The sequence below is a fragment of the Strix aluco genome, chromosome Z (assembly GCF_031877795.1).
Source record: "Strix aluco isolate bStrAlu1 chromosome Z, bStrAlu1.hap1, whole genome shotgun sequence".
Taxonomy (NCBI): Eukaryota; Metazoa; Chordata; class Aves; order Strigiformes; family Strigidae; genus Strix; species Strix aluco.
The window spans coordinates 16,698,361-16,769,194 of NC_133971.1; the positions used below are offsets into that span (position 1 = coordinate 16,698,361).

The 70,834-nt window shown below is 51.5% G+C and overlaps 1 protein-coding gene and 1 pseudogene across 1 annotated transcript in view; both read left to right on the forward strand.

Annotated features, from left to right (window-relative positions):
- Positions 1–7,807: 7,807 nt before the first annotated feature.
- On the forward strand, positions 7,808–34,758 carry LOC141918757 (uncharacterized; annotated as a pseudogene).
- Positions 34,759–67,848: 33,090 nt separating this feature from the next.
- LOC141918758 (uncharacterized) overlaps positions 67,849–70,834 on the forward strand; it is a 17,294-nt gene continuing 14,308 nt past the window's right edge. The window contains exon 1 of the mRNA XM_074813624.1: positions 67,849–67,872. Coding sequence (XP_074669725.1) covers positions 67,849–67,872 — 24 coding nt within the window. The remainder of the gene's footprint in view (positions 67,873–70,834) is intronic.

Below are 70,834 nucleotides of genomic sequence, written 5' to 3' on the forward strand. Positions count from 1 at the left end.
ACTCCCAGTTCACACCAGTACAGACCAGTATGAACCAGTGACAACCCCACTCCACCCCCCCTGTACATCCCTGGGCACCCCCAGTATAGCCCAGTGCCCCACCCACCCCTCCCAGTGCAGCCCAACCTCCTCCCAGTCCCTCCCAGTATAGCCATGTGCTCCCCCTGCTCCCTCCCACTATAGCTTTGTGCTCTCCCCAGTCCCTCCCAGCTCCCCCCAGTTCCTCCCAGTCCCCGCTCACCTCAGCCCCCCCGCCAGGATGTCAGTGAAGAACTGGGGGTTTGGGTGCTGGTTCTTGGGGGGAGGGCAGGGGGAGAGTCAGAGCCCTCCCAGTGCCCCCCAGTACATCCCAGTGCCTCCCAGTACGACCCAGTATCCCTCAGTACGTCCCAGTGCCCTTCCCAGTACTCCCCAGTATGGCCCAGTATGGCCCAGTGCCCTGCAGTATGTCCCAGTAACCCTCCCAGTGCCCCCAGTATGTACCAGTGACCTTCCTAGTGCTCCCCAATATATCCCAGTATGTCCCAGTGTCCCCCAGTATGTCCCAATGACTCTCTTAGTGCTCCCTAATATATCCCAGTATGTCCTAGTGCCCTACAATACATCCCAGTAACCCTCCCAATGCCCCCAGTATGTCCCAGTGACCCTCCTAGCGCTCCACAATATATCCCAGTATGTCCCAGCGCCCTGCAGTACATCCCAGTAACCCTCCCAGTGCCACTCACTATGTACCAGTGACCTTCCTAGTGCTCCCCAATATATCCCAGTATGTCCTGCTGCCCCCCAGTATTTCCCAGGGCCCCACCATCCGTCCTAATAACCTTCCCAGAGCACCCGACTATGTTCCAGTGCCCCCCAGTATGTCCCAGTGCTCTGCAGTATGTCCCAGTAACCCTCCCAGTGCCCCCCACTATGTCCCAGTGACCTTCCTAGTGCTCCCTAATATATCCCAGTATGTCCCAGTGCCCTACAATACATCCCAGTAACCCTCCCAATGCCCCCAGTACGTCCCAGTGACCCTCCTAGCACTCCCCAATATATCCCAGTATGTCCCAGTGCCCTGCAGTATGTCCCAGTAGCCCTTTCAGTGCCCCCCACTATGTCCCAGTGCCCCCAGTACATCTCAGCATCCCTCCCAGTGCCCCACAGTATGTGTCAGTGACTCTACTAGCACTCACCAATATATCCCACTATCTCCCAGTGCCCTACAGTACGTCCCAGTAACCCTCCCAGTGCCACCCACTATGTACCAGTGACCTTCCTAGTGCTCCCCAATATGTCCCAGTATGTCCTGCTGCCCCCCAGAATGTCCCAGTGCCCCCCCAGTGCATCCTAACAACCTTCCCAGTGAACCCCAGTATGTCCTAGTGCCCCTCAGTATGTCCCAGTAACCCTCCCAGTGCGCCCTGCTATGTCCCAGTACCCCCCAGTACATCTCAGCGACCCTCCCCGTGCTCCCCAGTATGTGCCAGTGACCTTCCTAGTGCTCCCCAATATATCCCAGTATGTCCCAGTGCCCCTCGGTATGTCCCAGTGACCCTCTTAGCACTCCCTAATAAATCCCAGTATGTCCAGGTTCCCTACAACACATCCCAGCAACCCTTCTAATGCCCCCAGTATGTCCCAGTGACCCTCCTAGCACTCCCCAATATATCCCAGTATGTCCCAGTGCCTTGCAGTATGTCACAGTAACCCTCCCAGTGCCCCCAGTATGTCCCAGTGCCCCCTAGTATATCCCAATAACTCTTCTAGCACTCACCAAGATATCCCAGTATGTCCCAGTGCCCTGCAGTACGTCTCAGTAACCCTTCCAGTGCCCCCAGTATGTCCCAGTGCCCCCCAGTATGTCCCAGTGACCCTCCTAGCACTCCCCAATATATCCCAGTATGTCCCAGTGCCCTGCAGTACATACCAGTAACACCCCCAGGGCGCACCAGTATGTCCCAGTGCCCCCCAGTACATCTCAGCGACCCTCCCAGTGCCCCCCAGCATGTGCCAGTGACTCTTCTAGCACTCCCCAATATATCCCAGTATGTCCCAGTGCCCTGCAGTACGTACCAGTAACCCTCCCAGAGTCCCCCACTGTCTCAGTGCCCCCCAGTATATCTTGTCGACCCTCTCAGTGCCCCCCAGTATGTGCCAGTCACTCTCCTAGAGCTCCCCAATATATCCCATTATGTCTCAGTGCCCTGCAGTACGTCCCAGTAACCCTCCCAGTGCGCCCTGCTATGTCCCAGTAACCCCCAGTACATCTCAGTGACGCTCCCAGTGCCCCTCAGTACGTGCCAGTGACCTTTCTAGTGCTCCCCAATATATCCCAGTATGTCCCAGTGCCCCCCACTATGTCCCAGTGACCCTCTTAGCGCTCCCTAATATATCCCAGTACGTCCAGGGTCCCTACAACACATCTCAGTAACCCTCCCAATGCCCCCAGTATGTCCCAGTGACCCTCCTAGCACTCCCCAATATATCCCAGTATGTCCCAGTGCCCTGCAGTACGTCCCAGTAACCCTCCCAGTGCACCCCACTATGTACCAGTGACCTTCCTAGTGCTCCCCAATATATCCCAGTATGCCCTGCTGCCCCCCAGTATGTCCCAGTGCCCCCCAATCTATCCTAACAACCTTCCCAGTGCCCCCCAGTATGTCCCAGTGCCCTGCAGTATGTCCCAGTGCCCCTCCCAGTGTGCCCTGCTATGTCCCAATACCCCCCAGTACATCTCAACGACCCTCCCAGTGCCCCCCAGTATGTGCCAGTGACCTTCCTAGTGCTCCCCAATATATGCCAGTATGTCCAGTGCCACCAGTATGTCCCAATGACCCTCTTAGCTCTCCCTAATATATCCCAGTATGTCCCAGTGCTTTGCAGTATGTCCCAGTAACCCTCTCAGTGCCCCCTACTGTGTACCAGTGACCTTCCTAGATCTCCCCAATATATCCCAGTATTTCCCGCTGCCCCCCAGTATCTCCCATTGCCCCCCCAGTCCATCCTTGCAACCTTCCCAGTGACCCCCAGTTTGTCCCACTGCCACCCAGCACTCACAGCCAGCAGCAGGTCCAGCTGGGCACACAGCAGCAGGACATCAGTGGTGACAGTGGCCACATGGGGGATTTGGGGACCCCTCACCCCCGGGGGGAAGCTCAGCCCCTTCCCTGTCTCCTCCATGTACCCCAACAGCCACAGCAACCCCCGGCCCCCCCTGCAGGGGAGGGGCACGGTCACTGGGGAGGATTTGGGTTACAAGCAGGGGCGGGCGAGGGGAATTGGGGTGTCCCGGGGGGGTAATTGGGGTCCTACAACAGAATATTGGGGTGCTGTAATGGGATACTGGGGTGCTATAGGGGATATTGGGGTGATGGGGGGGATTGGGGTCCTATAGCAAAATACTGGGATGCTAGAGAGGGATATTGGGGTCCTGTGGGGGATATTGGGGTGATACAGGGGGATTGGGGTCCTTGAGGTTTTGGGGTGCCAGTGCGGGTTTTGGGGTACCTGCAAGGTGTCAACGGTGCCGCGGCAGACAGGGTTCCCGAAGCGGACGGCGTGGCAGTGCCGGGGGAGCCAGGCTGCAGCAGGTTCCAGCCGTACTTCTCCAGGGTGCTGAGCGCCGTCCACAGCCCCCCCAAACCCTGCGGCTGCCCGCCGGCACCTGGGGGGAACAGGGAGGGTCAGGGGGAGCCCCCAAACCCCCACCGCACCCCCACATCCCCCCACTCCCCCTCCCACCACCCCCAACACCCCATTCCCCCATATTTTGGGTGCCCCCCCCCCATTTTGGGTGCCCCCTCGTAATTTTGGGTGTCCTCCTCCTGCATTTTGGGCCTCCCCTGTACCAGGCACAGGTTGTCGCACAGCAGCGGGGCCCCGTCCAGGTGCTGACACTTGTCTCGGTGGGGCCAGGGGACCCCCAAAATCGGGCTCAGCTCGGCCAGCATCGCCTCCCCGGGGTCCCGGGTCAGAGCTGCCTCCAGTGCCGCACGCAGCGCCCCGAGATCGGGCAGGGGGGACGCTCGCTGCCCCCTGGGGTTCAGGGGGACTCCTCTGGGTCGGCGGGTGCCCCCTCAGAGCAGTCCGCAATGGGGGGCACCCCTGGGAGGACCCCGCGGTGTGGAGGGAGCCCTCAGGATCTCGGGGGGCCCCTCAGAGGCCTCCGGGATGGGGGGGGGGCCCGGGATGTGGGGGGAGCCCCCTCTGCTGGGACGGGGGCACTGAGCTCGGCCTCTTCCACCATCACCTGAGGGGTGAGAAACGGGGAGAAAAAGGGAAATGGGGGGGGGGGGGGTGTCATGGCAAAAATAACGAGTTAACGGGGCAGCGGTGTCACTAATGGGGGTGCACCCCTCACCTGGGGTCCCCGAGGGGTCCTGCCTCCCAAAACCCCCCTGCTGGGGGGGATCCCAGTGGGCAGGGGTGTCCCTCTCCCCACCCTGTCAGGGGGGTCCCCGGGGGGGGGAACGGGGGTGTGTGAGGGTCCGGGGGTACCAGGGAGAACTTGGGGACCCCCGTCCCCAGCGCGGGGGGTGCCGCGGGGAGGGGGCACCCAGTGGGGAGCCCTGCCTACCTCAGGGGCTGGCGGGGAGAGGAGGAGGAAGAGGAGGAGGAAGAGGAGGCAGCGGCGCCCACCCCAACCGGTGCCGCCTCCAAAATAGCGGCGGCAGCGGCAGCGGCTGAGGGGAGGAAAGCGCCTTCCCGCCCTGCGGCCCTCACGCCGCGCCAGCCCCGCCCCCGAGTGGGCTGCCCTCACCCGACATGGCGGCCGCGGCGTCGCTCCGCGCCCCTCCTCCACGTCCTGCGCATACGCCCCACTGGCCCCGCCCCCACCCTGGCAATGCCCACACTCGCCATGGTGGACCCCGCTCCCCTCAGGGCCACCATGACGGTGGTGGCGGCCCCGTGGCAGCGGCCGCTCCTCCGGGCCCTGCGGGCTCAGGTGAGGCGGGAAGGCGGGTAGGGGGGGACCTGGGGTGGGGGGGACCTCGGGGGTGGCGTCACGCCCGCGTTGCGGCCTCACCCCGCCCGGGGGGTGTGAACCCGGCGGCTCTGGGAGGGGTTGGGGTCCTCCCTCCCCTCTTCCCCTTTCCCCTCCTCTCTTCCCCTCCCCCACCCTTCCTGGGGGGCACCGGGGGCCGGGACATTCCGGCGAGCGCCCCGATGGCAGGTTCTGCGCCTCTCCCCCCCCGCCGCGGCCCCGGGGCCTGGCAGGCGGCAGGCCCAGCTGGCGAGTGGGGCCCTGGCAGCAGGGCCCGGGGAGGCGGCATCGGCTGCAGAACTCGCAGGAGGCGCAGCAGTGGCCGACGGGCCTGGGGCGGCAGCTGCGGGCGAAGGGGAGAGCAGGGCCGCCAGCCCGGGGGGACCGGCCCGGGGCGGGGGGTCCGGGCCGCGCTGAGCGGGGCCTCGGCGGCCATCGACAGGGGGGGGGCGACCGCGCGGCCCCAGCGGGCGCTGCCGGGGGCGGGAGGACACCGAGCCCGGAGCTCGGGGGAGGCACTGGGAGCCGCCTGGCCCGGCCTGGCGTGCTGGGCTCTGCCGCGGCCCCCCCGAGCCTCCCGTGAGGGCTCCGCCGTGCTGCAGGAGCGGGGCCCGGCTGGCGAACGCCGTTGTGCGGCCGCGGGAGCAGGGGCCAGCCTGGAGGCAGGAGCCGAGCCGGCGGGGGCAGCTTGGGGCGGCCCCGGGCAGGGGCGGGCAGCCCGGGCCTGGTTCACCTGGGCCCAGGAACGCTGGCAGGAGGAGGGTGCCGGAGCTGGGCGCAGGGGCAGGGCAGGCCCGGCCCAGCCCGGAGCCTGACGGTGCGCCCGGCGCTGCTGCCAGGTCATCCTGCTTCTGCTGCCCGTGCGTGTCTGCTGCAGGCGAGCAGGAATCTGCAGCGGCTGAGCGGGACTGGGGTTGGAACTAACTGTACTTGCTAAATAGTGAAAAGCAGTTTGAAAACTCGTTTCTCCAACTTCGAGGGCCCGCTGGACTTCCAGTCCACTGGAAATACAGTTTTGGGGTCCATAGTGGCCGTGGGCTGGGCACGGCTGTCTGGGCCTGTCTGCTCATTCTGCTGCCATCGCTGCCAGAGCTGAGCAGGGAGCGCTATGTGTAAAAGAAACCCTGTCTCAAGTTCTTTAATAATAGGTAAGGTGAAGCTTCCCTGTGTCATAACGGCTTCTTGTTGGCCGTATCGGCAGCACTGGGGAATGTGCTGTGCTTGGGCTGTGAAGACTCAGAGAAAAGCTGGTGCGGGAGGAGCCAAGTCTGTTACAAGCTGCATTCGCTCATCTTTGTTCTCTTTATCCACCCAGGTGCTGCAGTACCGGACTCGGTGTCAAGAGCTGGAGCAGCAGCTGGGAGCAGGAGGGGTGAGTGTGGAGGTTGCTGACTACAGATAGTGCGCGTAGCATTTGTGCACACAGACAAAAAGCTCCTGAAAACAGTGACAGAGGAAACCAAAGTTTCCCTACCTGGGGATTTAGAGAAGCGCTGTAAGTTTGCCCGTCAGTGTTTTGTCCCATTGCCATTCTTAGAGCAGCCAGTAGTCTCAGAAATGCCAGTCCAGAAAAGCCGTTGAAGAAGGATTTCAATTTTGTGGAAGAGTGCTTTACTGCCAGAGTGACATTTGTCCTAGGTCTCAGGAGAGGGCTGTACTGCCTGTTACATTATATGGCTGTCTCTGAAAAAGAGTGGGCTGAAACACAGCATTTTGGAAGGCAAGAATGGTGGCGTTCAACACACAGAGCCGGCCCTCTGCTTTTCTTTCTGCTTGACAGCTAAAGTAAACCTAGGAGACAAAGGATAGGAGAGTATTCCCAGGCTTCAAGTCTAAGTGAGCACTCACAGTGATGAGCTAAGGGTACCCAGCTGTGAGAGTGTGACAGTGGGAGGCTGAGAAGAGCCACTCCCACTGAGTAACACCCTTCCCCTGCCTTCCCCTCCATGGTCAGGAAGCCACGAGCTCCTGAGGTGCCAAAGACACGGAGGGGAAAGCGGTGGATGCTAACAGTAGTGAAGGGAACACAAGAATTTGACTAAACATTTCCTTTCTTCTTAAGGGATCCCTTCCAGGCAGGGGGGAAGCCACAGAAGACCACAGCCTGGAGAAAGCACTGCTTCAGCTGGAAGAGGAGCATCAAAGGTAAAGGGAAGAAGTGTTACCTTACGTTTGGTATTCTGGATGCTTATGGAAGTGAGGGAAAACCTGTTGGGTTCTACCTGGTCTCCCCAAGGGAAGCAGTTGGGCAAGTTGTTTAGAAAGGAGAAAGGTCCACAGACTGTTCTGTGGTGCAGTAGTAGTGTTGCGTGCTGAATTGCTCTGTTTTAAGCAGGGGGTTGCTCTGGGTGACCTCCAAATGTCCTTTTCCAGCCTAAATTATTCTATGATTCAGTAGGTGAGCTACTCAGCAGAGCCCCATTTTAGGTTGAGAATCAAGCCCTGACATGCTGAACATTTTGTGGCGCATGAGTTCCTGTTTGATTCTCCCCGAATAGCACACCCTGTGCTTATAACAGAGTCCCCAGTAGAGCACTTGCACCACAGGCATCTTCTGCCACATTTCTTTCTTTGCTTTTCTTTTTACCTCTGTCCAGGAGGTGAACTGTGTATGCTGTGTTACGTATGTTGCAAACTAAGGTGGGAGAAACACGACTCATGTTTTGATCCAGAAACTGAGTTTTGTGCTTGTTCACAGGGTAGCAGTTCTTTAAATTTCGTTCTTGAAACGTTTCCTGGGTGGGATGTCAGTCTGTGGCCCCAAAGTCATAAGCCTGCAGTGCCTGGCTCTTCAATTTTCAGTGGAAAGTTTCATATAAAGCTGTTTCCCCTACGTATATGGTGCTGTCTTCGTGGTGTGCACTTTACTGGGTCAGCAAGGTGGGGTCTTTGCTACAGGTCTTACCCAGTGTATCGTACAGACAGGGAGAGGCTTAAGGAGAAGGTGAGGGCAGTGGTGGGTAAAATCATTGCAAGGGAAGAGGACATAGAAACTGAGGAGAGTGGAGGAAGAGAGGTGGTCAGGACAAGGATGGAGAAAGGTGGTGCACCCAGTGATCAGAGAGCACAAAGGGAAGGCAAGACATTAGCTGTGGGCATCATCAAAGGAAGGGGGAACGAAACTGTAGATGGAAATTGAAGGCTCAGAGCAAGGAGAAGCAAATGAGTGTGCCATCACAGAGAGATCTTAGTTAATCCTAGAAGGCACTTTTACTGCCTCTCAGTTTGACAACAGTCAGTGTTGAAGGAGTTGGAAAGTCACGGGGGTGCTGCCTGTGGACAGCAGTTGTTCCGTGACCTCATTGCTGTTTCTCCCTTTCCAAGGTGTAAGCATCTGGCAGACGTGAACACTCTTCTGCGGGAGCACCTCGATAAAGCCAGTGAGGTTAATTCAGCCCTTAAAAAAGATGTTGAGAAACTGACAGCAGATTGGATGGGAGCCTGGGAGGAGCTGGAATTGAAGGAGAGCGAATGGTGCAGTGAACATGAGGTAGGGATAAGGCTGTGGGAATGTCAGACGTGATGCCAGAGGGGAATGAGAATGCATTTTATTTCTGGCACAGGCGACTTGCTGTGTGAAAGTTGTGGCTCCGTTGACGCTGTGTTGGTGCTGACTGGCAGGAGGCAGGGGCGTGAGATGGAGGAGTGTCAGCAGACTGTGTGGATGGGAAATACCCCCCTGCTGTGACCACACTGCTCGGTCTTAAAGGCAAACGCTTGCTGTTGCTGGATGCTGTAGGGCAGTCCCACATGAACGGTAGTTGTTTCAAGGGTTCCTAAATCGCTGTCTACAGCAGTGCAGAGCAGAGAGGTCTGTGTGTTTTCAGACTCAGAGTAGCCAACAGCAGAAGAGGACAGGCCTCCCTTACCAGTAGCCTGTTGTAAGCAAATCTGACACTGGTCTTGGAGGGGCTTGTTTTTGTCTTCTTCCACCAAGACTGTTCGACACCTCTGCGAGGCGAGATGATGAATCGTGGTCAGTTTGCTTTGCTGATCCCCACTCCTGCAGGAGAAGTGTGGATGTTCCCTTCTCTGAAGTCAGGTGGCAGGCCCACTGAGGATGCCTCTGTGGTACCTCTTCAGCCCTTGATGCCCCTGTTGGAACTGTTATTAAAGGACACCTGGTGATGATGGTTGTGCTCTCTCCTATCTGAAAGACTTGTACAGTGACAGCAGAGGCTGAATTGGCATTTCTTGTTGTCTTTGCCTGTTTAGCTTTCTGACAGCTACTTAAGGGGTGAACGTAACCGTCTGCTCAGCCTGTGGCACCAGGTGGTAACCTTCCGCCGTCATTTCCTGGACATGAAGACTGCCACTGACCGGTGAGTAGAAGTTCAGGCTGGACCTCTTGCAGAAAAAATGTAGCTTCCCTTCACAGCTGCTTTTTGAGCCTTGGTGTTACTTTAGCTGCAGCTAAAGGTAGGATTTCTCCTTTGGCAGTCTGAAGCAATGCCATTAAGCATGCTTTTGGCTATTTTCAGAATAATATTTTTTGAGCTGGTTTTCAGAGGACACCGCAGGGCTCAGGCTATAAGCAGTGCGGAGGCCCTGAAGAGATGAACTGACTCTGTTGATGTTTGGGCGTATTAACACAGACAGGGGCACATGCGGACACCTTGGAAGAGACTCACCAAAGCTGTGCGTGCAGCACGTAGAGCGGTCCCTTTCACAGAGTGATTAACATCTGCCTTAAATCTCACTGGCTTTCTTTTCTCACTGCCCCTGAGGGAAAGGTCATTCATGAATGTTACCTTTTTTTTCCTTCTCATTTCCAGCTTACATTTATTCTGGTCAGTTTGTATCTGTTTACTCCTGTAGCAACATTGTTGAGAGGAAGAATAGCTTCTTGACCCTGTTACTGCATTTATCCAATGTATTTTGCTTAGTTTGATACCTTCTTTTGATGACTGTTTTCTTGTTCTTGGTCTCTCTGAGGTTCCTTTCTCACAGCTGCCTTCTATGCAAACAAAACCAGCGTAGCCATAATAGTACATTCTTCTGTTGAAACTACATGCAGTTTCAAACTGTGAGTTACTGTCAGCCATTTACCTTACTTGGCTGTAAGCTTTCCTTAATGTGCAGGGTATGCCCTGACCTACTAGTTCATTCTTGAAGCCTTTTGGCTGTTCCATACTTCTTATCTCTGAGGAGAAAATAGCGTCACTCCTCAAACTGTCAAATAGACCCATGGCTCAACAATCAAGATGTGTCCTGATCCCAAAGTGTCAGATGAATGATTTGTCCCCAGCAAAGATGTCATCTTTCCTGCCAGCTTTTACTGCTGCACAGTTAACGTGCTTCAGAAGTGAGTCAGCTGATAAAGATGGTGGTGTGAGTATGACCTCTTTCTTGATCCTTCTGCAGAGATTTGTCCGAGCTGAAGGCAGAGCCGATGAGGCTTTCTGGATCTGTACTTGTAAACTGCTCCCGCCTGAACTCTGGTGTGCAGCTCTGGGAGCCCGTCAGTCTGGGCAGACCTGTCCTAAAGGATCAGGCACAGCAGCAAGCGGGACAGGAAACAAGCCAGAAGACTTGGGAAGTGATGCACTTAGCAGTCAAGGGGGACCTGGAGAAGAAGGAGCTTCGGGACAGGTAAGTGTGTTTTAAACTTTGCTTTTACCAACATTACCTTTTGTGGCTGCTTCTTGGATTCGTAGATGGGCTGTGTTCACGTTTAAAACACATCCATTCTGCACAGCCTTGTTTCTGTCCCTAGCCAAGCTATGGCCTTCAACAGCACAGATAGAAAAACACGTCTGACCGAAGAAGCTTTTGTAAGACAAGACTGGAAAAGAGATCACAGTGTATTACAGTGTTTTTGCTGTTACCTGGTTCTTGGTGAGAAGTTGAGACCAGCATAAAGAGAGCTGTGTCTCTTGTACAGTCCTTTTGCTACCCAGGGCTGTGCAAAGGAGTTGGGAGGAATTTGCCCAGGGCCATCCTAAGCCCCTCTGTACTGACAGTTCCTTACAAGACTGAGTGCAGAAGTCCTTTGGGGCAGGAAGGGCCATTTTGCAACATCAGGCATATTAACCTGTAGAGATGAATGCTGCCTTTGCTGTATTTTCTGGGCTGAGCTTTCTCTGCTGTGCTTCTGGGAGCTGCTTAGCTCTTCAGTGGGTGATGGTGTGCAATGCTTTTGGAATGGCACGTGGACCTTCTCTTCTCAGGGTGACGGAGCTCTCAGCCTTGCTCGTACAGTCTCAGAAGCAGAACAAGGAGAAGGAGAAGACCGTGAAAACACTTAACACCACTGTGGAGATTCTAGTATGTTTTACCTTTATTTGGGAGATGGCCCAATGGTTGTTCTCCAGCTTTAGCATGAAGGGGTGTGGTTTCCTCAAGAGAAAGAGTGGTGAGGACGCTGATGTGTGGGAGCATCAGGCATGTGTGAGTCAGCCCAGGTGCCAGGTGCAGGCAGTGGCGGGGAGCTGCAGACAGTTCCGGGGGTTGCACCAGTGCTATTCTGCCTGTGACTAAATCTCCAGGGATCAAAGTTCCTTGGAATTAACAGCTTCATAGCAGCCTGTGAAAATCAGCTGTTGGTCTTTCTCTTCTTAGTTTTAGCAAAGAAGGAATTCAACAGATGTGGGAAGGAATATACTGGAATCACTAGGGCTGAGGCTTATCAGCACGACGATGCTGCTGAGGCTGGGAACACTGCAGAGGGGAGCAGCTCTTCCCTGCCCACCCTTTGCTTATTCTATTCTCAGGAATCAAGTCTGTTAGAGAAAGAATATGAAGCTTCATTGACTAAAAGTGTCAAAGAAGAGAATCTTTCCCTCCAAAAGCTGATAAAAGATATAACAGAGGTGAGTACAGAGTTGGGACCACATCCCTGTAGTTTGATTTAAAAGTACTTGAGGAAGGCAAACAACTAGCCCAGGGAATAGATATATGTGTTTTATACTGTCTGTGTTAACTGCTACTGGCTGTTTAATTATTATACCACTTTTCTGACATAAAACCTGTTATAACTTCTGAGTTGGCTGTCCTGTGACACTTGAGCTAAGTCACTAGAAGTTTCAGTACCTTTGCCTTTCCCGTAAGGTCTCTATTTGACTATGCTTTCTGAGTTGTCTACTTGACATTTGTGTTCTAGTGTTGCCTGGAGGCTTCTCCCACCTCCTTGAGCAATGACTCTGTTGTTCTTTAGATTTTTATAAAAGGTCACTGACTGAATCAGTGCACATGCCAACTCTGCTCCTTTCACTCTGCATTCACTGACCATTATTATTTCCCCAGAACTGCAACTGATCTAACTGTTTAGGGCTAACTTTAGCTTAGTCCTAAACCTCACTCTAGGGAGGGGGGTTTAATCATCAGATCTTTTACACAGCTTCTCACAAAGTCAGTTCTTTCCCCTTATGTAGTCATTTTTATCTTCTTGTGATACTGCTCAGAATAAACATTAGCTTTTTCATTGCTGTTTTCCAGTATTCATCAGCTTCCTTCTTCCCTGGGTAGCATTAATATTTCCTTTCATTGCTATTTCCAGTGTTGACCCAGTGTTGACAGTGCTCCTCGTCTCTGTGGCTCTAAGAAGCTGAAGGAGACTAAAATCATTCATGAGAGCTTCAAGAAACTGAGCGTTCAGGCAGCCTCCAGCCACTTCACAGTTGTTTCTTCTTGTTTGTAGTAGCTGTATTCAGAAATCCCTGGAGCACTTGTGACCGCAGGGACAAAACTTCTTTGTTGACTGAAGAAATGAAAGAATTGAGTTTTTAATGGTTTTCTAGGGTGAAGTGGGGGAAAAGGAGAACTAGACAAAGAAAATCAAGTAGAATGAGCAGAGAGTAACAGCTTGATATGGGCTTTCAGGTGGTGTTAGATGAATGTGACAGCGTGGTCACTGACAGCTCCCAGCAGGCAGAGTCTGGCAACATCCTCTCTTGTCTGAGTTCTGTTGATACAGAGCGTGCCTTTGTATTGGTTCAGGAAGCACTGGCAAGGAGGAGAGGAGCAGCACAGGTGAGAATTTCTCCTTGTCTTCACCACTGGCCACAGGCTCAGCTGCTAATGCCTTGCTTATCTTGAATCCTTTCCATTCACTTAGCCAGTTTCTTTCTAGCCATCCTACTCTTGGTACTATATCGCCTCACCAGTCTCACCAGCTCTGTGTTCTGCTGCTTTTCTCTCTTTGATCTCCACCCCCTCATCACAACTTTTGCCTTCAGGTGAGCTGTCTTGCTGCTTGCTTCTCTCACAGCTATCAGGAGCCATCTTCCCTGCTCCTTATTGCTTGTTTGTGCTTTTCCCTGCCCATTCCTTGCAGGCCCTAGAAGAAGAGCTCTCTGCCAGGCAGGACTCTATCAGTTTCCTGCTGCACCAGCACAGGCAGCAGGAAGAGAAGTGCAGGAAGCTGCAGCAAAGCCTCGAGCAACTGGACCAGGAATGCCAGATGGCCAGCAGCCACCAGCAGCACCTGCAGTATCTGGTAGAAGCACTCAGAAGGTGAGTGTTCCCTCCTCCTCCTGCGTTCTGGAGGCAATCTACTTCCAGTTCTGGCAGTTCAGAGGTGTTATGGGCAAAGAATTCACCTGCCCTCCCTGTGTATGCCCCTGTTTGGCACTTCAGCATCCTCCTGTCACTGCTTTTCCTGCTCTACTGTGAATCCTAAGGCTGTCTTGGAGACTCAGAGCGATGTTGGAATACAAGACGCCTCCCTCTCGACATTCTGCTTCTCTGAATTCTGTTCTTTGGGGGCCCTTTGCTAGCCACGGCTTCTCAGTGAACGAAGGCAAAAGCCTGCCTGCCTTCCTCTGTCCCTCTCCAGTGACCTTGTGAGGGGAAGGGCAAGTTCTTCCTTACTGTGCTGCCCACAGCGCCAGCCTGGAGTGACTGAAATGGGATCCGTGACTCTTCAGGCCTGTTCTTTCTTCTGACTGAGCCTTGTCTCTGCACTGACTGTGCAAACCTCGAGAAAATCAGGGCAGAGCTACAGCAACAGCTTGAAGAGACAGAGCAAGAAGCCTCGTGTCTGTGTCAGAGTAGCACTGAGCTGCAGCTGAGGGAAGATGCAGCCCAGGGGGAGAGGGTGGAGCAGCAGCAGAGAATGGAGAGAGCATGTCATGACCAGGAGCTCCTGTGAGCATTAAAGCTTCCTCTGGGCAGGGGTGGGTGCTGCCGGATGGTGGGACGCCCCCCTAAAAGAATGGATTTTGTCTGCTCAGCATGTGTAGCACAGAATGGTGAAGGGAGCACGTGGGCAGGTCTGGCTCCCTGCTGACACACAGCAGAGGTGCCTCCTTGCACTTTCTTTATGGCCCTTGAAAAAAATCATTCCAAAGCTGACCGGAGTAGTTGATGACAGGCCTAAGGTGAAACAAGAGGGGTTCCGGCTGGATTTAAAGAGAACAAAAAATGGAACCATGAAGGCAATCCTGCAGCAGAACAGGTTGCTCAGAAAGCTTGTGCAGATTCCATCCCTGGGAATTTGGAAGCCCCAGGTGGATCGAGCCTTGAGCAACCTGGACTGATCTCATAGCTGACCCCAGGTCCTTTGAGCTGAAGGCCTCCTGGGGTCCCTGCCAGCCTGAATCATCCTGTCATCTTATGGTTATTGGATTGGAAATTCGTACAGATCTCCCCAAATAGATTGCAGGCTCTTTCATCATTTTGTTGCCGCAGGCAAGAATAATGGAGAGAACGTTAATCTGGACTTTAAAAGTCTGTCTTATGCAAAGAAGAACTTTGGAAAGTCTGGTATCTAATGTATCAAAAAGAGGAGAGAGAGCTAACAGGCAGGGAGCTGTTGAGAGCACCTGAACTTTTTGGAAACCTGTGATTTCTGGAAGCTTGTTTTACTTTCTCAATGATGAATGTTTCACTTGGGTCAATGACAAAGACTGATGCAGCGCTAGGCAGGAAATTACAGCATTCTTTAGGGGTAAATAGAAAGCTGTTGCAAATCATTCAAACTGCCATATCTTGGAAATAGTATGTAATCTTGGTTTTGGAAATGAGACTGTTTTTACATTAAAAACTTGTTTGTCTTTCCCCTTCTCATAGGCTGAAGGACTTAGCTGCACTTGAAGAAAAACATTCTTTATTAGAGAGTGAGCTGGTAGTTGCGAGAGACACTGGAGGAATCGCACCTTCAGAGGGATCTGCTGAAGCAAGAGAAACATGAGCTTACCATGGCCCTGGAGAAGGTATGATCACCTTATTCCTAGTCAGCACTCGTGGGAGAGGGAGTTGTGGTAGCAAGACCAGCACAGGTGCCGTTTCTGTCAGTAGAAGACAGTGATAGTGTTGTTCTCCTTCTTGGAAAAGGGTGATCAGACCACACAGGCTCCTTGGTGCAGTTAGTCCCCACGTGCTTATTGGGAGCGCTGGACTGGGGGTGTGTCAGAGACACCAAAGGGGATCTGGAGTCGCTGCTTCAAGTCAGGGATTTTCTTGTCTTTGCTTTCATGTTCTTTTGTCTCTTCAGGGAGAGCAGTCAGTGGCAGAGTTGAGAGGGGCTCAGAAGAAGCTGAGTACTGAAGTAGCTGTTCTACACATTGCAGCAGCGAAGATGAGCAGTGTCAGTGAAGTTCTTGCACTGGATAAAGTGCGACTGAACAAACTTGTCACAGGTGAGCAGTTGCCAAAGATCTTGGCAAGTGTTCGTCTGCAGCTGCTGCTGCTTTTCAGACTTCTTGCCTTCAGACGTATGACTGCCTGAATATCGAAATGTTTCTTTTTCTGTCGAAGCCAAACCTTCTCCATGGTAAACCTTACTGTATTTCATTTCCTCTGTGCTTCTGTGACTGCAGCTGGAGCAAGAGAATGAAGTTCTGTCGGGTAAAGTGGCTGAGATGGAGAGAGTAAGGAACTCTGACCAGGAGAAGCTGAGCTTGTGTGAAAGAACAAATGAAGAGCTCAGTGCAGAGAAAGCCCACCTGGAGCAGCTGCTGAAGAAAGTGGAGCAGCAACGGGAGGGGCTGCAGGTAGAGCTGAGGATACTGGCGGAGGAGAAGGCAGAAACCCAAGAGTAGCTCAGTCAGGTGAGACAAAACACCTGGTGCTTTCCGGGTGGGCTTTTGGCTGCTCGGCTCAGTGAAGCTCAGTTTGTTGGATTCTGTGGTGGTTTTGTCAAGGAGACACTTAGTAGTGCTGGAGGTCAGAAGCTTTGTTTACGGCCTTTTGAAAATGTGTTGATGGCTAGCAGAGCTGTTCTGCAATCCTCTCAGTTGTCCTCTGCTGCTACAGATGACTTCAATCCACCTGTCTGTGGTGGCCTCTTTTTTGGCTTTTGATAAGCTGCAGAGAGATGATTTGTCTTGCCCATGAATCTGAGTGAGGCTGCTACTCCCCCATGTGGCAAAAGAAGCAAACAGCGTAGCTCTTCACCCTTTTTCTGAGTCAAAAAAACACGGGGTTGCATGTCTCTATTTATGCTTTTTGTTGTGAAGTCTGCAGCTTTCAAAACTCCATTTGTTCAAGCCTGGAGAGCGGGTCAAAGCTGCAAGTCAATGTCTGCTGTCTTGTACTGCTAAGAACGGGAATGAGATCTTGAAATTGTTGAAATTGTATTTTAAGACATACATGCAACTTTGTGACTGGAAATATGCCTGGGGAAGAAGGACCTGGGGGTGCTGGTCAGCAGCTGGCTGATTATGAGCTGGCAGTGTGCCCAGGTGGCCAAGAAGGCCAATGGCATCCTGGCTTGTGTCAGAACTAGTGTGGCCAGCAGGACTAGGGCAGGGATTGTCCCCCTGTGCTCAGCACTGGTGAGGCCACACCTTGAATACTGTGTTCAGTTTGGGCCCCTCACTACAAGAAAGAGTTTGAGATGCTGGAGCATGTCCAGAGAAGGGCAACGAAGCTGGTGGAGGGTTTAGAGCACAAGTCTTATGAGGAGCAGCTGAGGGAACTGGGGGGGTTTAGTCTGGAGAAGAGGAGGCTGAGGGGAGACCTCATTGCTCTCTACAACTACCCGAGAGGTTGTAGTGAGGTGGGTGTCAGTCTCTTTTCCCAAGTAACAAATGATAGGACGAGAGGAAAAGGACTCAAGTTGCACCAGGGGAGGTTTAGGTTGGATATTAGGAAAAATTTCTTCATGGAAGGGGTTGTCAAGCCTTGGAACAGGCTGCCCAGGGAAGCGGTTGAGTCACCATCCCTGGAGGTATTTAAAAACCATGTAGATGTGGTGCTTAGGGACATGGCTTAGTGGTGGGCTTGTCAGTGTTGGGTTAACAGTTGGACTTGATGATCTTAGAGGTCTTTTCCAACCTAAATGGTTCTGATTCTGTGAGCTGTTAGAGCCTCTTCAGGCTTTGAGGAAGATGAGAAATAGATGATCACACAAGACTCTTCACTCTGGACTAAGTGATTTTGATACCCTGGAAAAAGAGCTTGGGAGAATCATGTCACTGAAGGAGACCAGGGAGTTTGTCATCATTTAAATGTCAGTTTCATAATGTACAACCTTGGATATTATGGGATAACTTTGAGAGAATTGTTTGTTTCTGATGGTCTGTTCTCTGTAGATAGTCAGTCTTGGAGTCCACGGTATGTTTGGCAAATACCCATCAGAGGGTTATATTGAAGAAAAAAGCTAATAAAATCATGGTTAATCTTCAAGTTTGAATACCAGCAAGGTATATTAGACAACTTCTTTGTGTGAAACAAGCAAACAGTGTTGTTGACATGAACTGCTGTACGAATAGAGTCTACCATCTCTTTGGCCGCATCAGCCAGACTTTCATAAATCACCCCAAGGGCTGTTCCCCTGCCCAGCATCACCTCATTGCAGCCAATGCACTTTGATCTTTTTCTTTTTTTTCCAGAAGGAGAAACCATGTGTATTTTCCCTTTCTTCAGCAAGCAAAGTTGCTTTTGCTCAAACTTTTCTGAAAATTTCCAGCACTGGGACAGATTCTGATAGAATTCCAGTTTGCAAGGTGGCAGTTCTGGAAGATGCCGTATTTTTGCATGCAAACACGTAGTCTGGCGTATTTATGTTTGCTGCGAAGGAGCTGTGTGGTCCCAGGCAGCCCAGAGTGGCCTTACATCACTTTCAAGTTAACAGTCCCAGTGCCTTTTGGCAGCCCAGGGTATTAGCGTGGTATAGAGCAGATGCTCTTAAACTTTCAGCCCGCAGCACAGGAGCTCTTTCTCCAGCTGATGCAGAAGTGGCACTGGCTGGCTCTGCACAGAACTCCAGAGAAGGGGCTCTAACTGTCTTTTGTCCTGCTTTCAGGTTTACCGCCAGCAAGAGTCAGCTCGCAGTGGTCTGAGCAGCTGCACCAGGAGTCCTCTCACCAGGGGCATGCACTGGCCACGGTGCCCAAAGAGAAGGAGTTCCTGGAGCATGAGAAGGCTGCCCTAAAGGTGTGACTGGCAGCCCTGCAGCGGGGCAGACAAGGCCTTTCAGAGTAGCTGGCAGAGGCCAGGTAAAGGCGGGGAGGAAACCCTAGGCAGGACATTATATAATAGCTGTAATTATAAAGGTGGTAATCATTACATGAGGATTTACTGCATCCTGTGTGCTTTTCAAATGTTTTCACCTTCCACGGGCAGAAAATGAAAGAATCTTGAGCAAAATGAAAAAAAAGTATACTATGATTTTTATGTTGTTTTCCTGACAGCTAAAACCAGCAAACATCTCCTGGGCCTTGGGCTCATGTTTATGCCCCCTTCCTGTGTGAAGTCCAAAGCAAGGCAGCTTGGCTCTGAATTGAGTAATAATTAAACCCTGCAGACGTTTACTGAAACTGAAGTTTCTCTCTGGTTTTGGTTTCTTGTTCTATGCATTTGAACATAGATCTTTCCTTATCAAGTAGTTGGACTGTTGATGGCTGTTCCATGCAGGCGTTGTGAGTAGGACACTGCCATCTAGGGTGGAGCCAGAGGCTGGTGCTGCAGATCTCAAGGGCCTTCTGGTTGGAAGCTAACTCTTGCTACCTGTGGTGCAGGACCCACAGCTGGTTACACCAGCAGCTGGGAAACCTCTTTTGAATCCTCACGTCTTTGAGGATTCTTGCCCATCACTGATGTCTGCGTCCTGTACTCCTTACCACCTGCTGTTTAGAGACAGATGTCGTGGAGAAGTTACACAGGGAAGGAGCAAGATTCTGTCCTTCTGCCTTTCTAAGATCATATGTGACAAGTTCTGCTCAGAAAAAAAAAAAAATGAGTTTGTCCTCCTTGTAGGTGTTTTTTAGAAGACTCCTGAACTTGCAGAGCTGTACAAATGATGTTTTAGACATTGTTTCTCATGTTTCTTGACTTTTACACTGTATTACTCCAAAGTACGTCGTTAGGATGGCTGAAAAACACCCCTTTTGACTCAGTGTGTTTCTTGAGAGCTGCTGCTGCTTCTGAGCTCCAGCTTCTCTTATTTGATCCAGCTGAGTTATGTTTGGTCAATTATTGGGCTGTTACTAAACTATTAAATGTTCAGCTCCTTTTTAAAAACTTTTTTGAAAAGGGATACATTATTTTTTAAAAAAGATAAATTAGTTATGAAGAACTTTGTCAATAGATAAAAATTCAGCAACTGGTCTTGCCAGATGTTGTTCTCAAGAGCCTTTTGTTGTCACAGTTTTGGCCTCTATCTTTTCTGTTCTGTTTTAGAGACTGATTCTATTTATCCTAAAATGGAGCATATTTACTTTGGACTGCCAGAGATTGGCACAATCAGAAATATGTGCTTGTTCTCCTCCTTGAAGATACACCCTCCATTGTCCATCCAAGTAGTGAAATTCTACTGCTGTGGTTTTTATGGCATCCCCGTACTAGTGAGGCAGTGCTGTGTGTTGTAGGAACCTGGCACACAGGGCGCTGTGTTAGAGCAGGGAGGTCACTTCAGCTCCTGGTTCCAGAACCCTGCGTGTCATACGCAGCAGTTGGTTGAAGTCTGTGGTTGTAAGAATTTGGCTCTGCAGTACTACAGCTTCCATTTTAAAGAGCAACAAGTCACTTGGGCTACTGCCTACTTAAATAGCAACACTTAGAGAGAAGCAGCAAGTTTTTCTCTTGAACTTTCAACAGTTGAAACTGAAGGCTGCCCGTCTCTCCTTTCAGGTGGTTCTTGTTCAGATAAAATCTAGTTCAGATTTCTTACGAATGCTGCTCCAAGAGGGAGATCTTACTATATCATCTGATGTATTTCTTGAGTCCCTTTTAAATACAAGGAGTCTGGAAAGTTACTTACCTATAGCTACACTGTGAACAGCATTCAAAAAGTCACGAGTCATCCAGGGAAATACTCTTGTTCTGTCCCCCTGTAGAGCAGCTTGGAAGCGCTGATGAGCTGAGGGCTGTGAGCAGAGACCGGGCTTTTGCTTGTTGGCCCAGACTTTGGGCACAGCTACTTGTGTGTCAGCCAACAGCAATTTCAGATTTGGCCATTGAGATCAAATTCGGCTGGGATTTCTGTGTTATGCTAGGTCATAAGCAAAGCCTGGGCATTCCCCCAGAGGGGCCTGCATTGCTATTTTAAATGGAGAAATATGCTTTCTGTATACAAGTTTCCTTGCAACCCATTTTCCGTACTGATGGGTAGGGATCTTGAATGACTTCTTACTGGAATAGCTCTCAGTGGGCGTCAGGAGCAACAAACTCATTTCTCTCTGTATTCACAACTCACAGGTCAGTGAAGGAGACGCTGGAATCCAGCCTGTTTGAAGCTCAGCGGCACTTATCTCAGCTGGAGATCACCAGGAGTCAGCCTGAAATCCAACTTCACACAGTCACACAGGCCAAGGAGGTGATACAAGGTGAGAGCCTCCTGTTTCTGGTGATCCCTCTGCTAGGGAAGATGGTATAAAAATAGCTCTGTGTCCGCAGTGCTTCTGAGGAGTGAAGGAGATGGAGGCAGATCTCTCCTGCACTGGAGTTCAGATGGCTTAAGGTCAGTGAAGTCAGAACCATTGTTTAGACTCTGAATCTTGTCGTTTGTCCTGTTTGCAGGGGAAGTGAAGTGCCTTCAGCGTGAGCTGGAAGCAGAGCGATCTCTAATGAGGCAGGAACGGGAAAACATGGCACAACAGCTCTTGCAGACAGAACAGCAGTATAACAATACCCTCAAACTGCGGCAAACTGATCATGAAGTGGAAACAAACCAGCTCCTGCAAGACCTGGTAGGAAACAACATGCTTCTGAATTCTTCAGGCAAGCTTTGTAGGCTGGCTTTAGAAGAGTAATAGCCTGAGTGTGTGAAGTGGGAGAAACCATCTGTCATAGGTCACACCTTGCTGGACCAGGCAGATAATCCTAATCCCTAACCTGTAACCCCCAACCTGTAACACTAACCCCTATCCCCTATCCCCTTACCATAACGCCTAACCCCCAACTCCTAATCCCTACCCCCTGACCCCCTACCCCCAGCCACTAACCCCCTACCCCTAACCCTGACCCCTAATGCAGACCACTAACCCCTACACCCAGCCCCTAACCACCTAACCCTAACCTGTAAACCCTAACCCCTAACCCCCACCCCTAATCCCCACCCCTAACCCCTAACCTCCACCCACCATGCCGAACCCCAATCCCTAACCCCCCTAAACCCTAACCCCTACCCTTAAACCCCGCCCTCAGCCCCTTACCTCCTACCCCTAACCCCCAAGCCCAAAACCCCTAACCCTAACCGCAAACCCTAACCCTAACCCCCAACTCCTAACCCCCAACTCCTAACCCCCAACTCCTAAACCCAACCCCTAACCCCCAACCCCTAACCCCCAATCCCTAACCCCCCTAAACCTTAACCCTTACCCTTAACCCCCACCCTCAGCCCCTTACCTCCTAACCCCAACCCATAACCCCTATCTCTAACCCTAACCCCCAAAACCCCTAACCCCCAAAACCCCTAACCCTAATCCCTAACCCATAACCCCCAACCCCTATCCCCTAACCCCCACCCACCACGCCTATCCCCTTACCCCCACCCCCTACCTCCTAACCCCAACCCATAACCCCTATCTCTAACCCTAACCCTAATCCCCAACACCTAGGCCCCCATCCCCCCAAGCCCCCCCATCCCCCCAAGCCGCCCAGCCCCTAACCTCCTAACCCTACCCCCTACCCCTATTGCCTATACCCTGACCCCCAACCCCTAACCCCTAGCCCTAACCCTAAACCTCGTACCTGAAGGCATGTGAAGACCCCCAGGACTCTGCCAGGACAGTAAAAGCAGCCACAGATTCAGTGTGGGCCTAAGGCGAGTTTAGCTGGAGTTTGGGTGCTCCCCACCCAAAGCTTGGCAGGAAAGGGGTAGGATCTTACCAGACTCCTGTCTGCCATGAAGTAGACTCCTCACATTGCTGCCAACTGCAGTCACGGGAACTTTCTCCCTTTCTTTCTGTCCTGTCACCGTCGTCAGAGGTGTTACCTCTGGGCTTGACACATGTGGAACAGGCCCCTTGTTCCTGGTACCGCCGTTCGTGGCCTGTCTTGTGACTGGGGCATCAGGGTACCAGTCTCTTTCTCATCCTGCAGTCCATCTACATCTTTTCACTGATGGAAAGGGATGTGAGCTTTGAAAATAGACTCTAAGAATAGAGAGAAATCCTGAGGAGACAGGTGCTAGGAAACAGGCAGCCATCGGAGAGAGGAAGGTAACATCTCCTTTTCATAATGGTTGGACTAAATGATCTTAAAGGTCTTTCCAACCTAAATGATTCTATGATTCTTCTACCTGCTGACCCGCCTTTTAAGTTCCTTGACAGGATGTGATTTATGGAGAGCACAAAGCCATTGTTGTGCACTGTTGAGGTGGGGGATTGTGGGAGGGATGAAGCTTCACGTTTGTTTTGAGGAGCGTGGCTGGGACTTCACCTTGAAGTCTTTCCCTCCACTCCTCAGGCAAGCGAGTGGGAAGGGCATCATTCAGAGCTGCAGAAGATACTGGAGCAATGGGAAAGAGAGAAGGTGGAGACAGAAGGGGAGCACGAGAAGAAGCTGTTTGATATGAAGCAGAAAGTTGCTACCATGCAAGCTCAACAAGAGGAGGAATGAACCAGAGTTGAAAATGCCAAGCAAGAGGTAAAGACTGTGAAAGGAGAATTTGTGTAGCTTTTTTGCAAGGCTAGAGCCATGGGAGATATCTGGATGTCAGGCTGTGTGGAGCATGCCCTACATGTTTTCTACATTGAATTTGGTGAGGTGAAAGGCAAGCAGGGTTCTCTTTGGGACTAGGAGTGAGACCTGTCAGAGGAAGCCAGGCAGAAGCATCACCTTTCAGTTGAGATTTTTGTGCTGCTGTTGTGCTGGGTTTTTTAAGACTCACCTCAGAGTATCTTCACAGTTCTCTTAACAGTCCTCTTCTGATCTTTACTGATACATGCTTATAACTTTAACGTTAAAGACCAAACTGAATTTGTAGGACTGAATCCTCATGAGGATGGGGTTTTTGTTTGGGGGGGACAGGGGGACATGGCAGGATTGTTGACAAAAGAAAAAGAATTTTAAAGACTCCTCTGAAATATTTCTGAACAGTCAAACAGGGGTGTCTTCTGGGCTGTTTTAAGTCACTTGCTGGTAAGCTATTTTGTGCCCAGACCTCCTGTGCAACCCTGTCATACAGTGAGAGTCCTCCTTGTGTCCCACCCAAAGTCCTCTTCACGGAGTCTGCCTGGGGACTGCAGTACCCCCAACTGTGTCTACAGGTATTGAAATGCCAGGGCAGTGCTCAGAGATGACAGTGTGTCCCTGCCATGTCAGTACTTTACCAAAGTCTAATGAATACCTTAAAAATGAAGTAATTTTCACCAAACACCACTTGAAATACATGAGTTTTCTGAAGGAGCTGCCTCGCTTCAGCCCTCTGGCAGCCCTGCATTTTCTCTGCTGCTAAGTAGGTGTGAAAGTTGCTATTGAAAGACAAACAGGACACAGCAGAAGATGAGGGATACCCTCACCAGCAAGGCGAGACATTTGAGAAGTGCCACACGTTTTCCTGTTACATGTTAGATGTTTGTTGGAGGTTCAATCACAGGGGGACTGTGGCTGGACCATGTTCATGCTGCCAGTCTCACTTAGGAAGCTGTGTCTGTAAGTGGGCAGAGAAGGGCCTGGGAGAGCAGCAACACAGTGCTTTGAGAACACGTCAGCCCGTCGGTGTTGGAGCCTTGCCACACAAATTCTGTGTGGGAAGTTTAAACCTGTCTTCTCTTTGTTTCTGTGCAGGTCCTGCAAGAAAACGAGCGTGAGAAGAGTGCTTTATTAGAGACAGTACTTCAGACTCAGGGAGAGCTAAGAGAAGCCAACCAGCAGCTGGAAAGCTCAGGCAGGAGGTGAAAGAGCAGCACGAGGATGGGCAGGAAAGTCTGACTAGTAGGGTGGGTTGAAGGAACAGGCCGTTGGCAACTGGACGTAAGCTGAGAGAGGCTGAGAGAACCAGCTAACAGAGTGAAGGGCAGTAACAAGGAAATAAAGCCTAAGTGCTGTGACTGAGGAGGCAGGGACTGCTGCAGGCACTGAAAGCACAGAGCCTGATGAGCTCCAGAGATCAGCAACAGGAAGGAAGCGTTACAGTGGAAGCAGAGCTGGGTAGAAAAGCAGAAGTGGCTGAATGAATGTGATTTTGAGACAGAAAGAAGAGAAAGCTGAACCTGATGGCAGGACCCAGTAGCTTGCTCTCCATTTGTGTTTGCAGAACATCACAGAAAAACTGCAAGCAGAGCTGCAGGAAACTCGGAGTAAGATCAAGGCAGTGGAGAAGAGGCACAAGGAAGAAATCAAAACCATGAAAGAAGAAATTAATGTCCTCCTTCAGCAGAGGGATGATCTACAAAACCAGGTGACTGAAAACAGCAATAGCTACTCCACTCATCAAACAGGTGGTCTCTCCCCATGGCAGAGCAGCAGGTGATGGGGTAAGTCCCTCTGGCTGCCATCACACTGTGGTCTCCATCTCAGCTGGGCTGAAGGAGACTGACCGGCCAGCTGCTGCCCTGGATAGATGGGCTACTCTTTTTGCCTGTTTGCCAGCACTCATCAGAATGGATTTCTGCTGGCCTGTTACTGCTAGCCTTGTTTTTTAAGGTGCTTTTTCAGATGAACATGGTGACCCACTTAGATTTTTAAACAAGCCAGCTGTATCCATTGTGAATCTGGTACTTTCATGAAAGGGTGAAATTTAAAGTTGTTCTTTCCCTTTCCTCACAGTATATGATACGGCTGATATGGCTGACAGTGGCAAGCTGTAGTCTTTGACTGCTTTGTTGTGTTTTACTTGAGGTGGAAGAGTTGACATCTCAACTAGCAGCCTCCAAAGAGTCCCAGCAAGTGATTGGCCGCAAAGCTCAGCAAGATCTGAGACACAGGAACTGTCAAGGCAGAAGGTGCTGGAGGTTGTGCACCTCCAGAAGAGCCTGGAGGAGAAGAGGAGTCAATGGGAGAAGGTAGAACATCAGAACAAGATGCTGCAAGTGTGTTTGCAGTCTTTGGAGGGGGAAAGGAGTCGATGAGGAGAAGAGGAGCGTCACAACACAGAATTTCAGGCTTCCTTGAAGGTCCTAGAGAATGAAAAAGCCAGGTAAATGAAAGTCTGTGAAACTCTCTATTCTGTTTAATGGATTCCCTCTTTCAGATCTTCACATATCCAAGTGGCTCTGGCAGCATTTCATAAAAAGCAGAGTTCTGAACTATCCATGCAGATATGTTTCATTCTCTTGATGCAGTGTTTCATTTTCTTTTCTTTTAATCCTTCAGTTACAGTTTTTCTGAAGACAGTTGCTTTTGGAGTATTCCTTTCCTTAAAATGAGGTGTTGTTTTGTTAGGTTGGCATGTTAATGGTGTTAAATGAAACTTTCAGGGGTTTCAAACCTGAAACACACCAAAGGAGGCAGAACGAGCTGCAGTATAATGAGCTAGATACATCCATCAGCTCTGTCTTGGGTCTGGTAAATTTTAAACATTTGGGATCTGTATCAATCTTCCATCCTGATGCCTTTGGTTAAAACCATGATTTTGAACTAAGCCAGATTCCCCTCTGAGGCACCCAAGAAATAAGCATGTTTCTTATTGCCATCTCTTTCCTCATTCCTCAAAAAATCCCAACCGGTGTCTGGAAGGGCTCGAGCAGGGTCCCTGCCAGCCTCAACAGTTATAGATGTTACTGACTTTCCAAGGAATGCAAGAAAGAAGAGAAAGGGTAGGTAGGGTACTTCATCTGGTAAAGTCTTGCCAGCCTTCAACACACACCTTCATTGAAGAAGAGAAATAAAAGGCTGTGCCCTCTTGCTTGCCCCGTGAGGGATCTGGCATCTTATGTAAGGATCTGAGTATTTCCTCCAAACCTCCATTACTGCTTCTGGTTCAGCCTTCATTTCTCTAGCTGAAAGTAATATGGGTGCTGCAAGTCTTATGAAACTCCCCAAAGATCACCTGGCTGTCAGTTGCTCCTGTTCCTACCAGGACATACAAGTTAGGGGAAGAAATTGTCTCTTCATTATTGACAAAACCTCTCCCTTGGAGTCTCATTAGTCAAAAGAAAAATTTTCCTCTGCCCTAATGTCTTCATTTCAAGACTTTGTTGCATTTCTATTCACATTCCCATCTCAAAAAAAAGTAGGGTATTTAGCCAATAATTCACCTTTCTTCTGTGGAAAAAAGTGTAGTGGGCATGTGCTTGGGTGTGGTTGCCAACCTGGCTGAGGACTGAACAAGCAGCCTAGTTGTTCAGACAAACCTCAGCAGACAAATCAATTTTCCCCTTGGTGGTGGAAGTCCTAAGAGTTTATTAAATGTTATATACCCTGTAGTAATGAGTTGCATGCTCTGACTTTCAGGCTGACTGTGTCTCTGGAAGAGAAGGAACTGAGCCTCAAAACCCTGGAAGAAAACAACCTTGCCCAGCACAACAAGGTGTCTCAGCTTCTTTCTGCTCTTCACCAGGCCGGGCAGCTCCATTCAGACCACAGAGGAGAAATACAAGAGCTGAACAACCAGGTGACCACTAGCATCCTCTTCTCCAGGGACATAGAATACCACCTTCAGCTTGTAGGCCTCAGCTTGTTTTCCCTCCCAACAACGTACACTCCTTCTGTGTTCTGTCCAGAGACTGCACACTGAGGCTGGATCTGCTGTGTTCTGCCTGGGTTTTCCCCAGTTCTCTCATGGTTCATGGCATTAAATGTCTGAGGAGAAACAGAAGACTCCTTTGGAGCTTCTCAGTATCTCTCTTACACCCAGATGGCGTTTCTGCCTCTGCCAGGCACTGAGCAGTCTGGTGAGACAGCATTGGTTATGGCAGTCTGTGGGAGCACTCCCATCTCGGCCGTTCAGCTGGCATTGGGGAGGTGCCCCATGAAGGATGCCGATTGTCTCCCCTTTGCTTTTAATCCCAAGCGTCCCTGGCAGCCCCGCTCTCCATGCAGGAATGCTTCATCTGCCACCTCACCCTGCCAGCCAGCCACTCGCACCCTCACACACACAGAAACCTTCATTTCTGAAGATGGAAAGCACGAAAACCTGACAGTTTGACCGTTCCTTTGGGGATGGGGAAACTTCCTTTAGGCCCCTTAGCCTCCAGGTACCTGTTTGTAGCTTGTTTTGCTCAGTTTGAATGCTTGCCCTCGTGCGTTCTGTTTCCAGTGTGGTTTTTGGCTTGAAGTAATTCCTCCTTGGCCCCTTCCTCTAGTCCCGCTCTGGTGCCTCAGCAGCAGCGCTGTCCCTGAGCACTGTGCGTCTGTATTACAGGTGCAGTCGCTGCAGGAGGCAGCGCTGCAGAAGGAGGCTGGCCTGGCAGCTCGGGAGGAGCAGCTGCTGCAGGATCTGGCGGAGTCCCAAGCAGGTGAAGGGTGCTCGAGGAACTCTCTGCGCGTGCTGGAGGCTGAGGTGTCTGAACTGCGTTTGAGGCTCTGTAGCACAGAGAGCAGAGCACAGGCATTGACCACGGGGTGTCAGCAGGCCAACAGTGCCCACCGCGAAGCCCGATCCCAGCTGGACAAACTGCACTTGGTTCTCCAGCGCACGGTCTGTGACAGCAGAGACTTAGTCCTTTGGAGTTCAGGCAAGTGTGGGGCTGGGTTCACAGGTCTGTAGGAGGGTATAGGGGAGCAGGTGCAGGGGGAGTGGTTCTTTGTAATCCTGATGTGACAGACCTGTCCTTTCAGTTTAGGCTGATTCAAGCTTTGGGAAGTCTTGAAAGCCTGACATCCCTGCAGAGACAAGTCCGTGTTTGTATGTGGAGAAATGACCAGCATCAGAATGAAATAGGGCCCAAGTCACAGGGCACGTGTGTCCTTCCTTGAGGCAGTGCTGACATTAGTGATCATCAAAATAACGTTAGCCCGGAACACATGTCTTGCTGTAACATGAGCTCTAGGACGACGTCAAAGGCACTGCCACCTCCTCTTGTGCATAAAGAGGCCTTGTTTGTTGGAGACCCTTTCTGTTAAAGATTGCAACAGAATGGCTTCTCTCTTCAGAACAGGGTCATGCCTGGGGCCCAGCTGTTTCCCAGGCCAGGGACCTCCCTGCAGAGCTCACAGTGGACAGAGTGGCCGCAGCCCTACAAGACCTGTGTCAGCACCTGGAGCAGACTCAGCAAGATTTGGTAACTTGTGTCTAGTGCACCCAGAAATCCCGTCCTGCTGCTGCACTGAACTGACAAGCAGAGTGCCAAAGCCAGAATGGATGTAAATTCTTGTGCGCCAGGTTGGCTTGCTGCCACGGGGGAGAAGAGAATCCCCATCCCATGTACCATTACTGTCCAGCTGCCCCCTCCCACCTTGGCTGTTTCTGCCTGTGTGCTTGTACCTCTTTGTCTCCTGCCAGCAGTGGCTCTGTGAGGTGATGCTTCTCTTCTTACCTCTTCCAGAAGGATGCAAGGAAGAAGATACAGGACTTGGAGCTGGAGCTGAGCAAGAGGCAAGCTGAGAAGGAGTATTTCAGTGCCTGCAATCAAGAGCTGCAGAAACAGTTGGCTCAAAGCCAGGAAGGTACAACTTCCCTTTTCCAACCCACTGACCCCTTGTCTCACCAGTGGGGATCTCTGATACCACACAGGGGAAAAATGCAGTGCCCAGAGATGGGAAGAGGAGAAAAACAACAAGCCTGAGATAGAACTACCAGGGAAAGATTTTTGTAGAGAAAGATCCAGTGTCTGGCAGTGCATCTGGCTGTGTGACTGGTGATAATGTGCAGAGGTGGTGCCTTTCAGGTCCCATGTCACTGCTAAGTAGGTGTAGCGTGATGCCTCACAGTATCCTTCTCTGTATGGTCTTTAAAAGCACCAACCTCAAAAAGCCTTGTCTTTAGCGACTTCCTTTTCCTCTTACATGGCAGATTCACAGAGCATTAGTTCAGTGTTGAGTTCCTGTGTTATTGCATCCTTTCTTCTGCTGCTTTTCCTTGTTCTCTGGTACCTAGTGCTTCTGCATCCTTCTTACCTGTTTTCTTGCCGATACTGATTTGGTGTCCAAGCTCACAGCCATACAAAACACAATTTTTTTACTTCCGTAGCCTTTGGTAACATGTTCATGTTGTGTTTATCTATAAACTGGTTTTCACATGTAGCTAGTTGCCTTTTCCTCTAATCTCCAGGCCATCCCAGAGCCTCCAGGGCTATTGGCCTCTCTATATTATAGCTGGACAGACATTCCTTCTCCGTTCTCTGTCATTGCTTTCCCACTCTCCACACCAGAATTGGGTTTTTATCTCATTGTCATGTTTTCCTTGTCCCAGGCTACAGGAACAGGGAGGTGTGGGCATTGCTCGTTGCCTCCCCTACAGGCTGTCGCCTGCTCATGTAGAGCCTTTACCTGTTCAATATTTCTTCATGTTCCCTCTCTGAGATGGAACTGCTGATCATTTTTCAGAGAGTTTTCCAGGCCTTAGATCATTGCTTTTTTCTGGAACATTCATAGTTTTTACTACATATGTTACATATGATAAAGCTTATATACTTGAAATTCTGCCATTGGATGGATCCTGCTTGTCCCACTAGTAAGTTCTTTCCATCCTTAGTTCCTGTCTATTAGTTTAGTGTATTAGTTTAGTTTCAGTTCCTGTCTATCTGTAGTCATCCTTGCTTCAGGTCTCGGTACTGGTGTGATGCTCAGTGGTTTTTTCCTTGCTGTTGTCCTAGTACCACTGAATATTTCCTTTCTTCTTTTTTCTGCCAGTGCACAACATATTCCCCTAGCTTCGTTCTTTTGAACAAATACCAAAGCACATCTTCAAGCACAACATTGACGGATCTGTTTTTTTCTGTAAAGTCTCTTAAGTCTTCCTGGTCAATGAACTGTGTCATAGTCAGTCTTCACTTTTGCTTCTTCTTCCTTTTCCTTTAGGACACTAGATCTTACTCTCACCTCCTGTCTCTGCCTGTGTTTCACTCATGTCAGTTCTACCTGCTTCTCACACTGTGAGTGATGTGCTGCCATGCCCTTAGCCCTGCCCTTTCAACTCACAGAAGAGCAAGCACGTTTTCATATTCTTCCGAACCTTGCCACTCTCATTCTTCTTTTATTCTCTGCCTGGAAGTTTCCTTTATTTATGTGTGCTTTGAAAGTCCTTGTGGGCTTAGGGCCTGGAAAACACAGACAGGCAGGTAATAAAATGATGTTTTCTCTGTAGGATGCAAATCAGTTTGGTTTTGCTTTGCTTGTCATCTTCTCCTTCACCTTTCCTGCTGCAGAGACACAGATGGCAGAACGCAAGAAGAACTCTCTACAAAGTGCCTTGCAGGAGGAGGCTGCTGCTCTAAAGGAGGAGACTGTGACTCTACATCAAGAGGTGGCATCTTTGAAAATGAAACTCGAGACCCCTGAGAAGCAAAGAAAGGATGTCCTGGTGAGGTTGGCAGATGCCATGAAGAGCCATTTCTTACATATTTTTTGGCCTTCTGTTAATAATTTTAAGGAGCAACTTTTTCCAGTGGAGATCTGATTTTAGGTGGTCTTGTACAAGTGCAGTTGAGATCTGAGAAGGTAGAGAATATGCAAATGCTCATCAAGCTTCCCTCATTTTCCCCTTCCATTCATCATTCCTGTTTCCCAGACTTGCTTTCCTGCCAGGCCAGGTAAACTGAATTAGCAGGGTCATCACCTCGGGTAAGAGAAGACAGTCCAGAAAGGAGAGATCATTAAAATGACCAGTATCACAGACTTTGTGGAGAGACCACAGACCACCATAAGAGCAGAAGAATATTGTTTACATCAGTGGCTGCTTTTTAGTTTAACTTTTCCAGTTACATCCTTCTGAATAAGTAGGGAAAGATGCTGTAGTCATATAAAATTCAGTTAAGATTCAGGGTGTTTATTTTCCTCTATTTTGACGATTTCTCCCCTTGAAGTTTAAGTCAAAGTAATTTTCACACTTGTCTCTATATACATTGCATGGTTTGGGCTATTATTTGTGTCCAAATCCATATTTAGATTTCTAAATATCTGGATCAGAAAAAAGGGGTGAGAATACAAAAGTTTGCTAATAATAGAAAGTTGTTCAACATTACCACTGAGAGCAGACAGTGGGGAAAAAAATAGAGACATTTGAGAAACAAAAGTGCTGAGCCAGATAAATATGTCTGCCTGCAAGGGGACAGCTAGTCCTGATTTGAAACACAGAATGACAGTCTGTGATCTGACCATCACTCCTTCGAGAGGGCACAGTGCGGTTCTGGAGGATGGTACCATGAAAACACTACACAGTAGAGGTCCAAAAGAACCCCCAACCCCAAAAATGGGAAATCAAATGTCAGGGTTGTTCTCTCTTCCCTTCCTCCCTAATAGAGAGAACATCATTGTGCCACTGCCTAGATCATGCTTAGTCTGGACTTTAAATCCTGGCTGCAGTTCTGGTGGCTCCTCCCCGGAAGAACATCCCAGAAGTTCAGAGAAGGGCAAAAAGGCAGATAGGCCATGGGACTCTGAGGGAGGAAATAGCCATTCTGCAGAGAATGGTTTCAGAGAGGGACATGGGCCGGTTTCATCATCTATGAAGGATTCTAAAGGTGTTTCCCATAAAGATATGGGAATATATATTCCTACAAATACATGGCCTGCTTGGCCAGAGAAACCATGCTTGTAGCCAGCAGGTTTGCCTGTCTGTATAGCTCCGGCCGGAGACCATCCACCTGCTAGAATGTTTTCTGTCAAGCCCAGAGCTACTGAAGGAACTACGGAGCTTGCTGTTAAAATTACCTCAAGTGCAGAAGCTGGGGATGGGTAATTGGTTCTCTCTTACCTGGGCAAGCCTAGCCAACATGTTGTGGTTAGGATTTGGCATGGAAAGGAAAGGGCACAACTGACCAGAGTAATGCACTAAACTTAGTAGTATTGTGTCGTGATGGCTGAATAGCAGCTGCACTGATGGTGCTTAGAGGATGCTTTCGGAGATTTAGACTTCTGAGGTACAGCTTTTCCAGTGTATTGAAAGGAATTGAATTGGTCCCATTGCCTGATCTGGTTAACGGCTTCCTTGTGCATTCAGGATGTACTTGTGCAGTGGTCCAAAAAGCAGGAAGGCAAATTTGTGTGGAATTCTCCGAGGTGATCTGGAGGAGGGCCCCTAGGAAGAGAGTGTGTTGTCTTGGCCTGTGGACCAGGAGGAGAAGGGACTTAGCACTGTCCATGCCTTGGGCCTGTCACTCTCCCCGACTTGTTGATTCTGGCCCTTCCAACCCTGATGTGGCACCAGCTCACGTAATCCCCTCTCTGTACCCAGCAGGCTGCTGCAGAAGGGGAGCAGCTCTCACGGCTCTTGGAGAAGAGACTCCTGTCGCAGCGGCTGGAATGTCTGCAGCAAGCAGTTGCAAGGCTGGAACTTGAGAAGACGGAGCTGAAGCAACTCATTGCTGAGCTCAGGAGGACTCTTGAGCAGGTAAAACCGGCTTTCACTGCCTCTGCAAAGCCTCACGGTCCTCTGGAACACAACACAATTCCACAGACAGCACTTTGGAGTCCTCCACTTGTTTCCTTCCCACTTTCCCCTGTGGACACACACTTTGGTATTTTCTCCCACCCCATTGCCTTCACAAATGCACATTCACTCCAGTACCACCCTTCTTGCCCCAGTGTCCCCATACACACACACTTGTCACTCTCGTGTCAGGAACTGTTTCTTCTTGCTCTTTCTCTTCCATAGTCTACTTCGAGTGCTTTTTGCCCTCGCTGTTCTCTGGTGCAGTTACAGTCTCTGAGCAGAAATCTCCTTGCCGTGATGTCCAGAGGTCCTTTTGCTCCTTGTTTGGTGGCAGCTTTCTGTGACCCCTTCTCCTGTCCGACGTGCAGGTGGAACATGAACGGAGGAGACTGAAGAGATGTTGTCGGTCGCTGCCAGATGCACGAGGATTTTCCCTCTCTGACCAGCACAAGATCCCTGCTTCTAGAGAGGTGAGAACAGAGTCTTACTTGGTGGGAGGAGGGTCTGGCCATACGGAGGAATGATGGCAAATCCCAATGGCATCAGCCCCCCAGTATAGACCCAATAGAAGTTGAGTACAGACCATGGCCCTGACCAGACTGGAGACTAAAAAGAAATCCTTGTGTTTTCTTCACAGGAGGAGTCTCAGGCTCGCTGCAGTCATTGATGAGCTGAGTTGCAGAACCAGGTGAGGAGTAGGAAAGCTCTCATCAAAAGCTGCTGTGCCCGTGCTGATGGGCACAACTTTGCACGACTCTACAGCCGAGTTCTGTCTGGCTGTCAGGAGGTGAGTGCAGCAGGCACTGGGAGGGCCCCGTCAGACACATCTGTTGGCCATGGCCAAACAACATCGTTCACCTGGGTCTAGTCTCTGACTTGCCTAAAGGTCGGGCATGGTGGGAAAGGGGTTGGAAGAAATTCCCTTTGCAGAGCTGACTGTCTGGGTTTCACATCTGGTCTGCTCTCAATGCTTAGCAGATTAAGGTCCCCCTCTTCATCTGGTTTGGCTTTATGTTGACAGACCTTGGTACTGTAATTCAAATGTAGCAGGTTCCATAAGCCACAGAACTCCTTTAGGAATTGCTTCTGTTGTTTGAGTTCACTTGCCAAGAGAATATTTTCATATTCCCAGCTTGAGGTTGGGGGTGGCATTCCCGTGGGGAACACGGCCCTTGGCAAAGCACATGTCACTTTGAGAACAGAGGAAAGCCTCTGACCTGAGCTGGTTCCCCCAAAACAGCAAAGTCCTGAGTGCTGCTTCCAGTGCTGGCGTCTCCCGCTCTCCAGAGCAGGCAGAGGGCAACAGCCAGAGCTGCTGTGGCTGCACCACAGTGCAAACCTACCAGGGGGTGGGAGCAGCGGGGTCTGTCCCACCAAAAATCCCAGCAGGCACCACCCCGTGTTGCCAGGAAATGGTAGAGTTTGAGGATTGTCAAGGCCTCGGCAGTCCTCATCAAGTTACGTTCTGCTCATTTATGAAATGCTCTAAAGTTAGGAAAAATGAGGGTTTGCTCCCTTTTCATGTGCTAGCTGTCAGGTTTTTAAGCTAGACCCTCCAGAGCAGTTCTTCACTGCCTGGTGTAACCAGTAGAAACTTGAATTGTTGGTCATCTGAGCTTGGCTCAGGGGACTCTGGGAACCTGCTGCTTCCCGCGGCACAAGGACACAGCGTTGGTCAGGGCTGGAGGTAGAAGGTGCAGCCGGAGCCGGGGAGCTGCGGCTGGGCCTGGCGCTGGGGGCTTGTCTGAGCTCGGCCTTTTGCCTCTTCCAGGCGTCCCTCCTGCAGGCGCAGCCGGCACGAGACCCAACAGCCAAGCAGGACTCTGTTGGGTGCTGTGCGAAGAGCAGCCGGGAGCTGTCAGACCTTCCCCCAGAGCTGTCTTGCTCCGTAGCAGCTGGGGTCAGGGAACCCGAAGCTGCTGTGTTGGGAGCAGAGACTGGGAACCCGGGTCCCCCTCCCTGAGCCACCTTGTCCTGCAGAGGGACAGCTGCAGCAGCACAGCGTTCCTTTCTTGTCTTCCCAGAAATGTGCCATGTTTTGCTGTGGGCAATGGGGGTGCATTAGTTCTGTTTCATTTGGAAGCATCTCCTAGTGACAAAGATTTTTAAAATTATTTTTATAAAAGAAATTTTGCAGAACTGCACTTTTTCAGTAGGGAAAAGAAAGTGGTAGGTAAATATGTGGTTTAGGGAGAAGGTGACCCCAGTTTTTCGCTGGCCCAAGGAAGCTGTTCCGAGCTCCTCTCGAGCTCTATTCACAGCCGCTGGCGGGGCAGAAAGGGCAGTGGGGGCGTTACCCCAGCGAAGGGGGGAGCACAGGGTGGGGATGGGGGGGCAGGAGGGGGTGTTTTTCCTCCCTTCCAGCCTCAGCAGAGCAAGTGCCGGTTCACTTCCCGAGGCGGCTGATCTGCTGTCAGCGAGCTGCTGGGAGAGCAGCCTGAGGGCAGCCCGGGGGTTCTCGAGAGGGCACCGGGAAGCCGGCCCCGACCGGCCAAAGCGGGAGGCGGTGGGGTGGGGGGGGGGGGGGGGGGGGCGATGTCAGCCCGCACAGAACCGCTCTGCAGCAGCGGCTGCGCCGCGGGGTCGGGGGGGACTCGGAGGGGTCCTGCAGGGGCCCGGGGCCAGGGGCGGGGAGGCCTGTCCTGCCCCGGGAAGGGAGCCCCAGCCCAGCCCGCCAGAGCCCTCGGCCGGCTCCTGAGCTGCAGCGATGGAGGGAAGGAGGCCCTTGGATTCGCCTCCCAGGGAAGGAGGACTCTGTGTTTTTCCTTGGTTCCTGGGTTCATCCGGAATTGTACGTTGACAAATCGAGGGGAGATAAACTGAAGATCAATCGAGATGGTATTTTTTCACATATGCCTTGTGACTGTGAGTCAGACTTCTGACCACTGGGGTGATTTTCACCCCTGCCGAGGCCCGAGAGGCTCCGTGTGCCTGGGGCTGCCGAGTGCTGCCTAGGCCAGGGGCAGGGGGGGCTGGTGGTCCCTTGGGCTCCCGCAGGGATTCCAGCTGGGCCCGCTGGGTGCTTCAGCCAGCGCTTCCCAGTCAGGAAGCGTTATTTTTCTAGGTTCTAAATGAGGCTATGGTGTAAACCCACTTAGACTTCTGTATGGTGGTGTACTCTGTCAGAGAGCTCAGTAATACTGAAAAAGCTGGCACAGAGTTCAGCTGGGACTCGAGATCTGACTGTGTTGCTGTTGAAAAACTGTATAGAGCCTCCTTGGGCAGTTACTCGGCAAGGCACAACTTTTCTGTGATTTTTGTACTCGAATTCTGACTGTAATGCCAATGCCACGTGATAACCTTTCTCCAAAATGTTTACAGTCAGAACGAGCATTCATAATCTGATTACCTCTGAACTACACCCAAAACAAAGTTGCAGGGTGAAGTGACGGAAGATTTGGCCAGCCTGACTGGGTGTTCCTGCTGCGCACGTTACCCGACCGTCCGCTCGTCTGTCCTGCGCTTGTCCTGTTGGAGTGAGTCCTCTGGGTAATGCGTGGGCTCTGGACATGGTGAGTCTGACTCCCTCTGACCACCCAAGACATTGGTGGTCTTTCCCTCCCTCCCGTTCCGAGGGTGTGGGAAGGCTGCAGAGACTGGCAGGCTCTGCTGTGCCCTGCAGAGCAGCTTCAGCCACACAAGAGCGTGTGGCCGCGGGTACATCGTGGTGCTTCGACATCAGCCGGGACCACAAACCTTCTCCATCGGCTTGTTAAAGGGTCCCAGGGCAACGTGCTGGTGGGGAAGGGGGAAGGGTGAGGGGGGTCGAGGTAGGAGGCAGCTTTCAACTGATGTTAAGCTTGAACTGAAAATGGTTCTGGGTTTCAAGAGGGTTGGGTTTGGTTTTTTGCCTTAAGTGTGTTATTACCTTTCCGGGTAATGCTTTCTGTGGCAGTTGGCAACAGTCCTTGTGCACCAAACCCCAGCTCGTATTTTCACTGTGGTTAATACTTATAATAGTAATGGCATTATACTAAGAATCACCCAGGTTAATGACAAAGAAACTGGTGAAGTCAGGACTAGTTCAGCAATAGGTGCCCAGCAACTTCCTCGAGATCAACATCTTCAACTCACAGAGTGAGAGTGGACCACAGCAGATTCCCCGGCTCTGAGCTCCCAACGCAGCAGAGACACATGCCCTCTTCTGCTGTGTCTGTCCAACGTCACCCCCTCCACCGACGGAGCCGGCTCTGCCTTATCCCTCCTGCCCTGACAGACGGTTGTGGCAGAGAGAGCCTGGAGTTACGGACTGAATGAACTCGACACGTTTTGGAGGGATGGCCCACAGACTGCAGGAATGATATGTGTGTGTGTATATCAACACCCACCATGTCCCCAGTGTCCCCAACAGGGCCAACAGCTTCATACGAGCCTTTATTGGGGAGCGGGGGGCGTGTGTGTGTCCCAGCCCCCACCCCCCAAGTTCTTCTTGGGCCTTGAGGCCTCAGCCAGCGCCTGCAGTGAGTAGCAGATGTCTGCACGGACAGGGGAGGCTCAAGGTCACCCTGTACCCCACCCCAAGGGACCCAGGTGTCCAGGAGGGACCCAGGCATCCAGGGGGATGTGATGGTGGTGGGTGCAGCCCAGCTGCTGGTGGGGAGGGGACGTGGGAGTTTGTGGAGCCTCATGGACGATCTTGCAGATGGAGGACGCATAAAAAAGGGGGGCAGGAATTTGGGGAGCACAAGGGGGGTTTCAGGTCCCTTGGTCACCCCAGGGTGGTGACAGCGGCGAGGGGATGGGGACAGGGCGGTGGCAGCGGTGGCCGAGGAGGCTGAGACCTGGCACTTTTGTTTCCCAGATGAGCGGCAGGAAGGTGCGGAGGTGGGGTGGGGCAGGGGGATGGGGTTGGGGACAGGGACACTTGCTGCTGGACATGAGGAAGACACTGCTAGGGCTGATGGCCAGGGGGCAGGGGATGGCGTCCAAGCGGGCACCATGGAGTGTGTGACTTGACCTGGCTGGGGGGAGATGGGGGTGGCAGCAGTGACAGGGATGTCCCCAAGTCCCTCCCCCAGCCTCGTTAGGGCTAATGAAGCGCCCCACAACCTGTCTGGTTTCACCTGTTCCCCTGTGGTCCCCAATGTCCTCTTGGGTCACCCCAGGGTCCCCAATGTGGGATTTAAGAACTGGTGGTTACACCAGGTGTATCTGCAGAGTGGATCCCCCACCCCAGCGGCATCACTGGGACTGCCCTAAGGAAGGAGCTCAGCCCCCGACCCACCTGGGGCGCCGGGGGACTGCCCTGACAGGGACCTCATCCTGCACTGTCAGCCAGCCAGGCCCAGGGAGCTGAGGCCACTTCCCGCAGGCACCGCGGCCTGCGCTGGCCCCAGGGTGTTGAGCTCGAGTGGGAAATGGGCAGTACAGAGAGATGAAGTTTCCAGGCGCTTTCTGGCTGGTGCAGTGATCAGCGTCTCCATCCGCAACTGCACGTTCACCTGCAATGCCGTCTGCAGGTGTGTCTGTGCCTGGAGCGGGATCTGCCAAAGCACCTCTACCTGCAGTGGGACCTGCGCAGGAATGCAAAGCGCAACAGCATCTGTGGTGTGGCGCAGGCAGTAGTGTCTGAGGGAAAATAGTGTCTGCAACAGTGTCTGCCCCTGCAGGGGCATCGGCAGGGGTGTCTGCGTCCGCAGGGACATCTGCAAGGGCTCCTGCAACGGCCGTGGCAGCTGTGGGGGCATCTGCCGTGGTGTCCGCAGTGCAAATCCTTTCTGTAGTTCCATCTGGAGTAGTATTTGCATCTGCAGTGGTATCTGCAGCCGGAATGGCATCTGCAGCTGCATTTGTGTCTGAAATTGCACATGCATGGGCATGAATAAAAGAATTCCCTTTGTAATCCTGTACGTTGTGTCCCAGCCTCTGTCCTTGGTCAGCACGAGCCAGTTGCCAAATTTTGGTGACAGCTCCCCATCATGGCCACACGGTAGCGATACCAGCTCCAGTTCTACCACAGTTGGGAGTGGAGAGGGAGAGGACAACACCAACCCAAAAGCACCCCAACCCCCCACTCATTCCCATGGATGGGCAGGATGGGGCAGCACACACACGTCGGCATTGCAGGGCCACCGGTGCCGGCCCCATCCCTTCCCCTTAGACACAAAATTCACCTCCCCAAAAAAATCATGCTTGCGATGGGAGATTGCAGATCTGGGGAGATTGTTGGGATAGGAAACCATCAGGGGACTGAGAAATCGTCATTGACACGGGAAACCATTGTGGGGATGGGAAAGACTCATTGGAGACAGGAACTCAGCAGGATGGGGAACCGCTGAGATGGGAGTTGTGGTGTGAAGAAGCAAAACCCTGTAAGGCTGGCTGAAGCAGGTGCTGGTGGGATGATCGCCATGGGGCCAGACCCCCAAAACCCTGTTTGCCCCAAACAGACCCTGCACTGCCCAACCACCATGGCAGGTGCAGCAGCAGGCTCCTGCTCCTCCTCAGGCTCCTGCTCTCCAGGGAACTCCCCCGCCAGCTCTGCCCGCCAGGCTCTCACCCCATCACCCCTCTTCGCTTCCCCCTGCAGAGAGGTTCCCTATCCAGCTGCTGACGGCATCAGAGGTGCCTGGCGGGAGCTTCACCACCCCAGCCATGTCACCGCTGATCCCTGCCTGAGTGCTGCCCTCTGTCATGGCGCTGCCGGTGTCCCATGAGCCTGCCCAGGTCCACACTGTCACCTGCCAGCTGGCCCAGGCCACCACCTGGCAGGGGATGCCCAGGGCCCTTGGGGTCCCGGGCAGGTGTGTTGTGGGTGGGTGTTTTAGATCACTTGAAGAGACACTGGAAGGTATTAGCAAAAAGTGATTTTAACGTGATGTTATAAAAGTGTGCCTTCGCAAAGTTCGATGGCAACGTTCACTCTATTACTTACTACATGGAAGAAACATACAAAGGAAAATCAACTTAGAATTTATTTAAAATTATTTACACAGAGACCAGAAACATAAAAAGGTAAGGGAGACCCTCCTGTTGAGTCACAAAGTTCAGAATGGACCCCCTTGCTTTCTAAACTCCTTCTCAGAGAGACGTCTACGCGAGGCTGGATCCAGGCTTAGTCGCAGATTGGTCAACAGTTTATGTCTAATGAAATTAATATAAAGGGTAACTCTTATTAATATAAATGGTAACTCTTGTTGAGTTATTACACCAATTTGTGGGGGAACGAGTGATTATGGATCCTACACAATTTGAGTTAGCAGCAATTAAAGATTTATTAACACTGTGTTTTGCTGATCAGGGATATCAATTAAACTCAGACACCAGAGTGAAAAGAGCAGGCGTATTTTACTAGAAATAACTAAATAATATAACAGAATAATACAGAAAACATACAGTAAGAAAAGACAGAATAGTGCACTTAAACAAATAGGAAAATACAGGGTAATGCACCAAATCATTACTACCTGAGAGAGAGAGAATAGTGATTAAGAAGATACCTCACCACTTGCACACGTTACCATCACCCAGATCCGCAGTCGCTGGGCAGCCCCGGTTACAGCGAGGATTTGGAGAGCCTGTCCCGGCAAGTGGGAAATCCTACGCGGTGCGTCCACCCGTAGGTGAGGCTTCCAAAGTCGCTGTGAGCGGGCCCAGCCTTATATACCTAAAAATCAGTAAGCCAGAATAGCTGGCACCTTTGTTTTAAGCGGAAATATCTGGTTTTCATCTCACATTAGGTTCCCCCCCAGAGCCTGGCCAGGGCTTAAGGGAGAAGGGAGTTTCCCTGCTTATCTAGTTAATTTATGAGCAAGGTCACAAGGCCAGATAACTGTTTCTGTGGCCTCGTTATCTTGCTCACATATAAAGAAATATAAGGATACATTCAACATAGACATGTTTTATGATGTTTAAGCTACATCTTCTATGCATATTTCACTAATGACTACACACGGAGTTAGCAGTTTCAGTTCAGGGCCTGTTGCTCAGGCTTCAGTATTCCCACCTTTTACATCAGAATAGTTGGTTTGCTATAACTTAGTATAATACCTATTAGCACAATGGTTATCAGTTATAAAATGTACAGGATTCATCTATAGGTCAACTCTGGCTTGGGCTTATTGTCCAAGCCTTAGCACTTCACTCTGTTACAGTAAACCACAAGATTAGATTGAATGATTTTTAACAATATTTAATCATCAACCAATTATCAGAGTGATTTAACAAAATTTGTTATAATCAACACTACGAGGTTTCCTAAATCGAATGTGCAAACACAAACACACACACACAGAGATACAGAATTTAACCTATGATAGTAAATTATTGGTACCAAATGATCTTTGAAACTTTGGAGAAATCTGACTGTAGTGAATTACTCACTATTCTCCATCATCAGCATTTGTCAGCAGACGATCTTTGAACCCTTTATCTTCACTGGCATCTATCAGCAGATGATCTTGGAAATCTTCCTTTGAAATCTTCAAGAAATCTATTATTTGAAATCGTTGTGATATCTACCCTGAGAGGCATCCCAACTCAGAGATACTGGGTCACAGCCTGCTGTGATCCCGGAGAGCTCAAAGGGTCTTACTCAGGATTGTTATTTATAGGATCACAAGATGATTGACTTTGGTCAGTATTTTTTTTTCATTTTGGCCATATCGTTGTTTAAACCCGGCCGGCAGCCAAACACCACACAGCCGCTCACTCACCTTCTCTGCACAGGGGATGGTGGAGGCAACTGGAGGGGTAAAGGCAAGGAGACTTGTAGGTTGAGATAAAAACAATCTAATAATTTAAATGAGATTAAAATACTTATAATAATTATAGCAATAATAGAATATACAAACAAGTGATGCACAGTGACTGCTCACCACCCACCGACCAATGCTCAGCCTTTCCTGGTTAGCGATCTCAGAGGAGAGAAAATCCGGGAGCTGCAACCGTGGAAGAGAGGGAGAGGAAACTTCCTGGCCAGACCTCCTCTATACACCGAGCATGACGTCGTATGATACAGAATATTTCAGTGGCCAATTTGGGTCCATCGCTATGGCTGTGCTCCTTCCCAGCTTTTTGTGCACCTGCACACGGGCAGGACATGGCAAGTGGGAAAGTCCTTGATTCCTTAGCAGCAACTGAAAGCATCGCTGCATTATCAATTTTATTCTCATACCAAATCCCATACTGGATCTGAAAAACAGCCCTGTTCTAGCTGCTGAGAAGAAAAATTAGCTCTATCCCAGCTGAAACTGGGACACTATCCAACCCTTATTCCATAACATTTACATTATGCTCAGGTTCCATGTTTGCCATTACATTCTAATTAATCATATCTCTTTTCCTTTTTTTTAATGTACACACATAGACACCATTCCCTTAGGCTAGTGTCGGGGAAAGCAGCTGGTTTGCCGATAACCTGGCTGAACAAGAGTTTGACCTTGACAAGATTCTGGTGTACCCTTCAGATCAGGAAGCTATGCTTAAAGCAGAAAACTTTCAAGGAGCTGCTGACTACATAGCAGGATGAAGCAAGCAGAGAGGAAACTGATCAAGGTTATCCAGTGAGAATGTTAAAAACAACTTTTTGAACAGTTACATTGTAACGATCTGGTACCTGAAATATATAAAAATGCATGCCTTTAGTAATAAAAACACTAGCCGTTTCTTCACCTATGTGAGTGTGTGTGTGTCGCTTTGTCTGTCTATAAAGCGACACAGTTAGCCAGAGAAAAAGAGCCGACCTTCCTGCGCTGTTCGCCAGGCATAAACAGCCCAAATTGCTGCGCTGTTAGCCAGGGATTAAGAGCCCAACTTCCTTCGCTGTGATCCAGGGATAAAGAGCCAACAATCCTGTGCTGCTAGCCAGGGATAAAGGGCCCACTTTGCTCCACTGTTAGCCAGGGATGAAGAGACCAACTTCCTGCGCTGCTAGAAAGAGATTAATAGCCCAAATTGCTGCACTGTTTCCCAGGGATAAAGAGCCCACCTTGCTGTGCTGTTAGCCAGGGATAAAGAGCCCACCTTCCCGAGCTGTTAGTGAGGGACAAAGAGCCAAACTTCCTGTGCTGGTAGCCAAGGAATAAGAGCCCAACTTGATGAACTGTTAGCCAGAGATAAAGTGCCAAACTTAATGTGCTGTGAGCCAGTGATTAAAAGCCCACCTTGCTGCGCTGCTACCCAAGAGATAAATAGCTCACCTTGCTGCACTGTTTCCCAGGGATAAAGACCACACCTTCCTGCGATGTTAGCCAGAGAGAAAGAGCCCACCTTGCTCTGCTGTTAGCCAGGAATTAAGAGCCCACCTTCTAGAACTGCTAGCCAGAGATTAATAGCCCAACTTACTACACAGTTTGCCAGGGATACAGAGCCCACCTTGCTGGCTAAAGAGCCCACTTACCTGCTCTGTTAGCCAGGGATAAAAAGCCAAACTTGCTATGCTGTTATCCAAGGATCAGGCGCCCAACTTGCTGCACTGTTAGCCAGAGATAAATAGCTCATCTTGGTGCGCTGTTAGCCAGAGATAAAGAGCCCACCTTCCTGCACTGCTAGCCAGGGATAAAGAGCCCACCTTCCTGCGCTGGTAACCACGGATAAAGAGACGATCTTTCTGCACTGTTAGCCTGAGATTAATATTCCAACTTGCTACACTGTTTGCCACGAATAAAGAGCCCACCTTGCTGCACTCTTAGCCATGGATAAATAGAACACCTTCCTGCACTGTTAGCCAGGGACAAAGAGCCCAGCTTACTGCACTGTTAGCCAGAGATGAAGAGCCCACCTTGCTGCGCTGTTAGCCAGGGATTAGGAGCCCACCTTCCTGCACTGCTAGCCAAGAGATAAATAGCTCATCTTGCTGCACTGTTAGCCAGGGAGAAAGAGCCCACCTTGCTGCGCTGGTAGCCAGGGATAAAGAGCCCAGATTGCTGTGCTGTTAGCCATGGATAAAGAGCCCACCTTCCTGCGATGATAGCCAGGGAGAAAGAGCCCACCTTGCTCTGCTGTTAGCCAGGAATTAAGAGCCCACCTTCTTGAACTGCTAGCCAGAGATAAATAGCCCAACTTACTGCACTGTTAACAAGGGCTAAAGAGACCACTTACCTGCACTGTTAGCCAGGGATAAAGAGCCCAACTTGCTACGCTGTTATCCAAGGATCAGGAGAACACCTTGCTGCACTGTTAGCCAGAGATAAATAGCTCATCTTGCTGCACTGCTAGCCAGGGATAAAGAGCCCAACTTCCTGCGCTGGTAGCCACGGATAAAGAGACGATCTTCCTGCACTGTTAGCCTGAGATTAATAGTCCAACTTGCTACACTGTTTGCCATGGATAAAGAGCCCACCTTGCTGCACTCTTAACCAGGGAGAAAGAGCCTACATTGCTGTGCTGCTAGCCAGAGCTAAATAGCCTAACCTACTGCGCTGTTAACAAGGGATAAAGAGCCCACCTTGCTGTACAGTTAGCCATGCATGAATAGACCAGCTTGCTGCACTGCTAGCCAAGAGATAAATAGCTCATCTTGCTGCACTGTTAGCTAGAGATGAAGGGCCCAACTTGCTGCACTGTTAGCCACGGATAAAGAGCCCACCTTCCTGCAATGTTAGCCATGGATAAAGAGCCCACCTTGTGTACTATTAGCCAGGGATAAATAGCCCAGCATGCTGTGCTGTTAGCCAGGGATAAAGAGCCCACCTACCTGCGATGATAGCCAGGGATTAAGAGCCCACCTTGCTCTGCTGCTAGCCAGAAATTAAGAGCCCACCTTCTTGAACTGCTAGCCAGAGATTAATAGCCCAACTTGATACACTGTTTGCGAGGGATAAAGAGCCTGCCTTGCTGTGATGATAGCCAGGGATTAAGAGCCCACCTTGTTGCGCTGCTAGCCAAGAGATAAATAGCTCATCATGCTGCACCGTAAGCCAGAGATGAAGAGCCCAACTTGCTACGCTGTTATCCAAGGATCAGGAGCCCACATTGCTGCACTGCTAGCCAGAGATAAATAGCTCATCTTGCTGCACTGTTAGCCAGGGATAAAGAGCCCAACTTCCTGTGCTGGTAGCCACGGATAAAGAGCCGATCTTCCTGCACTGTTAGCCTGAGATTAATAGTCCAACTTGCTACACTGTTTGCCATGGATAAAGAGCCCACCTTGCTGCACTCTTAACCAGGGAGAAACAACCTGCATTGCTTTGCTGCTAGCCAGAGCTAAATAGCCTAACCTACTGCGCTGTTAACAAGGGATAAAGAGCCCACCTTGCTGTACTGTTAGCCATGCATGAATAGACCAGCTTGCTGCGCTGCTAGCCAAGAGATAAATAGCTCATCTTGCTGCACTGTTAGCCAGAGATGAAGAGCCCACCTTCCTGCACTGCTAGCCAGGGATAAAGAGCCCACCTTGCTCTGCTGTTAGCCAGAAATTAAGAGCCCACCTTGCTGCGCTGTTAGCCAGGGATTAGGAGCCCACCTTCCTGCACTTCTAGCCAAGAGATAAATAGCTCATCTTGCTGCACTGTTAGCCAGGGAGAAAGAGCCGACATTCCTGCACTGTTAGCCAGGGATAAAGAGCCCAACTTGCTACGCTGTTATCCAAGGATCAGGAGAACACCTTGCTGCACTGTTAGCCAGGGATAAATAGCTCATCTTGCTGCACTGCTAGCCAGGGATAAAGAGCCCAACTTCCTGCGCTGGTAGCCACGGATAAAGAGACGATCTTCCTGCACTGTTAGCCTGAGATTAATAGTCCAACTTGCTACACTGTTTGCCATGGATAAAGAGCCCACCTTGCTGCACTCTTAACCAGGGAGAAAGAGCCTACATTGCTGTGCTGCTAGCCAGAGCTAAATAGCCTAACCTACTGTGCTGTTAACAAGGGATAAAGAGCCCACCTTGCTGTACTGTTAGCCATGCATGAATAGACCAGCTTGCTGCGCTGCTAGCCAAGAGATAAATAGCTCATCTTGCTGCACTGTTAGCCAGGGAGAAAGAGCCCACCTTGCTGCACTGGTAGCCAGGGATAAAGAGCCCAGCTTGCTGTGCTGTTAGCCACGGATAAAGAGCCCACCTTCCTGCGATGATAGCCAGGGAGAAAGAGCCCACCTTGCTCTGCGGTTAGTCAGGAATTAAGAGCCCACCTTGCTGCGCTGTTAGCCAGGGATTAGGAGCCCACCTTCCTGCGATGATAGCCAGAGAGAAAGAGCCCACCTGGCTCTGCTGTTAGCCAGGAATTAAGAGCCCACCTTCTTGAACTGCTAGCCAGAGATAAATAGCCCAACTTACTGCACTGTTAACAAGGGCTAAAGAGACCACTTACCTGCTCTGTTAGCCAGGGATAAAGAGCCCAACTTGCTACGCTGTTATCCAAGGATCAGGAGAACACCTTGCTGCACTGTTAGCCAGAGATAAATAGCTCAACTTGCTGCACTGCTAGCCAGGGATAAAGAGCCCAACTTCCTGCGCTGGTAGCCAGGGATAAAGAGCCCACCTTGCTGTACAGTTAGCCATGCATGAATAGACCAGCTTGCTGCACTGCTAGCCAAGAGATAAATAGCTCATCTTGCTGCACTGTTAGCCAGAGGTGAAGAGCCCACCTTACTGCACTGTTAGCCACGGATAAAGAGCCCACCTTCCTGCGATGTTAGCCATGGATAAAGAGCCCACCTTGTGTACTGTTAGCCAGGGATAAATAGCCCAGCATGCTGTGCTGTTAGCCAGGGATAAAGAGCCCACCTTCCTGCGATGATAGCCAGGGATTAAGAGCCCACCTTGCTCTGCTGCTAGCCAGAAATTAAGAGCCCACCTTCTTGAACTGCTAGCCAGAGATTAATAGCCCAACTTACTACACTGTTTGCCAGGGATAAAGAGCCCACGTTTCTGTGATGTTAGCCAGGGATTAAGAGCCCACCTTGTTGCGCTGCTAGCCAAGAGATAAATAGCTCATCTTGCTGCGCTGTTAGCCTGAGATGAAGTGCCCAATTTGCTGCACTGTTAGACAAGGAGAAAGAGCCCACCTTGCTGTGCTGCTAGCCAGAGATAAATAGCCCAACTTACTGCACTGTTAACAAGGGCTAAAGAGCCCACTTACCTGCTCTGCTAGCCAGGGATAAAAAGCCGATATTCCTGCACTGTTAGCCAGGGATAAAGAGCCCAACTTGCTTCGCTGTTATCCAAGGATCAGGAGAACACCTTGCTGCATTGTTAGCCAGAGATAAATAGCTCATCTTGCTGCACTGCTAGACAGGGATAAAGAGCCCAACTTCCTGCGCTGGTAGCCACAGATAAAGAGACGATCTTCCTGCACTGTTAGCCTGAGATTAATAGTCCAACTTGCTACACTGTTTGCCAAGGATAAAGAGCCCAGCTTGCTGCACTCTTAACCAGGGAGAAAGAGCCTACTTTGCTGTGCTGCTAGCCAGAGCTAAATAGCCTAACCTACTGCGCTGCTAACAAGGGAAAAGAGCCCACCTTGCTGTACGGTTAGCCATGCATGAATAGACCAGCTTGCTGCACTGCTAGCCAAGAGATAAATAGCTCATCTTGCTGCACTGTTAGCTAGAGATGAAGAGCGCACCTTGCTGCACTGTTTGCCAGGGATAATGAGCCCACCTTCCTGCACTGCTAGCCACGTATAAAGAGCCCACCTTGTGTACTGTTAGCCAGGGATAAATAGCCCAGCTTGCTGTGCTGTTAGCCACGGATAAAGAGCCCACCTTCCTGCGATGATAGCCACGGATAAAGAGCCCACCTTGCTCTGCTGTTAGTCAGAAATTAAGAGCCCAACTTGCTGCACTGTTTGCCAGGGATAATGAGCCCACCTTCCTGCACTGCTAGCCATGGATAAAGAGCCCACCTTGCTCTGCTGTTAGCCAGAAATTAAGAGCCCACCTTGCTGCGCTGTTAGCCAGGGATTAGGAGCCCACCTTCCTGCACTGCTAGCCAAGAGATAAATAGCTCATCTTGCTGCACTGTTAGCCAGGGAGAAAGAGCCCACCTTGCTGCACTGGTAGCCAGGGATAAAGAGCCCAGCTTGCTGTGCTGTTAGCCACGGATAAAGAGCCCACCTTCCTGCGATGATAGCCAGGGAGAAAGAGTCCACCTTGCTCTGCGGTTAGCCAGGAATTAAGAGCCCACCTTCCTGCGCTGGTAGCCACGGATAAAGAGCCGATCTTCCTGCACTGTTAGCCTGAGATTAATAGTCCAACTTGCTATACTGTTTGCCATGCATAAATAGCTCATCTTGCTGCACTCTTACCATGGATAAATAGAGCACCTTCCCGCACTGTTAGCCAGGGAGAAAGAGCCCACCTTGCTGCACTGTTAGCCAGAGATGAAGAGCACACCTTGCTCTGTTGTTAGCCAGGGACAAAGAGCCCACCTTGCTGCACTGTTAGCCATGGATAAATAGAACAGCTTGCTGTGCTGCTAGCCAGGGATAAAGAGCCCAACTTGCTACACAGTTATCAAAGCATCAGGAGCCCAACTTGCTGCACTGTTAGCCAGAGATAAATAGCTCATCCTGCTGCACTATTTGCCATGGATAAAGAGCCCACCTTGCTGTGCTGTTAGCCAGGGATTAGGAGCCCACCTTCCTGCACTGCTAGCCAAGAGATAAATAGCTCATCTTGCTGCACTGTTAGCCAGGGAGAAAGAGCCCACCTTGCTGTGCTGGTAGCCAGGGATAAAGAGCCCAGCTTGCTGTGCTGTTAGCCACGGATAAAGAGCCCACCTTCCTGCGATGATAGCCAGGGAGAAAGAGCCCACATTCCTGCGATGATAGCCAGAGAGAAAGAGCCCACCTTGCTCTGCTGTTAGCCAGAAATTAAGAGCCCACCTTGCTGCGCTGTTAGCCAGGGATTAGGAGCCCACCTTCCTGCACTGCTAGCCAAGAGATAAATAGCTCATCTTGCTGCACTGTTAGCCAGGGAGAAAGAGCCGACATTCCTGCACTGTTAGCCAGGGATAAAGAGCCCAACTTGCTACGCTGTTATCCAAGGATCAGGAGCCCACATTGCTGCACTGCTAGCCAGAGATAAATAGCTCATCTTGCTGCACTGCTAGCCAGGGATAAAGAGCCCAACTTCCTGCGCTGGTAGCCACGGATAAAGAGACGATCTTCCTGCACTGTTAGCCTGAGATTAACAGTCCAACTTGCTACACTGTTTGCCATGGATAAAGAGCCCACCTTGCTGCACTCTTAACCAGGGAGAAAGAGCCTACATTGCTGTGCTGCTAGCCAGAGCTAAATAGCCTAACCTACTGTGCTGTTAACAAGGGATAAAGAGCCCACCTTGCTGTACTGTTAGCCATGCATGACTAGACCAGCTTGCTGCGCTGCTAGCCAAGAGATGAAGAGCCCACCTTGCTGCACTGTTTGCCAGGGATAATGAGCCCACCTTCCTGCACTGCTAGCCACGGATAAAGAGCCCACCTTGCTCTGCTGTTAGCCAGAAATTAAGGGCCCACCTTTGTGCGCTGTTAGCCAGGGATTAGGAGCCCACCTTCCTGCACTGCTAGCCAAGAGATAAATAGCTCATCTTGCTGCACTTTTAGCCAGGGAGAAAGAGCCCACCTTGCTGTGCTGGTAGCCAGGGATAAAGAGCCCAGCTTGCTGTGCTGTTAGCCACGGATAAAGAGCCCACCTTCCTGCGATGTTAGCCATGGATAAAGAGCCCACCTTGTGTACTGTTAGCCAGGGATAAATAGCCCAGAATGCTCTGCTGTTAGCTAGGGATAAAGAGCCCACCCTCCTGCGATGATAGCCACGGATAAAGAGCCCACCTTGCTCTGCTGCTAGCCAGAAATTAAGAGCCCACCTTCTTGAACTGCTAGCCAGAGATTAATAGCCCAACTTACTACACTGTTTGCCAGGGATAAAGAGCCCACGTTTCTGTGATGTTAGCCAGGGATTAAGAGCCCACCTTGTTGCGCTGCTAGCCAAGAGATAAATAGCTCATCTTGCTGCACTGTTAGCCTGAGATGAAGTGCCCAATTTGCTGCACTGTTAGACAAGGAGAAAGAGCCCACCTTGCTGTGCTGCTAGCCAGAGATAAATAGCCCAACTTACTGCACTGTTAACAAGGGCTAAAGAGCCCACTTACCTGCTCTGCTAGCCAGGGATAAAAAGCCGATATTCCTGCACTGTTAGCCAGGGATAAAGAGCCCAACTTGCTTCGCTGTTATCCAAGGATCAGGAGAACACCTTGCTGCATTGTTAGCCAGAGATAAATAGCTCATCTTGCTGCACTGTTAGCCAGGGATAAAGAGCCCAACTTCCTGCGCTGGTAGCCACGGATAAAGAGACGATCTTCCTGCACTGTTAGCCTGAGATTAATAGTCCAACTTGCTACACTGTTTGCCAAGGATAAAGAGCCCAGCTTGCTGCACTCTTAACCAGGGAGAAAGAGCCTACATTGCTGTGCTGCTAGCCAGAGCTAAATAGCCTAACCTACTGCGCTGTTAACAAGGGATAAAGAGCCCACCTAGCTGCACTGTTAGCCATGCATGAATAGACCAGCTTGCTGCGCTGCTAGCCAAGAGATAAATAGCTCATCTTGCTGCACAGTTAGCCAGAGATGAAGAGCACAACTTGCTGCACTGTTAGCCATGGATAAAGAGCCCACCTTGCTGCACTGCTAGCCACGGATAAAGAGCCCACGTTCCTGCGCTGTTAGCCAGGGATAAATAGCCCAGCATGCTGTGCTGTTAGCCAGGGATAATGAGCCCAACTTGCTCTGCTCTTAGCCAGGGGTAAAGAGCCCACCTTCCTTCCCTGGTAGCCACAAATAAAGAGACGATCTTCCTGCACTGTTAGCCTGAGATTAATAGTCCAACTTGCTACACTGTTTGCCATGGATAAAGAGCCCACCTTGCTGCACTCTTAACCAGGGAGAAAGAGCCTACATTGCTGTGCTGCTAGCCAGAGCTAAATAGCCTAACCTACTGTGCTGTTAACAAGGGATAAAGAGCCCACCTTGCTGTACTGTTAGCCAAGAGATAAATAGCTCATCTTGCTGCACACTTTGCCAGGGATGAAGAGCTCAACTTGCTGCGCTGTTAACCAGGGACAAAGAGCCTAACTTTCTTAGCTGCTAGCCAGACATAAATAGCCCACCTTCCTTCACTGTTCGCCACGGATAAAGAGCATAACTTCCTACACTGTTTTCTAAGGATCAGGAGCCCAGCTTGCTGCGCTGTTAGCCAGTGATAAAGAGCCCACCTGGCTGCCATTAATTCTCTAGCTATCAGTGCGTGAAGGTCGTCTCTTTATCCGTGCTACCAGCGCAGGAAGTTGCGTTCTTTATCCCTGGCTAGCAGCGCAGGAACGTGTGCTCTTTATCCCTGGCTAACATTGCAGGAACATGGGCTCTTTGTCCCTGGCTGACAGCACAGAAATGTGTGCTCTTTATCCTTGGAAAACAGTGTAGCAACTTGCGCTATTTATCCCTCAGCTAGCAGTGCAGGAAGGTGGTCCGTTTATCCCCGGCTAAGAGTGCAGCAAGTTAGGCTCTTTATCCCTGGCAAACAGTGTAGCAAGTTGGACTATTAATATTAGCTTAACAGTGCAGGAAGATCGGCTATTTATTTGTGGCTACCAGAGCAGGAAGCTGGGCTCTTTATCCCTGGCTAGCAGTGCAGGAAGGTGGGCTCTTTATCCCTGGCAAAGAGTGCAGGAAGATGAGCTATTTATCTATGCCTAAAATTGAAGCAAGCTGGGATCCTGATCCATGGATAACAGCGTAGCAAGTTGGGCTCTTTATCCCTGGCTAACAGAGCAGGTAAGTGGGCTCTTTAGTCCTTGTTAACAGTGCAGTAAGTTAGGCTATTTATCTCTGGCTAGCAGCGCAGCAAGATAGGCTCTTTGTCCCTGGCTAACAGTTCAGCAAGTTGGGCTCTTCATCTCTGGCTTACAGTGCAGCCAGATGAGCTATTTATCCCTTGGCTAACAGCACAGCAAGGTGGGCTCTTTATCTCTGGCTAACAGCACAGCAAGATGAGCTATTTATCTCTGGCTAACAGTGCAGCAATGTGGGATCCTGATCCTTGGATAACAGCATAGCAAGTTAGGCTTTTTATCCCTGGCTAACAGAGCAGGTAAGTGGGCTCTTTAGCCCTTGTTAACAGTGCAGTAAGTTGGGCTATTTATCTCTGGCTAGCAGCACAGCAAGTTAGGCTCTTTCTCCCTGGCTAACAGTATAGCAAGATGCGCTCTTTGTCCCTGGCTAACAGCGCAGCAAGTTGAGCTCTTCATCCCTGTAAACAGTGCAGCAAGTTGGGCCCTTCAACTCTGGCTAACAGTGCAGCAAGATGAGCTATTTATCTCTTGGCTAGCAGCGCAGCAAGGTGGGCTCTTATTCCTTGGTTAACAGCGCAGGAAGGTGGGCTGCTGATCCTTGGATAACAGTGTAGCAAGGTGGGCTCTTTCTCCCTGGCTAACAGTACAGCAAGGTGCTCTATTTATCCATGGCTAAGAGGGAGGCAAGCTGGGCTCTTTATCCCCGGCAAACAGTGTAGCAAGTTGGACTATTAATCTCAGGCTAACAGTGCAGGAAGATCGTCTCTTTATCCGTGGCTACCAGCGCAGGAAGATGGGCTCTTTATCCGTGGCTAGCAGTGCAGGAAGGTGGGCTCTTTATCTCTCGCTAACAGCGCAGCAAGATGAGCTATTTATCTCTGGCTAACAGTGCAGCAAGTTGGGCTCCTGATCCATGGATAACAGCATAGCAAGTTAGGCTTTTTATCCCTGGCTAACAGAGCAGGTAAGTGTTCTCTTTAGCCCTTGTTAACAGTGCAGTAAGTTGGGCTATTTATCTCTGGCTAGCAGCACAGCAAGATAGGCTCTTTGTCCCTGGCTAACAGTGTAGCAAGTTGGACTATTAATCTCAGGCTAACAGTGCAGGAAGATCATCTCTTTATCCCTGGCTAGCAGTGCAGGAAGGTGGGCTCTTTATCCCTGGCTAGCAGTGCAGGAAGGTGGGCTCTTTATCTCTGGCTAACAGCGCAGCAAGATGAGCTATTTATCTCTGGCTAACAGTGCAGCAAGTTGGGCTCCTGATCCATGGATAACAGCATAGCAAGTTAGGCTTTTTATCCCTGGCTAACATAGCAGGTAAGTGGGCTCTTTAGCCCTTGTTAACAGTGCAGTAAGTTGGGCTATTTATCTCTGGCTAGCAGTGCAGGAAGGTGGGCTCTTTATCTCTGGCTAACAGCGCAGCAAGTTGAGCTATTTATCTCTGGCTAACAGTGCAGCAAGTTGGGCTCCTGATCCTTGGATAACAGCATAGCAAGTTAGGCTTTTTATCCCTGGCTAACAGAGCAGGTAAGTGTTCTCTTTAGCCCTTGTTAACAGTGCAGTAAGTTGGGCTATTTATCTCTGGCTAGCAGCACAGCAAGATAGGCTCTTTCTCCCTGGCTAACAGTGTAGCAAGATGCGCTCTTTGTCCCTGGCTAACAGCGCAGCAAGTTGAGCTCTTCATCCCTGGCAAACAGTGCAGCAAGTTGGGCCCTTCATCTCTGGCTAACAGTGCAGCAAGATGAGCTATTTATCTCTTGGCTAGCAGCGCAGCAAGGTGGGCTCTTATTCCTTGGTTAACAGCGCAGGAAGGTGGGCTGCTGATCCTTGGATAACAGCGTAGAAAGTTGGGCTCTTTATCCCTGGCTAGCAGTGCAGGAAGGTGGGCTCTTTATCTCTCGCCAACAGTGCAGCAAGATGAGCTATTTATCTCTGGCTAACAGTGCAGCAAGTTGGGCTCCTGATCCTTGGATAACAGCATAGCAAGTTAGGCTTTTTATCCCTGGCTAACAGAGCAGGTAAGTGGTCTCTTTAGCCCTTGTTAACAGTGCAGTAAGTTGGGCTATTTATCTCTGGCTAGCAGCACAGCAAGTTAGGCTCTTTCTCCCTGGCTAACAGTATAGCAAGATGCGCTCTTTGTCCCTGGCTAACAGCGCAGCAAGTTGAGCTCTTCATCCCTGTAAACAGTGCAGCAAGTTGGGCCCTTCAACTCTGGCTAACAGTGCAGCAAGATGAGCTATTTATCTCTTGGCTAGCAGCGCAGCAAGGTGGGCTCTTATTCCTTGGTTAACAGCGCAGGAAGGTGGGCTGCTGATCCTTGGATAACAGTGTAGCAAGGTGGGCTCTTTCTCCCTGGCTAACAGTACAGCAAGGTGCGCTCTTTATCCCTGGCTAGCAGTACAGCAAGGTGCTCTATTTATCCATGGCTAAGAGGGAGGCAAGTTAGGCTCTTTATCCCCGGCAAACAGTGTAGCAAGTTGGACTGCTAATCTCAGGCTAACATTGCAGGAAGATCGTCTCTTTATCCGTGGCTACCAGCGCAGGAAGATGGGCTCTTTATCCCTGGCTAGCAGTGCAGGAAGGTGGGCTCTTTATCTCTCGCTAACAGTGCAGCAAGATGAGCTATTTATCTCTGGCTAACAGTGCAGCAAGTTGGGCTCCTGATCCTTGGATAACAGCATAGCAAGTTAGGCTTTTTATCCCTGGCTAACAGAGCAGGTAAGTGTTCTCTTTATCCCTTGTTAACAGTGCAGTAAGTTGGGCTATTTATCTCTGGCTAGCAGCACAGCAAGATAGGCTCTTTGTCCCTGGCTAACAGTGTAGCAAGTTGGACTATTAATCTCAGGCTAACAGTGCACGAAGATCATCTCTTTATCCCTGGCTAGCAGTGCAGGAAGGTGGGCTCTTTATCCCTGGCTAGTAGTGCAGGAAGGTGGGCTCTTTATCTCTGGCTAACAGCACAGCAAGATGAGCTATTTATCTCTGGCTAACAGTGCAGCAAGTTGGGCTCCTGATCCTTGGATAACAGCATAGCAAGTTAGGCTTTTTATCCCTGGCTAACAGAGCAGGTAAGTGGGCTCTTTAGCCCTTGTTAACAGTGCAGTAAGTTGGGCTATTTATCTCTGGCTAGCAGCACAGCAAGATAGGCTCTTTCTCCCTGGCTAACAGTGTAGCAAGATGCGCTCTTTGTCCCTGGCTAACAGCGCAGCAAGTTGAGCTCTTCATCCCTGGCAAACAGTGCAGCAAGTTGGGCCCTTCATCTCTGGCTAACAGTGCAGCAAGATGAGCTATTTATCTCTTGGCTAGCACCGCAGCAAGCTGGTCTAGTCATGCATGGCTAACAGTACAGCAAGGTGGGCTCTTTATCCCTTGTTAACAGCGCAGTAGGTTAGGCTATTTAGCTCTGGCTAGCAGCAAAGCAATGTAGGCTCTTTCTCCCTGGCTAACAGCGTAGGAAGTTGGGCTCTTTGTCTCTGGATAACAGTGCAGCAAGATGAGCTATTTATCTCTTGGCTAGCAGCGCAGCAAGGTGGGCTCTTATTCCTTGGTTAACAGCGCAGGAAGGTGGGCTGCTGATCCTTGGATAACAGCGTAGCAAGGTGGGCTCTTTCTCCCTGGCTAACAGTACAGCAAGGTGCGCTCTTTATCCCTGGCTAAGAGTGAGGCAAGTTAGGCTCTTTATCCCTGGCAAACAGTGTAGCAAGTTGGACTGCTAATCTCAGGCTAACAGTGCAGGAAGATCGTCTCTTTATCCGTGGCTACCAGCGCAGGAAGTTGGGCTCTTTATCCCTGGCTAGCAGTGCAGGGAGGTAGGCTCATTATCCCTGGCAAACAGTGCAGCAAGTTGGGCCCTTCATCTCTGGCTAATAGTGCAGTAAAATGAGCTATTTATCTCTTGGCTAGCAGCACAACAAGGTGAGCTCTTAATCCCTGGCTAACAGCGCAGGAAGGTGGTCTATTTATCCATGGCTAAGAGTGCAGCAAGTTAGGCTCTTTATCCCTGGCAAACAGAGTAGCAAGTTGGAGTATAAATCTCAGGAAGATCGTCTCTTTATCTGTGGCTACCAGCACAGGAAGGTGGGCTCTTTGTCCCTGGCTAACAGCGCAGCAAGTTGAGCCCTTTCTCCCTGGCTAACAGTACAGCAAGTTGAGCTGTTCATCCCTGTAAACAGTGCAGCAAGATGAGATATTTATCTAGCAGTGGAGCAAGGTGGGCTCTTTATCCCTTGTAACAGCACAGGAAGTTAGGCTCTTTCTCCCTGGCTAACAGTGCAGCAAGTTTGGCTCTTCGTCTCTGGCTAGCAGTGCACCAAGATGAGCTATTTCTCTCTTGGCTAGCAGCTCAGCAAGGTGTTCTATTTTTCCATGGCTAACAGTGCAGCAAGGCGGGCTCTGGGCTCTCCCTGAAGCAACACAGTCTACCCCCCCACTGCACCATGACAGCCCCCTCCAACAGAAGCACGGCAGCAAAGAGGTGGGGAGGTGGTGCCTGGCTCCACAGCACCCTGACAACCGGAGGGGAAGGCAGAGGAGGGACAGGGGCAGCTTCCAGCCTTAACCCAGCTCCTACCCGGCCCCCAGCAGGTACTTACAGTCACACGCTGCTCTGCCTCTCTGACCAGCTTCGGATAACGACGTACTGCCACCTTACTCTGGAGTCCATCAGCCATTCTGGAGGATCCCATGGAACGATGCATCTTGCCAATGGCCATGACTAGGCAAACCTGGAAGGAGTAACAATGAGACTTTGAAAATCCAGAATCCCATTCACAGCAGACCCAAAGGATACACCTGTGTCTCCAGGCTGTGGCATCCTTCCTAAGTGGAAAACATAAGGCCGCCCCACACTGTTTCGTGATTAGACGATATTTAAGTGGCTGAGTTAAGATTCATAGAAGTAAAACTCCATAAAAATATTCCCTGAGCCAAATAAGCCTTTTGCTGTGGGTGCAGTCCCATGAGTCACAACTATATCTTTTCATGAACTTTATCTGTCAGCTGACAGTGAGATGCACCAAGGGTCCCTTCCAAGGGTCTGCTGGAGAGTCCCCAGCTCCACATACTATCATTTACTGCTGCGGCTCCCGCCTTAGGTATTTACAGCACCATTTTCCCCTTCCCAGCATCCGATCTCTGCTATCCTGGCTTGGCAACTTTGCATCTCCCTTTCTATTTATGCTTTCTCTGGCATCTGCACCACATTTCATAGAATCATTTAGGCTGGAAAAGACCTTTAAGATCATCAAGTGCAACTGTAGACCTAGCACTGCCAAGCCCACCACTCCTTTCCCTGGAGGTACGCAAGAACTGCTGCTCAGAAAATCACCTACAGATTTCAAATGCAAGGAGAGGACAGGGAGGGGGAGTTGGCTTTGCAGTCCCTCCCAGCTAGGCCACCTGCTGCATTTTTCATCCTCAGCCTCCACAGCATTTTCTAGACAGAGCAAGAAGAAGCTAAGCTCTCACATACACACCGTGCAAAACAGATTCCAGGCCAAAACAGCCCAAAGGCCCTGTGCAAACCAAGGTGGGCAAGGCCAGCGGCACGAGGCAGGCAGCCCCCCTCCCTCCACGTTTCACCCACAGCCTGGGTGCACTCACAGCCGCAGCCCCGGGGAAGAAAGGGAGACAGGCCGGCACTTTCTCTCTCCGGGAGCAAAGCTTGCTCCCTGCCCAGCTCCGCTCGGGGGGAGAAGGGGCTCCAGCTCCCAGCCCCTGACAGGGAAAGTGCTTCAGCCTCCAGGTGCCTCTCACCCAGCACAAGAGCCCCCCTGCCCTGTGCTCCGGGGGCAACCTCCCCCCTCAGACCCTCCCCAGACCAGCGGCTGCCGTGCAGGGACACAGATCCCACAGGAGGGCAAGCACAGCCCGCGGCCAGCAGAGGTTGGGCAGGACCGTGGGCCCCCTGCCCCGGGCACCCCCCTGCCCCAGGCACCCCCCTCTCACACAAGGGATGCCCCCAGCCCTGCGGCATGGGGCAGGGAGTGTCACACACCCCACCCCCCCCCCGAGCTCCCCCGGACCCCGGGTCCCTGCTCTGTAATGCTCCCAAGCCCCCCCCCACCCGCTCGTGGCTGAGCCGCCTGGCAGCACTGGCACCCAGAGCAGCCGTCCAGCTTTTGGCTGGGGAGGAGACACAGCCACCACCCCCCCCAGCATCCCTCACCTCTCTCACTCCGCGGGGGCCGTGGGGACACACTCACGGGAGGATCCCCAATGCCAGACCGGCTGTTGTCCCCGTTGCCAGGGCAACTGGGCATGCCAGCCAGCCCCAACACTGCCATGGCAACGCCGGGGACACGGGGGGCGGGGGAGGGGGGGGGGGGGGGGAGGGACAGCTCCGGGACACGGGGCCAGAGGGGACAGGGATGCTCAGCGCCCAAAGCCCCCAGTGAGCACAGCAAGCAGGCCCTGAAACTGCCTCCAGCACACCCGCCAAGCTCCAGCACAGCTGCAGCCCCGGGTGCGTTACCCCGGCACGGGGCAGCGGCTACAGACAGTCCCGGCAGAACCCAAAGGGCTTCTCCCGGATCGAACAACGCGAGCCCACGGGCAGTGTAGGGTTAATTAACTGCTGTGGAGAGAGCCACATGCCACCGGGGAACACCCAGAGGGGCAACAGAGCCTCCAAAGCCACTCACGCACAACCCACAGCGGTGCCAGCACCCCCCTCCAAAGGGACGAGCTGCTTCCTGCTCCCCACGCTTGGTCCTGACCCGGATCCCAGTTCCACCAGCTCAGCTGCTTTGCTGCCACCTCACACCTCCCAGCCCCCCCGCGGCAGGGCTCTGGCACGGGCCCACACTGATGCACAAACAGCACAACCACCCCTGTCCCTCTCGGGAACGCCCTGTCATAAATTAACCCTGCCAAGCGCAGCCCGACAGGCACAGCACTAACTCCTGACTGAACCCCGGCTCCCCCCACGCCCTCACCCAGCAGCTCCACCCCCTGGGCTCCGCTCAGCAGATGCATCGCACCCCAGTGCCTCTGCCCAGTGCCCTTGTGCAGGGGCTGGCACGGGGCTAAGGGGAGGTCAGGCCTTGCTGAGCTTGGCTCAAATCCCTCGTGTTCATTCCAAGGCCAGAGATGCTTCTGCAACCAGGAAAACCGGACGGCCTGGCTGGCTGGCTGGCCAGAGCACAGCGGAGAACGAGCCACGGTCGAGCCACAAACACACACCAGGGCCTGCTGGCACTTCTCACCTTCCCCCCGCTTCCATTACTTTTGGAACCCCAGTTACTGGGATTATGAACTAAATCGCTATTAATATCCAAACTGTCCTTTATTACTCTTCAAATTTTTTTGGTGGGAACAGAAGGAAGGTAAACGTCACTTAGCTGCTTCACTTCACGAGAGCAGCTGACCCGACGTGACTTTGTGCCTGACCTTACTAAGTGCTCAGAATATTATGAACAGCCTCAAACCCAGGGATCGCTGCTGCTCCGAGCGTCAACAAAATCAGAACACTTTCCTGCTTGGCAAACCAACAAGAATCAAAGATAAACATGTACATTTACTAAGCACTACTCTGGACTAGAAATAATTTTCCCTCCCTTTCTGCCTAACTGGACCAAGGAACAGGTGGATTTGCCCACTTATTTCCTGGGACTTGAAAGACCAGCACCCTCAAACACAGCTCTACTCTAAAATTTTTTGCATCCTGACATTGAGTAAAATCACAGATCATATTCCCTCCTGCTTCCTCTGTTCCACATCATCTATGCAAAGATTAACATTCCCTTCCCCTCAACTTTTATACACACGCCCTGCAAGCAAGGCAGTAACTTCACTCCTTCACTCCCCAAACAGCTGCAGCGTTGTACATGCCCGAGGTACTGGGCCCTTCACAGTTTCAGGAAAGGACAAGGTTGCCGGTTCCTTTTGTGTTTGCAAGAAACCCCAGAGCACAGCCCTGTCCTATGGACACAAGGCCATGCTGCAGCAAGAGCTGGGATTAAAGGCCTTCAGGGCCCGGGAGCTTGGCAAAAGCTGTGCTGAGGAAGAAGCTGATGTGAGCACTTCCATACGGCCCTCAGGCACCCAAATCCCTTTGTGCATGTGTCCAACAGCTTCCCTCGGTAAAATAAAACTGAACAGAGCTCTGATGAGACTGTGCTGACAGGGACGGGAAATTAAGAATAAACAGCAAAGTGCTTAAAGGACATGAAGAACAAAAAGGCAAGTTCCATGTAGAGGCACAGCTCCGTGCCTGTACAGATCCTGTGGCTGTCACTGTGCCCCGTGCCAGAGCTCTTGTTTCAAGGGACCCCACGTCACTCGTGCTGGAGCAGCAGCACCAGCCTCAGAGCTGTCGGCTACCAACTGATCGCCCTCCAAACTCAAAGGCTGGGGAGAGATGGGCACACTCTGCCCTACAATACACTGCACCCAGCGGCTCTTGTGGGATCACAGACTGCTGTCTGAATCTTGCTTCAGTATGCACAATAAACCCTCTGCCTTCTTCCTTACGCAAAGATCAACCATCTCCCTCTGGAGTGGTTGGTTAATTTGCCTTCCTATTACACTTTGCTGGAAGAGGAATAGAGGAGATCTGTTACAAGCGAGACGCAGGATGCTGTTGAACAATTTTGTTCAGTTACATCATCTTGCCCTGTTCAGGCTTAAGTAGAAAGGTCACATTTCTTGCCTAGAAATCCCCTGCTTAGCTATAATTATCACGTAAACAGCACCTCAAGGGATCCAGGAAAGGAGGAGGATTTCCAGGATGAATCTCTTGCCCCTCCAGCCCACAGCTAAGTGGCTGAGTGCTTTCTAAACCAAGTCTCGCTACCCAGGAAGCCTCACCCGTCACCTCTGAAATTCCAGTCCCTCTGAATTTTATCACTTTGGTACTGTCATCCCGCAATTTATTACAAAAGCTCTGCCATAGCTGAGAGAATGAATAGGAGCCCAGTGTTACACCCCCCTGTTATTTAATGAACTTCAGCTGTCCGCTGACAGTGAGATGCACCAAGGGTCCCTTCCAAGGGTCTGCTGGAGAGTCCCCAGCTCCACATACTATCATTTACTGCTGCGGCTCCCGCCTTAGGTATTTACAGCACCATTTTCCCCTTCCCAGCATCCGATCTCTGCTATCCTGGCTTGGCAACTTTGCATCTCCCTTTCTATTTATGCTTTTTCTGGCATCTGCACCACATTTCATAGAATCATTTAGGCTGGAAAAGACCTTTAAGATCATCAAGTGCAACTGTAGACCTAGCACTGCCAAGCCCACCACTCCTTTCCCTGGAGGTACGCAAGAACTGCTGCTCAGAAAATCACCTACAGATTTCAAATGCAAGGAGAGGACAGGGAGGGGGAGTTGGCTTTGCAGTCCCTCCCAGCTAGGCCACCTGCTGCATTTTTCATCCTCAGCCTCCACAGCATTTTCTAGACAGAGCAAGAAGAAGCTAAGCTCTCACATACACACCGTGCAAAACAGATTCCAGGCCAAAACAGCCCAAAGGCCCTGTGCAAACCAAGGTGGGCAAGGCCAGCGGCACGAGGCAGGCAGCCCCCCTCCCTCCACGTTTCACCCACAGCCTGGGTGCACTCACAGCCGCAGCCCCGGGGAAGAAAGGGAGACAGGCCGGCACTTTCTCTCTCCGGGAGCAAAGCTTGCTCCCTGCCCAGCTCCGCTCGGGGGGTGAAGGGGCTCCAGCTCCCAGCCCCTGACAGGGAAAGTGCTTCAGCCTCCAGGTGCCTCTCGCCCAGCACAAGAGCCCCCCTGCCCTGTGCTCCGGGGGCAACCTCCCCCCTCAGACCCTCCCCAGACCAGCGGCTGCCGTGCAGGGACACAGATCCCACAGGAGGGCGAGCACAGCCCGCGGCCAGCAGAGGTTGGGCAGGACCGTGGGCCCCCTGCCCCGGGCACCCCCCTGCCCCAGGCACCCCCCTCTCGCACAAGGGATGCCCCCAGCCCTGCGGCATGGGGCAGGGAGTGTCACACACCCCACCCCCCCCCCGAGCTCCCCCGGACCCCGGGTCCCTGCTCTGTAACGCTCCCAAGCCCCCCCCCACCCGCTCGTGGCTGAGCCGCCTGGCAGCACTGGCACCCAGAGCAGCCGTCCAGCTTTCGGCTGGGGAGGAGACACAGCCACCACCCCCCCCAGCATCCCTCACCTCTCTCACTCCGCGGGGGCCGTGGGGACACACTCACGGGAGGATCCCCAATGCCAGACAGGCTGTTGTCCCCATTGCCAGGGCAACTGGGCATGCCAGCCAGCCCCAACACTGCCATGGCAACGCCAGGGACACGGGGGGCGGGGGGGGGGGGGGGGGGGGGGGAGGGACAGCTCCAGGACACGGGGCCAGAGGGGACAGGGATGCTCAGCGCCCAAAGCCCCCAGTGAGCACAGCAAGCAGGCCCTGAAACTGCCTCCAGCACACCCGCCAAGCTCCAGCACAGCTGCAGCCCCGGGTGCGTTACCCCGGCACGGGGCAGCGGCTACGGACAGTCCCGGCAGAACCCAAAGGGCTTCTCCCGGATCGAACAACGCGAGCCCACGGGCAGTGTAGGGTTAATTAACTGCTGTGGAGAGAGCCACATGCCACCGGGGAACACCCAGAGGGGCAACAGAGCCTCCAAAGCCACTCACGCACAACCCACAGCGGTGCCAGCACCCCCCTCCAAAGGGACGAGCTGCTTCCTGCTCCCCACGCTTGGTCCTGACCCGGATCCCAGTTCCACCAGCTCAGCTGCTTTGCTGCCACCTCACACCTCCCAGCCCCCCCGCGGCAGGGCTCTGGCACGGGCCCACACTGATGCACAAACAGCACAACCACCCCTGTCCCTCTCGGGAACGCCCTGTCATAAATTAACCCTGCCAAGCACAGCCCGACAGGCACAGCACTAACTCCTGACTGAACCCCGGCTCCCCCCACGCCCTCACCCAGCAGCTCCACCCCCTGGGCTCCGCTCAGCAGATGCATCGCACCCCAGTGCCTCTGCCCAGTGCCCTTGTGCAGGGGCTGGCACGGGGCTAAGGGGAGGTCAGGCCTTGCTGAGCTTGGCTCAAATCCCTCGTGTTCATTCCAAGGCCAGAGATGCTTCTGCAACCAGGAAAACCGGACGGCCTGGCTGGCTGGCTGGCCAGAGCACAGCGGAGAACGAGCCACGGTCGAGCCACAAACACACACCAGGGCCTGCTGGCACTTCTCACCTTCCCCCCGCTTCCATTACTTTTGGAACCCCAGTTACTGGGATTATGAACTAAATCGCTATTAATATCCAAACTGTCCTTTATTACTCTTCAAATTTTTTTGGTGGGAACAGAAGGAAGGTAAACGTCACTTAGCTGCTTCACTTCACGAGAGCAGCTGACCCGACGTGACTTTGTGCCTGACCTTACTAAGTGCTCAGAATATTATGAACAGCCTCAAACCCAGGGATCGCTGCTGCTCCGAGCGTCAACAAAATCAGAACACTTTCCTGCTTGGCAAACCAACAAGAATCAAAGATAAACATGTACATTTACTAAGCACTACTCTGGACTAGAAATAATTTTCCCTCCCTTTCTGCCTAACTGGACCAAGGAACAGGTGGATTTGCCCACTTATTTCCTGGGACTTGAAAGACCAGCACCCTCAAACACAGCTCTACTCTAAAATTTTTTGCATCCTGACATTGAGTAAAATCACAGATCATATTCCCTCCTGCTTCCTCTGTTCCACATCATCTATGCAAAGATTAACATTCCCTTCCCCTCAACTTTTATACACACGCCCTGCAAGCAAGGCAGTAACTTCACTCCTTCACTCCCCAAACAGCTGCAGCGTTGTACATGCCCGAGGTACTGGGCCCTTCACAGTTTCAGGAAAGGACAAGGTTGCCGGTTCCTTTTGTGTTTGCAAGAAACCCCAGAGCACAGCCCTGTCCTATGGACACAAGGCCATGCTGCAGCAAGAGCTGGGATTAAAGGCCTTCAGGGCCCGGGAGCTTGGCAAAAGCTGTGCTGAGGAAGAAGCTGATGTGAGCACTTCCATACGGCCCTCAGGCACCCAAATCCCTTTGTGCATGTGTCCAACAGCTTCCCTCGGTAAAATAAAACTGAACAGAGCTCTGATGAGACTGTGCTGACAGGGACGGGAAATTAAGAATAAACAGCAAAGTGCTTAAAGGACATGAAGAACAAAAAGGCAAGTTCCATGTAGAGGCACAGCTCCGTGCCTGTACAGATCCTGTGGCTGTCACTGTGCCCCGTGCCAGAGCTCTTGTTTCAAGGGACCCCACGTCACTCGTGCTGGAGCAGCAGCACCAGCCTCAGAGCTGTCGGCTACCAACTGATCGCCCTCCAAACTCAAAGGCTGGGGAGAGATGGGCACACTCTGCCCTACAATACACTGCACCCAGCGGCTCTTGTGGGATCACAGACTGCTGTCTGAATCTTGCTTCAGTATGCACAATAAACCCTCTGCCTTCTTCCTTACGCAAAGATCAACCATCTCCCTCTGGAGTGGTTGGTTAATTTGCCTTCCTATTACACTTTGCTGGAAGAGGAATAGAGGAGATCTGTTACAAGCGAGACGCAGGATGCTGTTGAACAATTTTGTTCAGTTACATCATCTTGCCCTGTTCAGGCTTAAGTAGAAAGGTCACATTTCTTGCCTAGAAATCCCCTGCTTAGCTATAATTATCACGTAAACAGCACCTCAAGGGATCCAGGAAAGGAGGAGGATTTCCAGGATGAATCTCTTGCCCCTCCAGCCCACAGCTAAGTGGCTGAGTGCTTTCTAAACCAAGTCTCGCTACCCAGGAAGCCTCACCCGTCACCTCTGAAATTCCAGTCCCTCTGAATTTTATCACTTTGGTACTGTCATCCCGCAATTTATTACAAAAGCTCTGCCATAGCTGAGAGAATGAATAGGAGCCCAGTGTTACACCCCCCTGTTATTTAATGAACTTCAGCTGTCCGCTGACAGTGAGATGCACCAAGGGTCCCTTCCAAGGGTCTGCTGGAGAGTCCCCAGCTCCACATACTATCATTTACTGCTGCGGCTCCCGCCTTAGGTATTTACAGCACCATTTTCCCCTTCCCAGCATCCGATCTCTGCTATCCTGGCTTGGCAACTTTGCATCTCCCTTTCTATTTATGCTTTTTCTGGCATCTGCACCACATTTCATAGAATCATTTAGGCTGGAAAAGACCTTTAAGATCATCAAGTGCAACTGTAGACCTAGCACTGCCAAGCCCACCACTCCTTTCCCTGGAGGTACGCAAGAACTGCTGCTCAGAAAATCACCTACAGATTTCAAATGCAAGGAGAGGACAGGGAGGGGGAGTTGGCTTTGCAGTCCCTCCCAGCTAGGCCACCTGCTGCATTTTTCATCCTCAGCCTCCACAGCATTTTCTAGACAGAGCAAGAAGAAGCTAAGCTCTCACATACACACCGTGCAAAACAGATTCCAGGCCAAAACAGCCCAAAGGCCCTGTGCAAACCAAGGTGGGCAAGGCCAGCGGCACGAGGCAGGCAGCCCCCCTCCCTCCACGTTTCACCCACAGCCTGGGTGCACTCACAGCCGCAGCCCCGGGGAAGAAAGGGAGACAAGCCGGCACTTTCTCTCTCCGGGAGCAAAGCTTGCTCCCTGCCCAGCTCCGCTCGGGGGGTGAAGGGGCTCCAGCTCCCAGCCCCTGACAGGGAAAGTGCTTCAGCCTCCAGGTGCCTCTCACCCAGCACAAGAGCCCCCCTGCCCTGTGCTCCGGGGGCAACCTCCCCCCTCAGACCCTCCCCAGACCAGCGGCTGCCGTGCAGGGACACAGATCCCACAGGAGGGCGAGCACAGCCCGCGGCCAGCAGAGGTTGGGCAGGACCGTGGGCCCCCTGCCCCGGGCACCCCCCTGCCCCAGGCACCCCCCTCTCGCACAAGGGATGCCCCCAGCCCTGCGGCATGGGGCAGGGGGTGTCACACCCCACACACACCCCCCCCCCGAGCTCCCCCGGACCCCGGGTCCCTGCTCTGCAACGCTCCCAAGCCCCCCCCCACCCGCTCGTGGCTGAGCCGCCTGGCAGCTCTGGCACCCAGAGCAGCCGTCCAGCTTTCAGCTGGGGAGGAGACACAGCCACCACCCCCCCCAGCATCCCTCACCTCTCTCACTCTGCGGGGGCCGTGGGGACACACTCATGGGAGGATCCCCAATGCCAGACAGGCTGTTGTCCCCGTTGCCAGGGCAACTGGGCATGCCAGCCAGCCCCAACACTGCCATGGCAACGCCGGGGATACGGGGGGCAGGGGAGGGGTGGGGGGGGAGGGACAGCTCCGGGACACGGGGCCAGAGGGGACAGGGATGCTCAGTGCCCAAAGCCCCCAGTGAGCACAGCAAGCAGGCCCTGAAACTGCCTCCAGCACACCCGCCAAGCGCCAGCACAGCTGCAGCCCCGGGGTGTGTTACCCCGGCACGGGGCAGTGGCTATGGACAGTCCCTTGCTGACCGTGCTCCGCTCTCTGACCCAGTCCTGGGCCTCACCATGCCTGGAGATGGAAAACTCCTCAGAGAACCCCCCCCTCTCACAGAGCTCCCTGCCCAGGTACATGGGTGCAGCTGAGACAGGGAAGTCAAAGGAGGACCAAGTCTCTTCCGGGCTTCTTCCCAATGACCGGGCTTATCGGTTCCAAGAAGGCTTGCAAGTCATCCACAAAAGGAAGCATCAGCCATCACCCCCAGGGGAGACCCACACTTTCAAAAAGAGAGCCCGGAAGCTGAAATTTCACCACCGTGGATGCTCAGGACCATGCAGTCAGAGGAGGTACGGGGTTTATATCGCTGCCCCCTCTCCATTCCTGGGGTTGGACATACCCACCTCTGCTCCCTCAGGGACCAACAAGCCCCTCTTCCCTTGCCAACACTCCCTCTGCCCCATGAGCTCCCCTCTGCTTTCCTGCACAATATCCAACTGTTACCAGTAAGCTCAGCTTGGAGCCATCATTCCCAACTCACACTTGGCTCTCAGCTGGCTGCCTGCGTTTCTGACTCCAAGAGGACACATGTGGAGCAGCCCAGGGCATGGAGGGGGGATCACACTGGCACACAGCCCAGCACAGAAGCAAGCCAGCCCCCTCAGCACTTCAGACAAGCCACCGTCCTCCATCCTAGCAGGGTCTGACCAAAGCAGGCTGCTGGCCCTGCTCTCTTCAGAGGCACAGGGTTCATGCAGGGAGCCACTCTACAGCGCTGAAAATCCTTCCCCCATCCCCTGGGAAATGCTGCTGACAGCTCTCATCTTCCTGCAGAAACACACGAGTGTACAGCCAAGGCCAGCAGCAGGCGTGTGGCATTATTAACCTCTCTCTTGTTGCAGTGCCAGAAGGACACAGGGCACCATCAGCCTGCGTCCCCCCACAGCCCTGCTGCAGACTCCGAGACAAAGCCCCAGCACAGGCACTGCCCAGCTTCTGGACACCATGACCAGAGCCCCTGGGGGGTGACACAGGCACATCAGAAACATCTTTCCTGGCATCAGTGCTGCACTCACCAGATCGAACCCACAGAGTAACTGGGCACAGCTGGTGTCTTGCAGAGGACATGGGGCTGCAGCAAAGGCAAAGACAAGGGCTGCAGTGAGGACCAAGGGAGAGGAGGGCAGTGCTGGCACAGACAGCTTACACCATCCATGGGAGCATTCCCTTCCCCCGTTTTAACCCATGAAGGAAGAACTCCAGCGCTCAATGAAGGGACTGACTGCGACACTCAAACCATTTTAGATGCTATCAAAAGGTTTCCTACCAAATAACTGCAGTGAGATCACTTACCCAGCTGCATCGTCATGAAGTCCCAAACATGAATTCCCAAATGGGCAGCCCATAGTCCTCTCTAATCCAAGCAGGGTTTTCTTGTTTTCTTCTGAGAAAGAAGGGAAATAAAGTTGGCTCCTTTCAGACATGTTTCTCCTGCCTTCCCCTGAGCAATGCAATCCCACTTTGCAGGGGAGAACATTGATTTTTTTGGTAGCACACACCTCAACACACAGCCCTGGGTTTGCTTTCTCCCTTTCTATTCCCATGTTCGGAATCAATTTTTTTCCTCACTTTCTGTTTATTTTACATCTCACTTCCAAACCCTGATCTGGTTCTCTACTCCTTTTCTAAATCAAGACAGTATCTCAAATGTCTACATTTTGCACACCCTGACATTAGCGGTGCAACCACGAAATCCAAAAAGAGTAAATTCATTTTTCCCCACTACTTTTTGAAACAAATCAAAGTCCTTGGCCCCAACAAATGTAATGCCTCCTAGGTTTTCTTTTTCTGTAATACTATGAAACCATTTAATCCCGCCAGCTGTCTTTGTGTAAATGCAGAAGAAAATTTACAAGCCTCAACAAGTTAATCACAGCTCAAGGGGAATCTCTGACATGGAGGTCAGCAAGGCAGTAATTGTGAGGCTGTGACTGCCAGGAGACAACGCCACAGGAAGATGGGTCGATTCTGGATGGAGGTTCAGGCCTGACTCAGCAGGGTACTGCCCTTAGGCATCTCAGCCTAAACAAGAAAGTGGACAGTTGTCAAGGGCACTGATCACCTACACAGTTACAGGATGCTTCGACAGTTGTTCTGGGGCTCACTCTACCTTAATCCCAACTCTCCTGGCCTTGTGTTTCCTCTGGCAGCTAAAAGACACCTAAGTCCCCACCATATTGAGGACAGAAACACACTGCAGTACCAGTGCACTGCAGGAGCAGGGCTTAGTGGCCTTTCACAGTCACAGAGGCAGAGTAGGGGTCAGTCTCTCCTCCTCCACACCCAGCTCTTCTCCTCAGCTGGCAGGGTCCTGCCAGGGCATTCTCCATTCCACCCTGTGCCATGGGGCACCACAGGCTGGGGAGCACCAGGCCCTCCTCTCCTCCACCCAAGGAGGGCACAGAGCCTCCTTCAGAGCCCAAGCACATGGCAGCTCTCTACTACTGGGCATCTCATGCATTTAAAACCATGGCAATACCTGAGCACCCACAGCCCAGCAATATCCTCCCATGGTCAGCTCCAAGGAACAGGCTAAATGCCACAAGTGGTCCTTCCCTCCAACTTCTCCAAATGGGTGTTTTGTTAAAGAACAGCCACACAGAGGCAGTCCTGGGCTGGAACCTGAGCCAGGGCTTTATGATTTTTAAACAGGGCACCTAGTGCACCCCACAAAAGAGCCTCTGCTCTCTGCCATGGAAGTACTGTCAGACTCCACAGCTTTGACGTGATCGAGGTCTCCATGCTGACTCCCAGCACATCACATCCTGGCAGTGGGAGCAGAGGAGCAGGTTTTCATTTTCCACATAGAGATCGTCCAAGCTAAACTGTTAAACGAGCTCCTCGGGTTCTTCCTTTGAACCTCTTCCCACCCTTCACACATCCCAAGAAGTACCATGAATCAAAGAGCCAGCAATAAAACCAGCCCCAAACATCTGCAGATTCTCCTTGAGAGAAACCTTCCCACTCGTGAAAAAACAGCTCTGTAATAAGCACACGGCCTCAAAAGCAGAGGGGAAAACCCTTCAAAACACAAAGCAGGAGTGGAGCCACTCATAAATCAGACTGGTTCATCAGAAATGCAGATCAGTCTGTGCAGGGAGCACCTGAAAGAATGAATCTGCCAAGCCACTGATATCATTGAAAACAGCTGGGATTTTAGAAGACAAGACAGTAGCCACATTAAAAAAAAAAAAAAAAAAAAAAAAAAAGAGGATAAAAAGATTAAAAGATAGGCACTCCAGTGGGTCCAGAAACAGCCATGTTTACATCTCAGTGACCACTAGCACAAGCATCTCTGAGCTTCAAGGCTCAGCGTTGCAGGACAGACCCACCCAACCCGGAGCTGTCAGCCTCACGGCAGAGCTTTTGTTTCCCATTACTAGGGAGCAGCTCAAGAGGGTGCAGGTTTGGTTTGAGCAGCCTCTCTCTGCCAAGCATGAAAACAGGGATCTGAGTACCCCACTTGTGACTTCCTCTCACACTGAAAAGTCTTCCTAGTGCACCCTGGCACCCGATCTCATTAAAAGGGAAGAGGGGAACAGATGGAAACCAAAACCAGCTGTCAGCTGCCAACCACTGACCCCATCCGACTCCATCCCTCGCCCCACTGCAGCAGAGGCACAACTGGCTGCTCCTGGAAGGACAACAACAAGGCCAGCAGGAGACAAGGAGGATTTCAGGTGGGCAATAAACAGCAGGAGCAGATGAAATCTTGGTAAATAAGAGATCCTTTGTCAGGAAAAAATTCATCTGCAATCAGGAAAGACAACATATGAGGACTGTGCCACGTCCGGGACCATCCTGTCCCTGCAAACAGTGAGGAGCGGTGTGCTGGCTGGAACAGCCACCATGTCTCAAGCCTCTCCAGCATGTCTCTGCCTCCAGGCACCAGCAAACCCAGCAGCAAAGTCCCGGTACTTGAGCTGGGATCCCCGGCAGGGCCTGCGGGAATCACACTCCTATCTCACAGCCTCTAGTTCAGGTATTCAGGCATTCTAGGAAGCCTCAGCAGACCCAGGTGGTGTCCTGTAAGCAAGAGCATAAGCTATCAAGATTAAAGAACGATCATCGTGGATACATCACACTCAAGTTAAAGGAGCCCTGAAACAGCAACGCAAATCAAAATCGACCGGATCCCTGAGGCTCCGAATCCAACAAAAGGATAGACATTAATTATCAACATGATCGAACTATGGGGAGGGATCATAAGTACATGGGACTATACATTAACACATAATATCTCCCTAATTCTAGGTAAGATCAATTGTTAGATATGTACTCAAATACCTGCTTTGATACAGCAAATGAATTTGCTTAGGAAAAAGAAAAGGGGGGAATTAATACGAGGAAATGATCACTTGCTTTGCAACTTATTTACTTATAGCAACTTATGGCAACTTATAATGACTTCTGAATATTGCTTGATAATCCTGCTTGCCCTGACTGTTCTGTGAAAGCTTACCAAGGGCTACTGCTACTGTGTTCATCAAAACAAAGCAGTTTTCTGTGGAAACTTACCAAGAATTACTGTTTGGCAAAATTAAGAGACATGTCCTTGGAAAGAGACCTGTCCTTGGAAAGCAGATGTGTTCTAGCAAGTTTAGTCTTTGTAATGGATAGATAGCCACATATGGGCAGTAGAAATTAATAGACTGGTGCTTTTAGATAAGATAGAGGTGGTAAACCAGTGGCAACCACTCTTGTTATTCAAGAAATTGGCTAAGACAATCTGCACATGCTCCGAGGAAAAGTACAAGGTGAGGAGGACTGTGAGCCTTCCTCCAACAGACCCCCAGAGACGCCCACCAGGAGGCAATGCGCAGGTGCAAAGAGAACATAAACTGCTGACACCAGCCTCTCGAGCTAACCCAGCCTCACTTA